The 72089-nt window shown below is 34.5% G+C and overlaps 4 protein-coding genes across 6 annotated transcripts; all 4 read left to right on the top strand.

Annotated features, from left to right (window-relative positions):
* The first annotated feature begins 12309 nt into the window (after positions 1–12309).
* On the top strand, positions 12310–14600 carry LOC130590227 (putative glycine-rich cell wall structural protein 1). The gene is made up of 2 exons (XM_057392268.1): positions 12310–12436; positions 13859–14600. Exons 1-2 carry the CDS (start codon positions 12310–12312, stop codon positions 14347–14349), a joined length of 618 nt encoding a protein of 205 aa, XP_057248251.1. The 3' UTR covers positions 14350–14600.
* Positions 14601–23259: 8659 nt separating this feature from the next.
* LOC104903813 (ubiquitin domain-containing protein DSK2b) lies at positions 23260–31628 on the top strand. The gene is made up of 8 exons (XM_010691931.4): positions 23260–23805; positions 25811–26581; positions 28206–28411; positions 28560–28673; positions 29609–29667; positions 30663–30697; positions 30786–30875; positions 31010–31628. The coding sequence occupies exons 1-8, from the start codon at positions 23574–23576 to the stop codon at positions 31156–31158; spliced, it is 1656 nt and encodes a 551-aa protein (XP_010690233.1). The 5' UTR covers positions 23260–23573; the 3' UTR covers positions 31159–31628.
* A 2615-nt stretch (positions 31629–34243) lies between these two features.
* On the top strand, positions 34244–40872 carry LOC104903811 (hypothetical protein). 3 transcript variants are annotated; one of them, XR_002040974.3, is made up of 5 exons: positions 34244–34865; positions 37455–38215; positions 38592–38619; positions 38745–38828; positions 40498–40872. XR_002040974.3 is itself a non-coding variant. In XM_048636267.2 (4 exons), the coding sequence occupies exons 2-4, from the start codon at positions 37516–37518 to the stop codon at positions 40593–40595; spliced, it is 882 nt and encodes a 293-aa protein (XP_048492224.1). In that variant the 5' UTR covers positions 34265–34865; positions 37446–37515; the 3' UTR covers positions 40596–40872. The 3 variants fall into 3 exon arrangements, 2 of the variants coding, with proteins under 2 accessions (XP_048492224.1, XP_010690232.1); XM_048636267.2 differs by lacking the exon at positions 38592–38619 and having other exon boundaries at positions 34265–34865; positions 37446–38215; XM_010691930.4 differs by lacking the exon at positions 38592–38619 and having other exon boundaries at positions 34269–34865.
* A 2188-nt stretch (positions 40873–43060) lies between these two features.
* On the top strand, positions 43061–44089 carry LOC104904162 (zinc finger protein ZAT3). The gene has a single exon (XM_010692354.3). It carries the CDS (start codon positions 43061–43063, stop codon positions 44087–44089), a length of 1029 nt encoding a protein of 342 aa, XP_010690656.3.
* Positions 44090–72089: the final 28000 nt, after the last annotated feature.

Genomic DNA, 72089 nt, shown 5'->3' with positions numbered 1-72089 from the left:
GTGATAAGGTGGCAAAAATCCAGGATTTAACTTGTTGATCAACACGCAAATATTCATAAAAGTGAACATTGGGAACAGTATTACCAGATTCATCAATAACAGTGGCAGGAGGAATAATAGGAGTACCATCAACAATACCAAGTAATTGATGTGAAAGTAGCAGGCAAGTTATTTGTGTTTTCCATAATAAATAATCTTCAGGGGAAGATAAAGTAATCTTTACCAGATTCGTCAGATTAGGGGCTGATAAATGGGGAAGATTAAAAGAGGTTGGTGAGTTGAATCCCATGGTGATGGCTGCATATGGGTGACCGTGAGGTATGTGCGCTGGCGAAGAGGAGGTCACGGCAGGTGGGGACGAAACCGGCAAAACCAAGGCTGGGGCGCCGAAACCAGGGGGAAACCGAGGCTGGGGCGTGCGGCTCGACGAAGCCGGCGAGGAGAAGGACGCCGGTGAGAAGCCGGCAGCGTGAAGGTGCTGCGAAAAAAACGAACCAGCGTAAGGTGGGACACCGGCAGCAGCGACGGTGAACGTCGGGGCGACGAGCGACGCCGGCGAGGTGGTATGGGCACCGGAGAATACGGCCGGCAGTGGCGGCGTCTGGGCAGTAGAGACGGCGGAAGACGTGGTCGTGAAAGCCATGGCCAAGATTCAAGAAACTGCCGAAGGAAGAAGAAAGAGAAAAAAAAAATGAGTTTTTTTTGTGTTTTTCTTTTAGAAAAACCTAGGCTCTTTCACGTAAAAAATTGAGGCTCTTGATACCATGTACAAGTGTGGGAATAATTGTGTGTTAACCTGTTGTAGGTTAACCTGGCATTCAATATATATAGTGTACATTACAGACCTATGACTATAGTAAAGTACCATTCTACCCTTTACATAATAATATTATCCCTTTACATATAATATTATCTAATAAAAACCATTAAGAATCTATTGGATTAATAGGCAAGTCTTTGATATAATGTTTGAAGCCTTAAGTTGAAGACTCGCAATGATTTTAACGTATGAGAATGGTAATGAATGTTGTTGAACGAAGGTGATATTCGATAGTTTTTATTTGGGTAATTGAACATGGTTATATAAGAGACCGCATACATTTAGTTTAAAATTAAGCACGGTCCAAATCCAATATTAAGTAGAAAACATGCCACTTTTCTTAATATAGTGACTAGTTTAATCTATTTAGGGACCAGTTTAATCTATTTCGTGGTCAGTTTAATCTATTAGGTTAATTGGCTAGAACAACACAACTTTTGGCTCTAGTACAAGAAACAACACAACCTTAAACGGGTGCAAAGCGTAGCACCAACTTAAACGTGTGGTGCAGAAAATAGCATAAATGACGCTAGATAACGGAGATTCCACCGGAACTAGGGAATCTCCATTATTTTAATATTTTTGTTAATTCCCTCCCCTTTTTTTAGTAAAGTCACGTGCCTCCTTCCTCGGTTCCTCTTTCTTTTCTATTTCTCTCTCTTCTCTTCTTCTTCTCCAGGTGAACTTCCACCTTTTAATTTCCCACTTCAATCTCTGCCATTTGAGACAAGGAACACGAAGAAGCAATTCAACCTCTGTGCAAAACAAAACAAGTAATTTGTTCTCAGCCTTCAGTCCTCTAACCTCCATTTTCAATCCCTGAATTTTCCTTTCGACATCCGCTTTTGCTTCAATTCCATTCCTCAATCTCTTCCTTTCAGATTCCAGGGCATCATTAATGGATACAAGAGCTAGAATAACCTCAGTAGCACGTTGCCCATATGCTTTGTTATCAATCCACTCAAAGAATTCACAATCATCATCCTATTACAAATGAAATTCAAATCAATCAAATTACATAAAAAGGGTTAATACGGATTTCAAAAATAATTCAACCTAACCTTCCACTTTGAACACCCATAGAACCGTCTGCCATGGTTCCCATTTCTCTTGCTCACAGTTTGAGCCATGGCTGGCAACCCATGGTGGCAATAAACTTCCCCATGCCTTCCAACCATGATGAAGGTTGATGGTAGAATTGCAAACTTATTAATTGAGAATTGGGGATTTAAATGGAGTTGACAGTTAAAGAAAAAGAGAAGAGAGAGAAATAGAAAAGAAAGGAGAAAGAGGCACGTGACTTTACTAAAAAAAAGGGGAGGGAATTAACAAAAATATTAAAATAATGGAGATTCCCTAGCTCCGGTGGAATCTCCGTTATCCGGCGTCATTTATGTTATTTTTTGCACCACACGTTTAAGTTGGTTTTACGCTTTCCACCCATTTAAGGTTGTGTTGTTTCTTGCACTAGAGCCATAGATTGTGTTGTTCTAGCCAATCAACTCTAATTTATTTAGTAATGACATTCTCTAGCCCATTCAGTGACTTGTTTAATGCTTTTAGTGACTAGTTTAATGCTTTTAGTGACTAGTTTAATCCGTTCGGTAAAACTACTGAGTTATTTTTTGAAATTGTCTGTTGTGATTCGAGAGTCAAGAAAACAAAGGAAGAAAAAGAGAAGAAATGACTAAGATAGTGTTGGGTTAGAGTGAAATGGAATGAGATTGTTAGAAAAATTTAGTCTTGGATTCATCTAATTTTATGTTAAAATTAGACCGCCTATTCTAATAATTTGTGCAAATCTATTATTTACAGTAAAAAATTACAATTGTGATGTTGGATTAGTTTACCTTATAGGATCAAGTACAACTTTATTTACAGCCAAAAAAATGTACAATTTTGTTTTTTTTGTAAAAAAAACAATTTTAATTCATTTGAAATAATTAATATCGAATAACTAGGAATGAGTTAGTGCTCCTTAGAGTCCCGCAATTAGAAAACTCCTCGCATTTTAGACATCGTAGCTAGGGCAATAATGGGATCGACAGTGTGGTCGGCCAAACACTTCATTAAGGAGAAAAGGAAAAGCATTATGACTTAATGAGTAGTAACTATGAACGTATGAATGTTGATAGATAGATTAAACGAAAATCATAACGCGTTGCGCATGTGCCTTTTTAGAGGATATCCAGTACTAATATGGGGTATCTATAAAATATGATAATTAATCTCGGAGTTTTACAAAAGAAAATAAGTGGTTGTTTGGTACGAATGAAATTATAATAAGTAATAGAAATTTTTATGATTTTTTATTTAGGTATTTGTTTGGTTGATATGAAGTGGGGAAAATGGTAATAATGAAAGTTCCTTAGAAAACTGAAAACATAAGAATTTATTCACCACCCCTTTCTTGGTCATTCAGAATTACTATATCAATTCATGGAAAAGTGTAAATTCCTTATTTCAACAAAATATATTAAGGTTATTTTCTAAGATTACATAAGGGAAAATAAGTTCTTAGGAAATGGAACTTTCTATGAGACTTTAATACTCACGTATATCAAACAACCACTAAGAGTTTCGTCACTTGTAAAAATATTTGAAAAGTAAGGACCTGTTCGGTATTACTGTGGTTTTTTGTTTTTTGGTTTTTTTAATTTCAAAGTCATATGATATATATCCTATAAAAAAATTAGTCAAATTTGTTGGGAACATGATGATTTTTAAAACTGACAACTAAAAAATGAAAATCACTTTTTCTGGTTTTCTGTTTATGGTTTTTAGTTTTTAAAAATCTGAAAACTGAAAACAAAAAACGATAACGAACGAACCCTGAGATAGTTGTTTTCTTTCTTCTATTGTAATATACGACAACTCATATGTACACAACAAATAATAAATTGTCAGTATAATTTATAAGAGACAAATATAATAGATTAAATATAGTGCAAATACTAGTCCCGGGCCACATTTAACATTAATATGAACAATATTTTGCATATTCAAAAGTAAAAATTGGGCCAAACAAAAAAAGACGAATGAAGTACTTTTCTTTGTGCCAAACTTGCTTAACCATTTTGAATTTCATGGGCTCCAATGTTGTATTTGATCATTTGTATCTTGAGTTTGTCTTGTAAGAGATCGCCTATTTTTAAATTAAAATTAGGTAATGATAAGCTCAATATTAAAAAAAAAGAATCAGTCCAGTAGTGACTAGTTTAATTTCTTTCGGTGACTAGTTTAATCCATTTGGTAACTATGTCTACTTTTATATTAATATAGACCGTCTCTTTTAATAATTTTTGTTGTATCTTTAGTTATGTTAGTATTACATCATATGTTTACATGAAGATAGATGTAACAAGAATTTAGATGGTTGGGTTTTCTTTTTTATACATTGTTGAAAATTTGTGAGCAAAGTTTATGAAGTTGGACCAACATAAATTTAAACTAGGTTAATCTAGAACGAGAAGAGTAAATGTCAAGGTATACTGTCCAAATGAAAGGTCGGAAGCGAATTTGATATAATAAAAAGTTCAGGATCCCCTCTGTTATTTTATTAGGAACACTAAAAGAGGGGGAATGAATTGTATTGTAGGGAACAATGAGCACTTTTGAGAATTTAAACAAATGTGAAAGGACCAAAGTAAAGACACAAGGAATTTTACGCGGAAACCTTCCTAAGCTTAATAGGAAGTAAAAAAACTTCGTCCCAAGGGATTTTAAACTCAACTCATCCACTAATAATAGGCAGACTTTTAAGTACAACCTTTATGACTTTCTTCTCTCTCTTTCTTTCTCTTGTTCCACTAGGAATGACAATTCCAACAACAGTCTCTCATGTACAAGTGTGGAGAATAATTGTGTTAACTTTGAGTAGGTTAACCCTGACATTCAATATATATAATGTTTACAATACATGCCTACGACTAGTAAAAGACCATTCTACCTTTTACATATAATGTTACTCTAATACACCACTCAATCTTTACGGGGTGAAACAACGGATAGATTGGTACGATGTTTAGTAAATATGTCTGTAGATAGGCCCTTAGTAAAAAATATCAACACATGTCGAACAATAAGACCTCCCTTGGAACCTTTCACGAACAAAATGATAATCGACATCGATGTGTTTGCTACGGTTATGATGAACAAGATTAGCAGTGAGATACGTAGCAGAGACATTATCACAATAGACAATCACAAGACGACGAAGAAAATGGCCAATGTCAGCAAGAAGTTGCTTGAGCCAAATAGTTTCTGCAGTCGTGTAGGCAACCGCCCTGTATTCAACTTCAGTGGAGGATTTAGAGACCGTAGGTTACTTTTTCGAACGCCATGAAATAAGATTCTTCCCAAGAAAAACAGCATAGCCAGTAGTAGAACGTCGCGTGTCAGGGCATCCTGCCCAATCTGCATCAGAGTAGGCAATAACAACAGTAGGAGAACTGTTGCTATATAAGAAGAGACCAAAGTCCAATGTGCCCTGCAGATATCTGAAAATTCTTTTCACAACATGAAGGTGAATAGTACAAGGAGCATGCATAAACTGAGACACCATATTAACAGCATAAGCAATATCTGGACGAGTCATAATTAAGTACTCCAATGCACCAACCATACTACGATGATCTGTGGGATCATCAATAAGTTCTCCATCAAGTAGAGACAATGTTACTCTAGAAACAACGGATAGGTTGGTACGATGTTTAGTAAACAAGTCAGTAGATAGGCCCTTAGTAAAAATGTCTGTAACCTGAGACTGAGTAGGAACATGTCGAACAATAAGTCGTCCCTTGGCAACCATTTCTCTAACAAAGTGATAGTCAACATCGATATGTTTGCTACGATCATGATGAACTGGATTAGCAGTGAGATAAGTAGCAGAGACATTGTCGCAATAGACAATCACAGGACGACGGAGAAAATGGCCAATGTCAGCAAGAAGTTGCTTGAGCCAAATGGTTTCTGCAGCTGTGTAGGCAATGGCCCTGTATTCAGCTTCAGTGGAGGATTTGGAGACAGTAGGTTGCTTTTTAGAACGCCAGAAAATTAAATTCTTCCCAAGAAAAATAGCATAGCCAGTAGTAGAACATCGTGTATCAGGACATCCTGCCCAATCTGCATCAGAATAGGCAATAACAATAGTAGGAGAACTGCTGCTATATAAATAAAGTCCATAATCCAGAGTGCCCTGTAGATATCTGAAAATTCTTTTCACAGCATGAAGGTAAGTAGTACGAGGAGCATGCATAAACTGAGACACCATATTAACAGCATAAGCAATATCAGGACGAGTCATAGTTAAGTACTGCAATACACCAACCATACTACGATAATCTGTGGGACAGCAAGAAGTTCTCCATCAAGCAGAGACAATGTTACTCTAGAGACAATAGGCCAGGAGTGGTAACTGGTTTAACAGTATGAAGATGGAATTTACGTAGTAAATCAGAGACATACTTATGTTGAGACAAAAATAAACCAGGGGGAGTACGCACAACCTGAACACCTAAGAAAGTAATGAAGATCCCCTAAATCCTTCATAGCAAATTGAGAAGAAAGAACGGAAATGAATTTGGCAACAAGAGGAGGACTACTACCAGTAAGGACAATGTCATCAACAATATAAAGAAAGAATAATGAGATGACCACGATATTTGAGTGAACATAGAAGTGTCACAACTGCTGCACTTGAAACCAATAGATAGAGAAATGTTGAAACGAGAAACCAAGCTCTAGGAGCTTGTTTCAAACCATAAATGGACTTACAAGAATGACAAATATGAGTAGGTTTAGATGGATGAATAAAACCCGGAGATTGACGCATATAAACCTCTTCATGAAAAAAACCATGAAGAAAAGCATTTTTGAAATCTAACTGACAAGTAGACCATTTAAGAGAACAACAATAGTAAGAACTAAGCGAACAGTAGTAGGCTTAACAACAGGACTAAAGGTTTCAAAGTAATCAATACCTGCCTGCTGATGATTGCCAAAAACAACATGTCTGGCTTTGAACCGCTCCACAGAACCATCAGAAAGATATTTAATCCGATAAACCCACTTATAACCAAGTAAATTCTTATCATAGTTGTGAGGTACCAACTCCCAAGTATCATTATTAATTAAAGCCTTATATTCATCTAGCATAGCCTGATGCCAACGTGAGTCTTTAGAAGCTTGTTTACAATTTGTAGGTTCAGACTCTACAATTTCAGTGTTTAAGTTCATTAAGACTTTAGGCTTAGACACACCATCCTTTAATATGGTAACCATGGGATGCCTATTAATAACGACCGGAGGAGACGAAGCCACAAAGATAGGTGGGATGGTGCCTACAAAAGGAGAAGTGGAGCCTTGTGCGCGTTGGACGAGGGCAACATCAACACAAGAAGACGGTGAGGGTCGGGATATGGGAGACACGGAAATGGGGCCTGCACTGGATCCAGCGCACGCTGGAAGCATAGTGGGCCTGGCAGTAGCGGGCGTGGGCGAGGAGATAGACTCATCGTTCGCTGGGCTTATGCGTTGGGAGACGGAGCTGGGCGTGGAGGAGGACCGAGGCCTGGCAAGCTCTGGATGAGCAGCTCGCCACACAGTCTAAGCAGGCGGGGAGGGGGGAGTCCCATCCAACGCAGGACGAGCTGGGGAAGGGCCAACATTACCGACTTGTGCACTAACCGAGACAGCCATAGGGCTATTGGGAGGAGGAGATGGCATCAAAGACGATGCATGAGAGGCAGGCGACTCAAGGGGGACACGAGTGACATTTGTGGGATGCCAATCAAATGTGAGGGCCATGGGTGAGGTGTGTGGCACAATAGACTCAGAACTAACAAGAGTACGATAAGGAAACTTATGTTCATGATCAAAAAGAACATGACGACTAGTGAACACTTTGTTGGTAGTAGGATCAAAACAACGATACCCTTTATAATTTAGTGCATATCCAATAAAAACACATGTTTTAGACTTAGGTTGTAGTTTTTGATTTTTAGAATTAAGAAACAAAGGAAAGCATTCACAACCGAAAGTTTTCAAAAAATGATAGGAAGGTGGATGATGAAACAATTTTTCAAAACATGAAACACCCCTAAAACCGAGCTAGGCAATCTACTAATAGTATAAGTGGCAGTGTATGATGCATCAACCCAATATTTAGCAGGAAAGTTAGAATAAATGATCATATTACGTGCCATTTCAATGATATGACGATGTTTGCGTTCTGCAACACCATTCTGAGCTGGAGTGTGAGGACATGATTATTGAAAAATTATGTCATTGTCACGAAAATGTTGTAGAAGAGGGTAATTATCAAATTCCCTACCTCCATCACTTTGAAAAATTTTAATCTTGCAATTAAATAGATTTTCAACCATCTTTTGAAAAACAAGAAATTGAGAATAAGCTTCTGATTTTCGATGTAAGGGATGAATCCATGAATATCGCGTAAAATCATCAACAAACACAACATAATAATGATATAATTGATTTGACAAAACAGGAGATTGCCAAAGATCACTGTGAATTTTATATAAGGGATATGGAGAAACATGTTCAACTGAATCAAAAGGTAAACGATGTATCTTTCCTAACGTACATCCAACACAATCATCATGAAACTTAGAAGTACATGTGATAGACTTATTTGAACATAATGAGCCTAAGATGCTAGAAGAGGTATGACCCAGACAAGCATGTCACACGTCACCCGACTCCTTAGTGAGTAGGAAAGCAGGAACTGGAGTTGCATGAGGGACAATAATAGGCTGGAGAGGGTAAACACCTTGCTTACTGAATCCCCGAAGTAGAACCTCCCCCGTTATCTGGTCCTTAACAAAAACAGAATTTTTATCAAAACTCACAACACAATTATTTTCTTGACACAACCTGTTAACTGATAATAAATTATGTTTTAAGTTAGGAACATGATAGATAGATGATAACTTGAGAGGGCGACTAGTAGTTTTTAAAGTTAAATTACCAATATTTTTAATAGGGAGTAAGGTACCATTACCAACTACAACAGAACTAGACCTAGTATAAGGAATTTTAGCAGAAAACTTACCATACTGAGGGGTCATGTGAGATGCAGCTCCCGAATCCGGGTACCAGACTGAATCATTAGCTTCACCACCAACAGACAGTGCGGGAAGTTCTACTTACCTAGGGGGACCTAGGTAAGTAACTTCCTCCATTTTGGAGGAAGTAGAACTTCCTAGGAAGTGCAAATTCCCATGGTTTTGCCAACCAAACAACTTCATATACTTCTACTTCCTAGGAATTTGCACTTCCCATGATTTGTTTTGTCAACCAAACAAGGCCTTATAGTTATTGTATCCTAGTTTCTAGATTTTTCTTTCAAGTACATATATCTTAAATTTTTCACAAGATAATTCTAGATACACATTAGATATTTTTCTCACATGTTTCATCAAATATTTAGAATTTTCTAGATTAATCTCTAACAGATCATGCGCTTGTTAGTTGTTGGACTTGTTTCCAAGAAACTTGAGTGACGCAGCACCAGTGGACTGTTTTGGCTAGAGCACGAATGTTGCTTATAGTCCAACAACTGTCCAAGCTACTGAGATGTCTTGAGCATGGAGAGCACATTAGAATTTTTTTTTACTTCACTGGAGATCGGTTGATAAGAACAAAGATTTTACTGGATCAGCATCTCGTTCAAATCAGTTAGCTCAGTTATATATATCAACGCTTGAGAGTAAGGGAATATAAAGGGATCTCTACTTCTAAACATAAATAAGTAGTGTACCTCCAAGTCAACGATTTCCCCCTCCACTTTCTCGCTTGATGAACACATTAGAAAATTGGACCATTAGGAAATGAAGAGAATTTCGGATGTAGTGTCAGTATGCAATATGTCAATATGTGCACAAGGTCAATAGCAGAAGAAGAAATTAAAACCGATCTTGCAAGAAGTAAAAGAGGAGCAATGTGTCATGCACTTGTGCTATGCGGTGCTTCCATGCAAAGACAATTTTAACACCAACACTTCTCCACTTTCACTTACCACTACAACTAAAATGGACACATCTTAGCTATTTCTTTTTTGGGTGGTATGGTCCAAAAAGCATTCGTAAATTATGTATTATATTCTTCAAATATAGATACGACAAGAAGCACCGATGAATAATCTCTATAGTTGACTTCCTTGTATTTTTTGTCTCCGTAGCATTTTAGTTTACTCCATAGAAAATGAGACCAATTTTTTTAATGGCAAAATAATGTATGTTATTTCTCTAAAAAAAAGAAAAAAAAAGAAGGTAAAGTCAGAAAAAAACATATAATAAGCTACCAACTATCAAGTATCATATGGAAATAATTAATACTTAAAAATATAAATTTTTAGAGTTTATTTAACAGTAATAAAATTAAGTATATACATAATTTAGAAAGTTGAGTGGTCTAACTAACAAATCATCTAACATTAGACTAGATGTTTATAAAGTCGTTGAACTCATTATCGTTTATCTGAAATCACGATAATTCCTAGAATTGTTGAAGATACTAATTTAATATTTCTTTTTTATCTTTTTTTGCTTGTATGTTATTAATTAGCTGGATATCTAGCGATGAAAGTTCACTTGTTTGCATAGGAGTTTAAAATGAAAAAAGGAAGAAAGAAAAAGTAAGTTGTATTGAAATATTATGTTAATAAGGAATCTAAAAAGTCTAATTCAGTTAGTTCAATAGTTCAATATGTATTCCTATTTCTAAAGTTGGAATCTGCAAAATTGTTACAGATTCTAGTTCAACAAGGTATCCTGATATTATGTTGTATATACATTCTTTAAAATTGGATGAGAAAGATTGATGAGTTTTCCTATATTTTAAATCTTAACATGATATCAAAGCTGCCTGAAAACCTCTATGTTTGACTAGAAAAATATTTATAATCAACATAACTAGCTATATCAAAGGGCGTACCTGAAGAACGAGACAGAGAAGGAGATGTAGTAGAGGGTTTGGAGTCATTATTTTCACACACCAAGAGTACGAGTCACAAAATCACGTAGCTTACAAGATTGAACTTTAGTGCGATGTCCACACCCCAAACGACGATGAATTCCCCCTCAAATCAAGAGACGTGGAGGTGCACATAACCTCACCAATACGCACATGCGTTGGAGAAGCATCACCAACAATGCTTCTAGTGGGGCGTGGAGGCGTATCAACATCTCCAATACTCATGCCAGTACCATCAACACCAAAAGGCGCACCATCGCCAATCATCCTTCCAAAGAGATGGTTGGGAAAAATATAAATTCCATTGCTTTTGTGCCACATCAGAAAGAACAGTAGGATAGGGGAACTAAATCCTTGAAAAAATGACATCCCTGCTCACAAAAAATTCACTCGTTTCAAGATCATAAAGTCGTCATCCTTTCTTACCAAATGGATACCCAAAAAATAAGCAACGACGAGATCTAGAATCGAATTTATCCTTCATAGGAGAACGATTAACAACATAACATAGACAACCAAACACACGAATGACATCATAACACACCAAACAAACATTCATAAGGTGTTTACCCTTCAACACAAGAGTAGGGATAATATTTATAAGATGAACAGTGGTAAGCGCGCGCGCGCACACACACACACAAGATGTCTAATGAATATCACATTTCCGACGAAAGATGCAAGACTTAAAAACTCATGTCCATTATTACTACGAAGCACCTTAATTTTCTAATTAAACTGGGTTTTAACCATAGCATAAAATTCTTGCAACAATTGTTTTGTCTCATATTTGCCAATCATCAAATAACCCTAGGTAGAACGCGAATAATCATCAACAATAGTAAGAAAATAACGAGCATTGCTAGTGGACACAATACGATTAGGGCCCTAAATATCACACTAAACTATATCAAAAATCTATGTAGCTTTATTATTACTTAAAGGAAAACTGTTTCTGGGTTGTTTACCCTTAAAACAAATGTGGCAATCAAGAGAAGAATCCTTATTAGAATTTTTACTACTAGCTACACCAAGAAAAGCTAAAATAACTTGCATAGAGGGGTGACCTAGCTAAACGACGACTCCCATAGTATACCCAAATTTGGAGCCTGAACAGTATTTGCTTCCAAACCACAAGCATGAATAGGTATGAAAATATGGATGTCTGGTCTATCTCTGTGTTACTCATCCTAAGTTGAGTTATGTTTTGCATACTCTATCTCAATTTCTTGTTGCACCACATGTTTGTCATTGGGATGCTGCTCTTCGTATTTTGCGTAATCTAAAAGAAAGTCAAGGTCAGGTTATTGTGTTGCGCCCTTTGGGTAATATGCAACTTACTGCATTTTGTGATAGTTATTAGGCTACTTGTCCTTTGACTCAACGTTATGTTAGTGGTTATTTGGTGTTCTTGGGTTGTTCTCTTGTCTCCTGGAAGACTAAGGAACAACCTAATGTGACTCGTTCTTTTTGCAAAGGCCGAGTATAGGGTTATGGCTGTTACTACTTGTGAGTTGAAGTGGTCGAAGTATTTGTTGTTTTCTCTTGGTGTTTTGTATCCTAAGCCTATGCGTTTGTATTCAAATAGTCAATCTGTTATTCATATATCAAAGAATCTAGGTTTTCGTAATCGTACGAAGCATATGAGGTATATTATCATTTTGTTCGGGATGAATAATTAATTCTATTAATTTGTCTACTTCCTCTGTAACGACGGGCTATCATTAGCAGATATTTTGACAAAAGCCTTGGGCAGGCGTCAGTTTGGTTTTCTACCCATAAGTTAGACATTATTTGTGATATTCATGCTCCAACTTGAGGGGGAGTACTGGAATATTATGTTAATAAGGGGTCTAAAGAGTTTACTTCAGTTAGTTCAGTAGTACAGTATGTATTCCTATCTGCAAAGTTGTTAGAATTTCTAGTTCAACGAGGTTTCCTGATATTAGGTTGTATATGTATTCTCTATAGTTGAATGAGAAAGGTTGATTAGTTTTTCAATATTGTAAATTTTAACAAGTTGGGAGCGAGTTTTAAATAACAGCCGAAGAAGAACCATCTCACATATTACAAATCTGGCAATAAGTTTTCTAACCTAACAATTTTTCTAAAGATGATACTTAACTATAATACAAATAGTAGCTTAACGAGTTTCCGGAGGAGGAAACCGTAGGGGTAGCTAGCTCTATTGTTTTTTTTTTTTTCTTCCTTTGCTAAAAATCGAAATTGAAGAAAGATAGAAGAACTCATTAGTGATTAGTTATTACAACCAAATTGAAATAAATTTCAAGTTTATCAGTGACATAGCAGTTGATACACGTTCTGAGCAAAAATAGGAGTTGAAGATAATAAGATTCTTGAGTTCCAAAATACATGTGGTACGTTTCTTCCTGCTTTTGCTAGACTATCCCACGATTTCAAAGTTACAAAGAATATCATTTACCTCTAGTCTAGTCAGACCAAATACTACATGGTGCAAAAACGTTCGCAATTGTATTTACGAATAAATTTGATATACTATGTGCAGAAAGCATGCGTTCCTTTTTTATCACATAAGCAAGTCAATAGTGGAGAAAAACTTTTTTGACAAGAGTATATGTAATGTATAACAATGATTAAAGAAGTGCAAGAAGACAGAGTGCAGGCCACTATGGTTGTCAATGATCAATCACCCACCTCCACACCATGCCACCAAAACCAGTGAATAGTGACCCATATCCTATCTTTGGATTTTGGAACCTACTAGATGTACGTTTGCCTTGCCCTATATATAGGGCTTCCACTTCTTCATATTGGTTCACAAGCATTTTACGTGATAATACAATTTTCAAGATAAAACACTTCTAATACTCTTTGTTATAAGCTCCTATAAGGGAATTACACAAAATCTTATTGTTTCCTAGTTACTCTTTTTTTTAGCGTCCTAAGAAATGGCCACTTCTAAGGTTATTGGAGTGACATTGATAGCTCTATTTCTTATAGAGTTATGCATTGCAGCTAGGGTGCCTAGAGGTGGTGGTGGCGGCGGAGGTGGTGGAGAAGGTGGTGGTGGTGGTGGCGGTACTGGAGGGTCAGGGTCTGGATACGGGTCTGGGTATGGGTCTGGTTATGGTTCAGGATATGGAGGTGCAAGTGGGGGAGGGTATGGTAGTGGGGGAGGTGGAGGGGGTGGATCAGGGGGAGGGGGAGGTAGAGGGGGTTCAGGTTCTGGATATGGGTCCGGATATGGATCTGGATATGGGTCTGGTGGAGGACTAGGTGGTAGTGGCGGTGGTGGTGGAGGTAGAGGAGGCGGAGGTGGTGGCGGAAGTGGACGTGGTGGCTCTGGATATGGCTCAGGCTATGGTAGTGGTGGCGGCTCTGGTTATGGAAGTGGTGGCGGAGGTATGGGTGGTGGTGGTGGTGGCGGTGGCGGTGGTGGTGGTGGTGGTGGAGGTGACAACGATGATGGCTCTGGATATGGTTCTGGTTATGGGTCTGGCTATGGGTCTGGTTATGGAGGTGGTTATAATCGCAGACATAATTCACCATAAATATGTGTTAACACGTAATGACGGTTTATTATCATTATCTTATTCTATTTTAAAGGTTATAATCTTCTAAATAAAATAGTTAAGCATGCATGTAATTTTAGCTCATTAATTGACTTCACGTATCCGTATTGTTGGAGATGCTTGAAGCTTGCATTGATATTTGCATATAATGGGATGTACACCGTGACTATCTAGTGATGTTTGTTGTCTGTTGATATTTAAATAAAAGTTTCTTTTTTATTTCTTAAAAATTCATATGCTTCCAGGTTCGTTGAAGAATCTCAAGTGTTACTGTGTTAGGCTCTGTTCTTTTGGATTGAATTAATTGAAATTTAGTTTAACTCAGTTAGTTTTCTCTCATAGTTTTAATTCATTTCAGTTCAATTCAATTCAAAAGAACAAAGCCTATTAGTATAGTATTGACGATATAAAGTGAAGCAATTTCATGTTTTAGAACATTGCGCTAAGGGTTCTCGTGTTGTAGAAAATATCTTCCCATTTTAAAGGTTTTTTTATTCTATCCTTTGAGTTGGAAGTCCTACTCTAAGAACATTACAAAATAGATGTTCACCAAGTTGGTTATTTAGTCACGTCAGGTTCTTATTATATATATGTTATGTTATTTTTTGGGACCATTGATTAGATCAAGTTCTAGAATTCTAGTCATATGGAGTGTGTTTTTCTTGTTTAAAGTTAGTTTTCGGTTGTATAATGCTTATTCAAGATTCAAAACTTTTTAATTTGTGTTGACCCAACAAGTAAAATATTCTATGACGCCTTTTAATTTATATTTCTCTATAAGAAAAAATATACTCCCTCCATCTAAAAATAATTATTTTAAATTTTCCAAAATTCATAAATTATATATTTGACTTTTGCATGATACATGTGTTATTACTTCATTATACAAAATACTTGTTGTACTACCCCCAAAGTTTGTATTTCTTAAACTATAATTTTTTCAATTAAAATTTATATACTAATTATTAAGATTGTGGGTTCCTTGATGTAAAAGTCAAATTATTTCAGCTATTAAGGGACATATAATCATTTATAGTCAACTTCAACCATTAAAAAAAATATTTGAGTCCAACATAACCATGTCAATCTAGCGCATTAATATTTGAAAAAAAAATCTACCAAAGTTTCCATTCTCTCATATCTATATATTCTAAGAATTCAAGCAAAAAATTATCATGTGCATATGTACATGCCCCCTCGGGTGAATCAAATGACCCAAATAAAAATTATAAATGTGTGTGCTAAGACTTGATACAGAAATACACAATATTTTATTTAAAATGCAAACATACTAATCAAGCAACTAATTTTCAATTTCATGATGATTTTTGTAGAAAAAACAATTATATAAAGACAAGATAATATCTCTATTTTTAAAAAATTAAAAATATATGATGATTGATGCACAAATGTGAAGCTCTCATAGTTTTCTTTTCACATGAATTGTTTTTGGTTCTATGTCCTTGTGGTTCTCTCCTTAGCACACAAATTATATACTAAGATGTTGGGTACGCAGTAAATTATTTTGTTCAATTTAACATTGTAAAACGAGATGCATATAGTTTAGATGAGACACTACTAAAATTAATATACAAATTTTGGTAAAAATTGAAGAACACACCCAGGCATCCTACAAATATAATAAAAGTACGTGTAAATTTCTAACAAATTGGTGTACAAAAGGTTTTTGTCATATCATGTAAATTTAGTTTGATTTAAAATACATATTAAATACGTATATTAACACCGTAGATCCTTGATATATATGGAGCTTCAACCTCCAAATGAGCAACTTCCAAAACACGTAATTGCTCGTCTATATTTCTATATAGATTATTAAAACGTGTGTAAAAGTATTAAATGTCGTCCAGTGTTATCTGAATGTATACGCTAATATAGAGGGTATGGAATTCGATTAATTTCATAAATAAATAGAACAAGTTATATGTAGTGATCCGGGACATCACTCGGATCAACAACTAGTTAAACATAAATTGCAATATTTTTGGGTGGAGTAAGGTCTGAATGGGTTACGTCGGGTATGATCCAAAATATCCAAAGTTGTTTAACTTTAAGTAAGAATCGAGATTTACATTGTAAATTATGGTCAAATGCAAATATTTATGATTAGATTCTGGTCGGATTCTGAGTCAATTTGATTTTTAACCTCTTTAATAACAATTTTTTTAATTTGAAATTAACTGTTAAATTACATTGCAATTTATACCATATAACTGGGTGTAAATGTGTAACATCATACACCTAAGCGTAAACTTTTTGCTCATTTCTTGTTTTTGGAGCTCAAATTGAGGAACAATGAGGAATTAAAAAAAGGTTTTAGATATATGGTATACTCGGGTATATAATATACGCTTTGCAAAAACATAAGCAACAGAACTAATATGAAACATGTTACAAAAATTTCTTATTACCAAGGAGTTCTCAGAAGAGGGCTTTGTTGATCCTTTGAATCAGTGACCTTATGCAAGGACAACTCAGAGAAAATTTCTTCTTCTCAAAGAATTCTCAAAATGCCCAAAAAAAAAAAACGTTGTAGATTATGAGCTCATGTGTAAATATGGGCTTATTGCTAAGAGGTTTGGCCCAATAGCATTAACAACCCAAAAGAACACTTTTCCATGTTCTTTATGAGGAGAGACCTTACATCACTTACATAATTATCCACAAATCCGCAGTTGTCTTGAATGAATAATCAGATTAGTATACAAAACAAAAGAAGGGTACTTGATATATTGACATTCGGAAAAAAAAAATCGGCAATATATCTATATATATATATAAAACAAGGTTCAATTGGCTTATGTGTCAAGCTAATGCTCATTTTGCCACATGTCATCACTATACTTATTCTTATTCTTTTAGTGCCACGTGTACAATGGATCAATTACAATCTTATAAATTTGGTAAGTTTAACTCAACAAATGGAATTGCTTTACAATCATATTATTTACGGCACAGTTGCTAACTAATAGTAAACAATATTAATATTGATAAAACTTACCATTTTACATTACCATTTATGTAACTTATCAAAAAAATAAATGTTATTATATAAGATGTTCATGTAATCACACCCTAATATAAACTGATTTTCTTCCACTTCTTTCTTTACACGAAAAATAAAAAAAATTCAAATGAATCTCAAATAAAAAAAAATAAAACTACCATGTTAGCACAAAAAACAAATGGCGTTACCGTAAACAAAAACAAAAAAGATGAAGTTTACTACAAAAAATTTAAATTCATAAAACCCTAAATATTTAACAATGGAACAAACTTATATTGTCTATTTATTTTTTACTAACTTTAAAATTATTGTGTCACTCACCGGTAGAAATCATCCTTATTTCAATAATCTTAATTCTAAATTTTTTTATTTGATGGGTAATTCTTAAATTCCTAATTGACAGTTATACTACTAATATATTGAATTAATTTTCACTAACTGTTAAAACTTAGAATCTTAATTTTTTCAATAAATTTCTCACTCACTAACTGTAATAAATTACAAAATTTTCAATACATTGGCATATTGATTATTTCATTCCAACCTTAGCTTATATTATTGATTTTTCTCACTCACTATTATCAATTTTAAGAATTACTCCCTCCGTTTCCTAAAGATCTTCCCTCTTTCCGTTTAAGGGTGTTTCCAAAAGATCTTCCTCTTTTGCTTTATTCCTTATTTGGCAAAAAAATTTCCCTATTTACCCCCTCATGTCACTATCATATGGTCCAATTACATTATTAATTCAATTTTACTCCCTTTCTCTCTCCTACTTTAACCCCTTTTATTTGTTTATTTATCTTAACCCCTTTCTCTCTCCTACTTTACTCACACCATGCCCCACACAACTTGATTTTCCTTGGTATCTGTAGGAACAGTAAGTGGGAAGATCTTTAGGAAACGGAGGGAGTATATGACTCATTTTAGTATTATAATTATATATATATATATATATATATATATATATATATTATTATATATATATATAATATATACATGGAAACATAAAATTAGTTCAATTTTATCATAATTAGTCAAAAGCAAAATCTTTTTAAATGAACTTACCAAATAATTTCAATCTATATTGACCCATTTAGAAAATTTCTTCAAACTCCATATCAATCCAACTCCATATATTCCCCTCAAAAAAAAAAATCCAACTCCATATATTTGCGGTTTTGCATGCGGTCTTTAAATCTTCTTCACTTTGTAGATCGAATGATTCTACACCTTGGTTGTATCAAGGAATTATAGTAACCATGCTTCAAATGCAAAGAACATGGAGATCAAAGGCTTAATTTCTTCATGAAAACCCACATGCATGAGTTTTATATTTGTTGTTGATGCAAAAATCGATGACTTGGAGTATAATTTTGATGGATAATTTGTAGTTTAAAGTATAAAAAAAATGTAGCTAAGAGAGATTTGCTAAAAAAACGTAGATAAGTTGTATGCAATAATCGGTAATAAGATAGTTTTGGTTTAATAAGTTTTAGAATCATCTAGGCGTGGGTTGTAATAAGATAGAGATTGTATGTAGAGAGAGATTTAGAATCAATTTATGGAGAAGATGATGTATGTAGTTGTAATAAGAGAGATTGTATGATATTTTTATTAATAGTTAGAACACATAGTGGACTTAGAGCATTATTTTATAACCAAGGGCCAAATTGTTTGAAGCATCATTATAGTAAAGTGGTATGCTCATTTATGGAGAATACAAAATTTGAAGCATTTTGATTGTGTCCAAATATAAGAAAATATAACTTTTACAATCAAAGTTAATCTTTAAATAAACACTATTTTACTAGCTTCCATTTCACTCTTTTTCACTAAAGGAAAGAACTTACCACTTCAGATATTCAAATGTGTAAAAAAATTATATGGACTTGGCCCACACTAAAATCGTATGGATCTATGCTAATTCATGTTATTTATTAAAAAAAATCACTATATAAAAAAATAGATATAATATCTGAGTAAATAATAGATTGTAAAGTTTGATGATGTGGAAAAAAAACTGCAAAACTTTGCGCTAGCAGACATTGAAGCTAAGCTACAAAGCAATGGCAGCACATTACGTAAATTCAGCGAAATGCCATATCCTAATGATCTTATCATAGAAGACGGGAAAACAAAATGATAATGGACGAGCTTTCCTATGACCGAGGGAAGTTAGAAGAGGAGTTCCAGCGACTGTTTCAAGGATTAACAACTGAGCAACGTGGAATTTACAATGAAATTATGTCAGCTGTATCACGAGGAAAAGGAGGGGTGTTCTTTGTATATGGATACGGAGGAACAGGTAAGACGTATCTTTGGAGATTGTTGTGTGCCTCATTAAGGCGTAAAGGAGATACCATTTTGCCAGTCGCATCAAGCGGAATAGCTTCTTTATTGCTTCTGCGCGCGAGGAAGAACTACTCATTCTAGGTTTGGACTCCCGTTAAATGTTGCTGAGAAGTCAACATGTGTTGGCATTAAGCCAGGCTCGGAATTAACCAACTCCTTATGAAGACAAAGTTAATCATATGGGATGAAGCTCCCATGATGCATAAATACTGCTTTGAAGCTCTAGATAGGAGTTTAAAGGATGTTATGCAGTTTGTGAATCCTGCAAATCAAGATATCACATTTGGTGGCAAGGTTGTAGTTTTTGCTGGTGATTTAAGAAAAATATTACCCGTGGTGCCTAAAGGAAGCAGACAAGACATTGTCTTCTCAGCAATAAATAGTTTTACTTATGGGACTTTTGCCGAGTACTTAGGCTGACAAAGAACATGCGCCTACAACAGGTTCAAGTAATTAAAATGTTGATGAAATTAGAGAATTTTCATAATGGATACTCAATGTTGGAGATGGCTAAGTTGGAGGGCCAAATGATGGTGAGGCCGATATTGAAATACCCCTGAAATGTTGTAGATGGGGGACATGACCCTATTGCGACAATAGTAGAAAGCACATATCCTGACATAGCGGATCACATTTGGGAACCAAGTTATTTTCAAGAAAGAGCTATTCTTGCTCCAACCAATGAAATTGCTGAGACGGTTAACGATCACGTGTTATCTCAATTGCCAGGTGAAGAAAGAACTTACTTGAGTTCAGATGCAATTTCAGTGGAGGAAGGAAATTTTGGAATTCATGAGATGTATTCAACAGAGTTCCTAAATACAATTAAATGCGGAGGATTACCAAACCATAGTATACGACTGAAGGTTGGAGCACCAGTGATGCTCCTAAGGAATATTGATCAAAGTTCTGGGCTATGTAATGGCACAAGATTGGTCGTTAAGCACTTAGGCGATCGCATTATAGAGGCTATTGTGGTATCTGGTAGTAATTTGGGCAATAAGTCTTCATTCCACGAATGACGCTGACTTCGTCAGACTCAACAAAATTTCCCATCAAGTTCCAACGGAGACAATTCCCTTTGGTTGTGTGCTTAATGACAATCAATAAAAGTCAAGGACAATCACTTTCGCATGTTGGCCTATATCTTCCTCGGTCTGTTTTCAGCTACAGACAATTTTATGTGGCCGTATCAAGAGTTACTAGCAAGAAGGGTTTGAAAATTTTAATAGTTGATAAAGAACGTGGAACATCAAATGTTACCACGAACGTAGTGTACAAAGAAGTATTTCAGAATGTTGGTTAAATACTCTTATTATTAATGTTACTCAATAATTAATTTTTATTTTCATCCACTTTGTTGACATGTATTTTTTTTACCTCAGATTTTCATGATTTATATTGCATGCGAACTTTAAGTGCTTCAAAATATGTTGCAACAATATTTACAGATATTACATTTGATGTACACAATTATCTCAAAAAATAAACTTCCCGTGCATTTTTGCACGGGTTAAAAGCTAGTTGATATAGAAATTAGGAGTTGTTCCCTAAAAAAAAAGAGGAAGTTTTCAATAATACCATCCAAATATTGACTTTTGCCAATGGTATATAATTTGTAATTGACTTCCCCATGATATACTTGTTGAGTATTGTGATCAAACTGTTAAACAAAGGTTATATTAGTAAATTTGATTGAATTGCAGTTTAAAATTGCCAAAATTTGATCCAAAATCCCTAGTTTCTTCTTTAAGCTCGCAGCTCAACTTGTGGTCATGAAATCCACAACCATAACTACAAAGTGAATGATAGATCAATCTGAAATTAGACAAGGTTTTTAGAATGAAAAAAAGAAAGCTTCCAGCTTTTAGTTGAATTTCAACGTTATTTTCATTTGCCCAACAAACTCCTCCTTCCATCTCCAATCCCACCTCTTCCATTGTTGTCGATCTTCTCCAAGTTGTTAATTTTAAGGACTGTTTAGGTGCTTAACAAAATGAAATTACATATTCGAATATACCACTAATTTGAAGAATTTACGATACATTAGATGAGAATAATTCAAAAGAAATTGAGGAACCTAATTTGTTTCTTAAAAAATCGGGTTAATCTTCAAATTGTTCTTCCCTATTTTTTTTGGTTAAAGGGTAAATTGTTTTCTGTTGAGTATAATTTATGATACACAATTTTGACCAATATTTGCTTTTTTGAACAAGTTCTGTTTCGATTTGCAAATCCCTTTTTCTTCATTAATTGAAATGTTTCATATTCATAATAATTATATATTACTTAGTTGGTTTTTGTTATTTTAAGTCAATTTTTTTTAGCACTGCTTTAATTTGTCAATGGATTTTCATGTAGTTTATGTTTGGTCCTTAGCAACTAGGGGTGAAAGTTATTCGGATAAAATCCAAAATCTAAAATCCAATCCAATTCAATTCGAATTTGTAATACGGACCGGACTGAAACTGTGTTCGGATTGGATTCGCATTGAGATTTATTTGAAAAATTGGATTTTCGGATTGGATTGGATTGAGGGTAATTGGATCCAAAAATCCAATATAACCGAATAATGATATGCGTTGTATTATGTATCTGAATTGGGTTTAAGTGCTTAAATGATTTTTTTTATATAAAAAAAAGGCTAGCCATAGCCTAGTAGGCGTAGCTTTTCAAACCTTCCCCTAAAATCCTAACAACACTTAATTCCTCATTTCTAAATCTACTAGACTGCTATTATGATTAATTTATTTCATCGAAAAACTAGAGTTTTAAAAAATCGGATTTTTGGATCGATCCAATCTAGAGTATAAAAATTCGGATTGGATTGGATCAGATTCAAACTCTAATTGGTTTGGATTCGGATTGGAAAACTGAAATCCAAATTTTGTTCGGATCGGATTGGATTAGACCCTAATCCAAACCGTACACCGAACTTTCGCCCCTATTAATAACTAGACGATTATTCTTTCATTTCAGAATAGGCCTCAATTTGCAAAAATAGCAAATAAGAAATACATAGATTATAACTATTTTTATCACAAATAACTTTAGTTATGTAATTGTAAATTTTTTGCAAATGATATATTAAAAAACTATATATTAAGATATATTAAATAATATCTCATATAATTATGTTTATCACTGTACATATATCTTCATACACCATTCAAGTATGAAAAACAAATAATATAAAAGTTAAAATGTTGCAACTAAAAAAGAAAGAAAGTTCGTCAATACAATCATTACCAATTTCAAAAATTTTAATTATTTGATTATTTTCTTCCTCTACCATCTTTATACAATTGAGTGCCAAAAAGATTGGTTGCAAAAGATAAAATATCATATCAAAAAAAAAACCCAAGTTGCTAAAAAAAAAAAAAATATTACACGTGGCAAGATATGATTAGTTGGAACACACAAACAAACACTAGTCTATTCTGGAATATGCCAAAACCAAATCAGGTACAAAACCAAAAACACACCCTTTATCCCTCTTTACAAACATTACATTAACCTTGACAACTCCAAAGTCTAAACCCAAATCTCCCTTTTTGTGATTGGCTCATCTCACTTTCTCTATTTTTTTATTTTTATTCTTTCCCTCTCCCCTAATATATTTATTTCCTTGTTTATTTTCATTCACACTATATCAAAATTAAATAAAACAAAATCCATTCTTATTATTCTTATTATTACTATTTCTTCGCTTTCTCATAAAACTTCATCTTTGCAAAAATCCTCTTTTATCTTAGGGTTAGGGTTTTCTTCTCTTCGATCGATCAACAAATTTTCTTCGCGAGAGTTGAGGAGAGAGAAAGCCATGGGAGCTGAAGGAGATTCGAGCGATACTACTACAACTGTTGCCGCTGCTGAAGTTTCCGTCAACATTCGGTGCTCTAATGGCTCTAAGTTTTCCGTGAAAACGACGCTTGATTCCGATGTCGGAGCTTTTAAATCTCTTGTTGCGCAAAACTGCGATGTTCCTGCCGAACAGCAGAGGTTGATCTACAAAGGTCGTATCCTTAAAGACGACCAAACCCTGGAAAGTTATGGTACGTTGATTTGTTGCGTTTTCGCCTTCTTTTTCTGTGATTTTTTTTTGGAATTTGATGTGTTTTCTAGGTGAAATGGTTGTTTGAGATGATTATTGAGATTACGTGATTGATAGATCTGTTTGATGTTAGTGACAGCTGATTATGTTTTTGGATTGTTTAGTTTGGGATTGAAGTTGATTCGTGTGTAATTTTATTTTTTTGTCGATGATTTTGTTTGGATCTGATTATGTGATAGGATCGAGTGCGGAAATGTTGATTTGGTAGTTAATTTTTGGCCGCATTATGTTAATTCCTCATCTTCTGCGTTTTATGTAAGCATTATCCAAATTAATAGCTTTGGTAATTTGTATAGTATATTAATGAAATTAGATATTTACCTTGCGTTTATCCCCACATTGAGATGCAGTGGCTTTTTCTGCATCCATTATTGAGTTCGGCAAGCTCTTTGATGGATTTGCTAAGGTTTGTTCTTATTTCGTCTCATAGGTGATGAGATGACTATTAATATGTGCCTTTTAAAACGATAGTAGTGGTTCATGTCCTGTTCATACTTTGAATAAACATTTTTGGGCTCCAAGAAACAGAATCAATTACTGACAACTTCTCCTCAATCCATTACCAAGTAATAATAGACTTCCCTAATTTGTTACGTTTCCTTTCCCCTCAAGCTATTATTTGTTACTATTGGTTACCATTGTCTTACCATTCTTTGGCTCGAACCAAACACGGAATAAGGGTAACAATATATGTTACCACTTGGAACCTCTTTTGACTCCCTTCCCTTTTCGTTCCATCAGCTTGAACCAAACAAACACTAAACTCTATTGCTGTCTTAACACATTGATTAATTTGAGAGCAAGAGAGCTACAAATTCTACTATATCACAAGTTATGAGGATGTTTCAAATGTTATATGTGCTTGTAATTCAAGAGTTGGCAGCTAAGACAATGATAAGATTGGATTTGAGAAGGCCCAATGTAGTAAGAATTCTTAAGTTATATGTATGAAGGCATTTTACCCTGTCAATGTGTTTCATTGCACTGCTACCAGCTTACTGATAGTATATGCTTAATCGGAAGCATGATGTTAGTATTGTAAATTAATGGAGATAGTTGTTGATATGTTGAACTTCGGTGGTGACATTAATGATCTCTATAGTTTCCTAGATTTTGGTTGGCTCCGAATCTTAGATTTAAACCAATTCTTTAGGGTTGCTTCAAAGTAGAACATATCTGTTCAATTGCAAAAGTCGCTATATTAAGAAGATATATATTTTTTCTTTTCTTTTTACTTTATAATGAAATTATCTATTCTACCTATCAATTTTAAGCTGACAACATCAACTTTTTCAACTTCCTTGATCCCACCAAGATACCGGATGTGATTGTTTCAGGATTATTGGATCCTATTAAGTAATGTTGATGTGATGCACATTTGGTGTAGGTAGTTTTTTTATGTGCTTCTAAATTCGATTTCTGTCAAGTAATCAGTTGGGGTTGAGGAAGAATTGGATCCTTGGAATTGATGAATGGTTCTGTTAGATGGGGATATGGTAGTAATTTCTCTTTGTTCTTCATAACATTGATATGGAGATAAATTGTTTTGTCTTTCCTAAAATGCAGCCTCACAACAATTATTGTTCACAAATCCTTGGAATTGATGAATGGTTATGTTAGATGGGGATGTGGTAGTAATTTCTCTTTGTTCTTCATAACATTGATATGGAGATAAATTGTTTTGTCTTTCCTAAAATGCAGCCTCACAGCAATTATTGTTCACAAATAGTTGCAAAGAAAGTTTCACGACTCATTTTCTCTTGGAAATGACCCGATGTGGGATTGTGTTTATATGCTTTAGATTTACCTATGTGTCAATATCAAATGTAGAGAATTCTTGTGCACTAGTTTTAGGTATTTAGTAGGTGCTTCAAAGTGACTCTATCCTGAAGCTGCTGGCTGTATTTGTACATGCAAATGACCTTTTGTATACTTTGTCTTTGAAGGTTTGCAAGCGGATCACACCATCCACATGGTTCGTGGTTTCGCGGCGTCTGCAGCGATTGCTCCATCTGGAACTGCAAGTGCTGTCGCCTCTGACACTGCTCCTGCTGCTACACCTGCTGCTGTCCCAACAGAAGGTGGTGGCTTAGGAACTGCTGGTCTTGGGGCTTCCTTATTTCCTGGGCTTGGTCTGGGTGGTCTAGGTGGGACCGGTGCTTCTGGGTTACTTGGAGCTGGGCTTCCAGATTTTGACCAGATGCAGCAGCAACTCACCCAGAACCCAAATATGATGAGAGAAATAATGAACATGCCGGCCATTCAGGGTCTGATGAATAATCCAGACCTTATGCGAAACCTGATTATGAGCAATCCTCAAATGCGTGATATAATTGACCGGAATCCAGAACTGGGACATATATTAAACGATCCTAGCATTCTCAGGCAGACCTTGGAAACTGCAAGGAATCCTGAGCTCATGCGTGAGATGATGCGTAACACTGACCGAGCTATGAGCAACATTGAATCCTCCCCTGAAGGTTTTAACATGCTCAGACGTATGTATGAGAATGTGCAGGAACCATTTCTGAATGCCACCACAATGGGTGCGGATACAGGAAATAATACTAGCTCCAACCCGTTGGCTGCTCTTTTGGGGAATCATGCTGCTAGTGGTGGACAAACAAGAGATGCTTCCAACAACCCATCAACAACTGGATCTGAATCCGCAACCCCAAACACTAATCCACTTCCAAACCCCTGGGGTAACAGTGGAGGTGAGTTTATCCAGTCGTTCTCTTTGTCTAATTTAATTCTGTCTATGTTAGTGTGCCCTTCCACTAAAATGGGTTGGTTGGATGGGTTGGTTGGATCGCTTTTATACCTAACGTATGCAGAGTAGGTGCTCTATTTGACAATACAGGACACCCAAAATTCTCTCTTGTATATGTAATGCTTGAAAATACAGCCAAGGGAGTTAGAAGAAAGAGCGGAGACAGAAGGTAGTAACGGCGGTACCATTAAATGGAGCTTAACTGAAGAAAAAGCTGTCTGTTCTATCCCTTCTGAAAGCGAAATACATGACTGATATTTTATACTTAGAAATAGTTCAGTTTATTTATCACCTACTTCTTCCGTTTTTTTGGTTCTACCTTTTTGAATTTTGATACTATTTCATATTTCACTTTGAGTATCTTGTGTTATTTATATGTAAGAAAATCGTAGTAATGTGGGATCTTCTCAGATTCGTCTCGATATATATTTTCAAAATATCCACTTTCTATAACTTTTAATTTTGTATAATTTCAATATATTTGGCAATTTGCAAAAGAAATGGTAGAACTGTAATAAACGGAGGTAGTATTAATTTCAAGAAAGAAAAAGTATGAATTACTTTTGCGAGTTTTTTTTTTTTTTGAGACACAGAAACTTGTATTAGTTGTCGGTACTTTGTTCATGTGACTTTTGCAGAAGCAAAAGAAGTTTTGTGATGAAATTGTGCCTGTCTAAGGATTGATTAGTTACTGGTACTTGTAACTAGAGGAAATTCTACTTCACCAAAAAACATAGAAGCCAATTACCTTGACTCAATTGTTGTAAGTGACTAAAATGAGCGACATAAATCATATAAAAGAATTCTAGAGGTAATATTAGTGAACCTGGAAAACAGTAATATTATTGAAAACGTAGTTAAGAAGACAACATATCGTAATTTATCAATGATTGAATTTTAATCATCTTAAAATGCGTATCATAATCTTCTAATCTTGTCGAGAGTGTTAATGAGTTTTTGAAGCAAATCCTGAACTGGTTCGGCTTGGCTTGTGAAGCTCTTGAATTGAGCTCGGAGATGGAGTAGCTCATGAGCTGGTGTGGCTTCTTAGCACCTTTAATTGTAATCATGTAGTAATAGTTTGCCATTTATTGCACCTGTCTTAACATAAAGTAGGTTCTCCTCTGATTCGTTTGTGATGTGTGTATTTTAGTATGATTTTTCTTTCATGTCTGACTACACCTATATCTCAGGAGAAGTTTGTTCTGCTTTCTTGAGATAATTTAAATGCTTTGTTTCTTTATCTGATTATTGGATTCTCTCTTTCTATCCTTGTGTCATGGATGATGAGCCCCTCTTTTTTGTGATAATCTTTCTCTATCACTCTCCTCAACACATGGGCACCTTAAACATTTTGCGTCTCTCCCCTCCCATGTTGAACTTGCTCTAGACTGGAGGAAGTAGTGTTTTGAAAAAGTTACGGATCTACCTACTCGGACTACGTAGACTTTTTTAAATAGTTTGGTTTTAAAATTCAGGTATTTGAACTCTTTAGTTGTCGCTGGTGCGATGTATTGCATTGTCAACTCTGCTTTACTATTCTCACTACATTATTTTGAATTTTCTAGGAGGCACCCAAACAAATAGTGCTCCCAGGGTAAACCCCTCTGGTGATGCAAGGCCACCACCTTTAGGTGGTTTAAGTAGCCTTCCTGAGATGGATCGCATGTTTGGTGGAGTTCCAGATGCATCAGCGATGAATCAGTTAATGCAAAACCCTGCAGTCTCTCAGATGATGCAAAGCATGCTATCCAACCCACAGTACATGAATCAGGTAACTAATTGAGGAGGGTTGTTTCCTGTAAGATATGACATTCAATTATATTTATCTATTGTCAGGTGAGCAGGGAAATAGTGGAGTTAGTTTCTTAGACAAGATATGGCATTGAATCGGATTCGTAACTATTGTCTGTTGAATGTAGATCCTTAATATGAGTCCTCAGCTGCGTGCTTTGACTGATTCAAACCCTCAACTTCGAGAGATGATGCAAAACTCTGATGTGCTTCGTCAGATGACCTCTCCTGAGATGATGCAGGTACATTGTGCTTTATTGCTTGGGTTTTCAAAGAATGATTTTTGAAGGCTATTCAAAATATTTTACTTTAATTTTGGGGCGGGTTGGGGGATATTGTAAACCAAAAGGTAATACCGGAATCTTCCTTTCACTTCACCTGTGGAGTCTCCTTAAAATTCATTATCTTAATTACGTAGCTCTCTTTACTCCATCTCCATCTTTGAGTTTTGGACACTTAGATGTGAGGACACTTAGATTTGGAAACCTTCCTTCTGCAAAGATTTGAGGACACTTCCCTACCCACCAAGACGACCACACCTTCTGCAACTTAATGGCCACTTTATCTTTCTGCACTACAGTCCTCTTAGTTTCGAAAATTAGATCTTAGAGATATAGAGGAGGAGGAGGAGGAGGTGTGGAGGAACTAGGATATAAGTGGCTTCTCATGGTTGTATTGCAGCAGCAACAGCCAAGATACTGGGCCAGGTGGCCAAGATGTGGTGGTTGGAGTTATCTTTAGCTTCAGATCTGGATACTCCAGCGTATTCTGACCATGAGAGAGTTGGGTCTGAGACATTGGTTGGTGCTGTGAAATGGTAGTGATGCTAGAGCGAGCCGGCGGTTGTCAGTGGTGATGCTGGTGGTATACTTGTATAGACTTGGGCTTACAGTGTAGGGTATAGGGAGCTCTTAAATGTGGTGGATGGTGGTGCTTGAAAATTTGGACGTAGATGGATGAAACATGATTGAGGATTATATGTTCCTTTCTTTTATTTCTCGCTTCAGCCAAACGCTAAAGTTGATTCATGTTTGTTTATTCCCTCCCAATTCTCTTTACTCCACCCCAATAAATAAATAAAAAATACAGAATGAAAAATGAACAAATTTCAATTTGGCAGCCCCCCCTCCCTGTTATGTCCAGTGGTTTGACAAATGAACTATATTATTTTATGCAGCAAATGCTAGCTGCACAGCAGTCTCTTCTATCTGGAATGAACCGTTCCCAGACGAACCAGTAAGTTGAATATTCTTTCATTATTGGGCTGCTGAAACTGAAGTTGTATATCCTCGTAAGGCTTGAATTTTATATCGTTTTAGCTTTGCTATCTATCTAAGACAATTGCTGTACAGTTAACAAATAAGATCCATACTGGATTGGGATCGAATCACCAAGCATATTAGTTATTGTTTTGACTATTGTGACATTTTCTTACCTAAGAAGATTGAATCGAGATGGTAAGGCAGATGACAAAAAAGTTCTCTTCTATTAGCAGCAATTCGGATTGACTAAGTTAAATTTTTATAGCTTATGCTGCTTTGTGATACTATGGATATGTAACAGGCAGTCAGATGTGGTAGTGACCAGGTTCCTGTGTATTGAGAAACTCCAAAGATAGGACAACTCTTGCCTTTCTTTTTCTCCTTGTTAGAAATGGTGGTTTGTAGTTTGGAGGTTCCTTGCCTGAAACCCCCGTAAAGTAGGCAAAGCATTTCCTGTGCCTAATATTTGGGCTGCTCACTTGCTACCCCCCTCTCTCTTGTATCTTCACTTTTACATAAATGAATATGTGAAAGGTGTTCGACTAGAGATATGAAATTCATGACCATCTTGCCTAAAGTTTCTAAGAGATGGGTACCAGAAACCACTGGTAATTAGCTATCTAGTACATTTTCACCTCGAACTTCTAGAAGTGAAGTGCACACTAGTAGTTTCTCCACTATTATGTAGACTGATGTATTTATGGATATATTAAGCAATTATTGTGCAATTGTCTAATTAGGTTTCTATTAAGTTTATTGATGTACTTATTAGAGACTAGAGTAAGGAGATGCTTTGTGTTTTGAGGGACCCCTCCTACAGTAGAAGGGATGTCTAGATCTGATTCTGTTGTTGATGAGTACCTAGCATGTTTTAATAATTTGTTTGGGGAGTGAGGAGGGATTACGATCTGGATATTCTCTATGTATTTAGATAATCTGATGTTTTTTTTCTTTGTTCTCTTATTTCAGAGATCAATCGCCGAACGCGAATGCAGGTGCTGCAGGTAATTGTGGGTTTTTTTTAATATGAACTTTTTAAAATTTTAGTTAGGGTTTAAAGGGTAGTTTTAACAGTATCCACACAATGTTCAGGAAATGCAAACAATATGGGGCTGGATATGTTGATGAATATGTTTGGTGGTCTTGGAGCCGGTGGCTTAACTACACCAGAAAATTCAAATGGTTCAGTTTTTTTCTCTATTTCTTTTCTTCTATTATTTTTCTTTCTGTGTTTTTCGCTTCAGAGGCCTTTTATATTTAAGCTTTGCTCATTTATATCAGCTTCTCCTCTCTGACCGTTCTGTTTTCTTGTGCAGTACCACCTGAAGAACTGTATGCAACTCAATTGACCCAGCTCCAAGAAATGGGTTTTTTTGACGCCCAGGAGAATATAAGGGCTCTGCAAGCTACTCGTGGTAATGTCCATGCTGCAGTGGAGCGACTATTGGGAAATATGGGTCAGTGATATCATGTTTCAGAGAATTCCATTTCAAACAGAGTTTGCCAAGGAACAGTCTTTTGTGGATTCGGTAAAATTGGTACACCCACATTAGTGTCTCACTAAAGATGGAAAACACAAGCTCGGAAGCTGAGATTTGCATTTCGGGCGTGTGAATAAGCTAAAAAACAAAGTTACGCAAATGTGATAGAGTTGTGACTTCTGGATATAGGCTCGTATCTTGCTCAAAATTAGACTCTGCACTCTTCTTTGCCCTTTCCCCTCTCCTCCCAAAAATCCTTGAAGCTTATGTACATACACAATTTTAATGGTTATCTGTGGAATGTTTGATTTGATTTTTTTGGGGCCTTATGTATTGTTCTTTTCAGATTTATAGCCAATGATGGACTTTTGAGACACCCATGGTTCATTAAAATTGTGGCTCTAATTTAGGGACTTCTTTTTTATGAAAAGAAACAGTTTTAGGCGTTGGATTATAGCTTTGATTAAAAATTTCTTACACGCCTTGTCCTATGAGCAAAATAACTCATGAATTGTTTGTGTTTTGTTGCCACTGAAGATCGCGGCGAAGTTGCCAAGTATTTGGAAATTTTAGATATTTAAGCTTTATTTGGTTGGGTGTAAATTTTTAATAGTATAAAATGATTTTCATGGAAAATAATTTACAATGGAAAAAATAATTTCAAAATTAGTTTTTCGTTGTTTGGTTGAACGTAAGAAAAATGATGAAACAAAAGGAAAAAGTAAGGAGGTGGTTGGAGGAGTGTATAAAGATAAGAAAAAAGGAAGGAGAACAGTTTTTCATTCATTTTGAAGAAAATAGTTTTTCATCATTGGGAGAGCTATTTTACTCTTAGGAAAAATAGTTTTAAACTCCTTTACAAATCTAACAATGTAAAATCAAGACCGGCGTTTATATTTTGATTCAAGATAAGTTTTAGCAAATCTTGTACTCTAAATGAAGGATGGTGAATAAAGACCTGTAGAACTGGTATGTTTAGGCATCAAATGGGGAAGAACTTGGATGGAGAGGTGGTAGTTTAGTGGAGTATCACTTTGAATTACAGGGCATTGTCCAAGGTTTGAATCCTCATCCCAATAGTATGTTGGGGCATTTACTTATGGGCCGTTTAGCTTTGTACCCAGCCTATGAGCTGGTGTACCAGGTTAGCTAGTAGCTTAGTAGGGGTTGGTATTCGGACTAATTATCTTTCCTAATAAAAAAAAAGAACTTAAGGTTTGTCAGCAACCAATCTAGTTTGTAGACATTCGATTTATAGTAACATATGCTGTATATTCAAACCAATGAATGATCAGCTTTGAGAATCTAAAGCTTCACGAAAGAAACTGTCTTGGCAGTGGGTATCCCCCGAAGCTTATTAGAATTTATCAGAGTTGTTTTTTTACGAGAACATTTTAGAATTTTATACATTTCAAGAATTTTTTTAGGCAAGGTGAAGCACTTATTGTTGTTAAAATCTCGATCTAGATCTTATGATTTTATGATTTAAAAGGATCTCGTCGATCCCGATTATGCTTAGGATCTTAATTTTGTAGGAAATTTTGATCCTATCTAACCAAAAAATAATCACAGGTTAGATCTTAATATGATTCTATGAACCTATGATTCAACTGTTCAATCTTGTCATAAATTTTAGTTGTATGTTACTTCAATTTTAGAGACTTGAGTATCGAATTACTATCACAGTTTGATAATCAAATTAGTCATTATTAATATGTGTAGATTTTGTAATTATATTTGCCACCACATTTGAACATAATTATCTCTATTTCACCTAATTAATAGAATCTTATACGATCCGATCCTATCAACTCTTACGATCAAAAGTAGGGTCCCAAATTAAATAACAATGAAACCACTTTAGAATGACCTTTAACATTATAAACTAAACCAAATATAGAAAGTTATGTGGATTTAATTAAAGATTGTACTAGCATTACATGTTATGGACTTGCCTTCTTAATTCGCATGTTTTAGTCGAAAGGCTCAAACCATTTGCAAGCTCCCTCTATAAATAGAATGTCCTATCAATGTATTAGTCGCCCGCTCCCTCTATGTTTCCACCCTTGTGCATATGCATGGTAATATACTCAAACTCTTAGCATATTGTATCAATATCATAACAGATTAACAATCAGAAGAACACTTTCTCTTCTAGATCAAGTTTTGAGGAGTTTCATATGGTTCTTTGAAATTCGTAGGGCTAAACTCACTGTGATTTTCCCAATAGCATGTTGCATAACAAAATAGAGTTAACTTAGAAGAGGAAAAAAAAATCAAAAACAATTCCTATAACTCATGATAGATTCTAACCATTAAGTTAAACTCAAATCAAGGCACAAGTTATCTAACCATGTCAGGAACGTCTCAGGCAATTTACGGGCCTTGTGCCATACATTAAACATGGACCCTAAAGAGATATAAAACGGATCTCTAATTCCGTTTATTAATAACTAATTACACACAAAATTCAAAATACATAATAATAATAATAATAATAATAATAATAATAATAATAATAATAATAATAATAATAATAATAATAATAACAACCCCATAAAATTAATTAAATGAAATAAGAATTTTTGAAATGCAATTTCCTTAATAATTATAATTAGCATTTAATTATCAAAAAAATAATTATAATTAGCATTTGACAAAACACTTCTAAAAATAGGCATGTTAGTATTAAGCTAAATTCAAATGAAGGCACAAGTTATATAACCATGCCCGGGACGTTTCAAACAATTTAGGGGCCTTGTGCCTACATTAAACATGGGCCCTATAGGGATATAAGACGGATCTCTCATCCCGTATTATCAATAACTAATTTAATTTTTAAAAATGGTTAAAAAATGAATTAACTTTCTTAAATACTTCAATGTTATTTTCATTTTAAGCAATGAGATAACTTAGATTTAAAAGAATATATAGTAAAGATATACCAAAGATAAAACTAGAATAAGCTATGAAATATGAAAAAAAGGTATATAGATTAGCGGCAAAAAATTTAGATTAACAAATGTATTTTTCATCTAACGTTAAAAAACCTAAAAAGTAAATAAATAAATAAATATATATAGGTAGACCATTAATATTAAGCGCGCTGAGCAATCGCTTACTTTGCCCATATATATGAGACCTCTCTAAACAATTCCACAATCTAGTTATAACTAAAGCAAAGCCTCCCTCTTTGACACCCAAAAAAAAAAAATAACTAAAGCAAAGCCTACTCTTACCATTTATGATTTATCCCTTCTTCGTTAATAAATGTGGCTAAGTCACTCAATAATCATTGTTATTTGCTGGTATAACATCGGTCAAATCTTTTGCTAAACACAGTAAATGTAAAGAAAGCAGAGTTCACTTAATCAAATCCCTAATTTATCTGCTAAATACTCGAAGTTTGGCTAGATTTATTATGTTGCTAAAATTTTGCACTAGCAGTAAAATGTTCAAATAATTAGAGAGTACGTGTTTCTAGGTTGAAAAAAAATCATTTGGCAATCACTATACAAATTCTTACATAGAAATTCCTCCCCACAAAAAAAAAAAGAAGAAAAAAGTTTTCATCACTAACCTTTTTCTCTTCTCATCCCCAAATTTCTTCGCTGTTGAAAATCCTTATAATTTTCGTCCTTTAAAGTGTCTGTAATCTCGTTAATTTTGTGCAAGAGGATTCAATACTTAGGTAAGTTTCTCTTTCCTCAATTTGGAAATTTTATCTATTATTTTTGGATAATTTATAGAACTTGCGCGCCTCATTTTCTTATATGTGTGTTAATGGCAATTTATTTTCTCTCAGATTCTTAGCATAAATGGGTGATTTTTCTTAATAAGCTTCTCTTTATTGATCTGGGTTTGCAAATTATTTGGTGGATTTGCATGATATTTTAGCTGCTTATTATTCCTTATTTGGCAATATTGTTGAGATCGTTTTGTGGGTGTTTAGTTAATTGTTTCAAATCAACGATTAAGTTTGTCTATAAGTGAAATTAATGTGCGGAAGATGGAGTAATTTTGTGGGTGTTTAATGCTGTTGTAAGTGGATTTAATTTTTTAAAGATGGGTTTTCCCTTATGTTGTATTGTGCTTGAAACCAAGCTTATTTTGGACTTGCATTTAGTAGAGAAGTTTCTTGGAGGATAATACAAGGTGTATTATGATTTGTGGTTGAAGATTGGTACTTTTTGGTATCAGAGAAATGGAATTTTGGACGAATATTTGTGGAAAAGATGATTATTTCTGCCCATGGGGTCTCAATGTATGGTTCGTTGCTCATCGAAGTTGTTAGGACTCTATGCGTGTCAAAGGCAGTATGGCAATTAACTGAATTCAAGATCTTGAATATGCAAACGCTTTGAATGAAAATAATTCAGAAGTTGTAATTATCTGATAAGTTCAAAGTGCGATTGGAATGTTATCGAGGAAGTAATAGTTGAGCAAATAGGTATCTGTATCTATAATCATGTGTGAACATCAGCACATTACTTGAGATTTTGGGGTTCCAATAACATTTTTCTTATTATAGAAGGCACAATGTTCAATGGTTACAACCTTAAGGGCCATAGGGCTGTTCAGATATGTAAACTCTTAGAAGGAAAAGAGAAAAGGTCATACCTTGGAGTGAGCGGTGCACTCGTGCGATATTAGAAACTTTGTGACTCAAATAGGCAATGAATCTGAAGAGTTCCCCCCCCCCCCCCCCCCTTTTGAGCCTTACAAAATGTGCTATATACTTTTACTTGCATTCCATGCTTTCTAAAATGATCAATGCTATGCAGTTTGGATATTTTGCATGAGTATGAAACGACGAGCCACGATTTTGCTGCCCATTTTCTTCTCTTTACTGATAGAAAGCTGAGCCTTCGCGAGAAGTAGTTTGTCCTATATATATATATATATATATAGATATTATAGTATACTACCTTGCTTGAAAAGAAACTGTTGCAGCTTTTATATACCCATGTTTTGTTGGCCAGCAAAACTTTATTATTCCGTTAAAATGCTAATACAATTCCTTATTGAAGATCAAGTGAATAAGGCATGCATAGAACTCCACGATAGCATTATGACTGGGGTGTCAGTTAGTAAGACTCTTACAATGTTCCTTGAATTCAGCAACATTCTTTTTTCCGCCCTTTATCTTATTGTATCTGGAGAGAAGAGAGAGGAAAGAAGCTACAGCGGCACGGGCCGGAACAAGAAGAACTTCATAGAGGGGAACTGCATCCAAAACTCACATACAGCTTCATGTGTATTGATTTCTGCTTATTACATGTGTGGTTTCTGTCATTTATTCTCCACAAGATCTCTCTTAAAAGGTTTCTTTGCCTATAAGCAGCATTAAGATAGTTTTAGGGGAAAATGATCTAGCTATCCTGAAAGAGAAGGACCCAAATTTCTGTCAATGTATTCAAATTGCTGCTCAATAAGGGGAATGCTTGCATTGATTGGATAAGATCCATTATGGATGGGGCGGTGTAGGGATGCCTCCACTGTGCTGTTTTTTCCCCCCTTATTCTCAGGTGTTCGCTTATGTATGATGCCAAAATAGAAAGAATGGCTTGCTTTCTTGTACTGCTATACCTCTGTTCAAGATGTTCCTATTTAAATTTTTTTGGAAGAGGGTATAGTGTATAATCTCACTGTAATTATTATACCCTAGCAATAGTTTTGGGGTATTAGAGAATGGAGAGCTCTAATGTTCTTTTGGCTCGGAACTTTTCAGATGCTTGCAGTAACAAGTATAACTTTTATGTCTCGTGTATTTTCATAACCCCTATTTGCAGGGTTTTTTGTTGTCAATTTGTGGCTTGCATTTGTTAGTTCTCTAATCTGTACTTGTAACCAAGAGCCCTTTCCTTTTTGTGCTTAAGCAGAGATGTCAGCTTGTTGTGGGAGGATCAGAAGATTAAAGTGAAGCCAACCCATTTATTGTGTTTGTGGGTTATCATCCTTCTACTTGCCCTTGTGGATGTTTAGACTTTAGCCATTAGTCCAGAAACAGCAGAATGCCCTAAACCAGTAGAGATTAGTAGAGGTCTTGCTACCCAAAGTGAAGCTTTTTAAGGAAGGGATAGTAATAAGGAGGGAGTAACAAAGTAGATTCTGTTTTTTTTATATAATATCAAAGATTTTATATATATATATATATATATATATATATATATATATTAATGTAAGCACGTGCATTGCCTAATGGATATCACACAGATATATTAATGCTGGGTTGATTATTTCTGTTATGATGAATATATAATTAACTTAGTTTCTGCAGGCTTGTATCCTTTGTTGCTCTGTTGCTTGCGAACCCCTTTCCATGAGTTGCATCACCTGAAATGGCACAACAAGAAGTAGATACCAAATTTGGTGAATTGACATCAGGTAATAGTGAAGCAGGCCTGGCTGGTTTGGAGAAACAACTCCCTGTTCCCTTAAAGAAAACACCACTCAGAGATCTTCAGAGTGAAAATAATATTGTAGCACAAAAGGGCTCTAGTATTCCTCTTGCTCTTAAGGAAGTAGCCATCACAGAGGCTGCGAAGGTGTCAGGTATTAAGCGACCTTCTCCTGACTCCCCAATGAGTCCTCATCAGCAATCTTCTAGCAGTAGTGGTGCAAATGGTCATCTTGTGTATGTTCGCCGGAAGTCTGAAGCTGAAACTGGTAAAAGCAGTACCAATGAGGTTATAAATGACAATGCTATTCCTCCCCAACCAAGCCAGGTTGTCCATCAAGAAGTTGAGCTTCGACCAAAGTCTCAGATTAATGAATCCCAGATGCAACCTCTACCTGCATATTCACCATTTCCTGCCTCTGTTATGAGTGTACCGTCTGGGAAACCTTCCATTCCCTTCCCTCTTGGGAGTTCCAATACCAAAATGGCTTTTGAAGAACCTAGGAGTCAGGCAGTTCCATCTACTATCACTGTGGCTGTTGAAGAAAGAGTCAAAAAGCAGAATTGGGAGGAGAGATATATTGAACTGCAGATGTACCTGAAAAAGTTAGATCAATCAAGTCTGGAGGACCATCTTCAATGTATGCTCACTTATTGAATTCATTTCATATTATTTATCTCTATAAGTAGATAAGGTCATTGTTAACTAGCTTGATGTGAGACTAGGTTTACCTATATTTTCCAGTCATTGGAAGCTCTCTTTTTCCTCTTCATAAAAAAAGAATTTTAATGAAACTCTCAGGTGCGTGTAGTCCAAAATGTGGTCAGAAAATCCATAAATTAAGCAAATAATGTATTCTTCCTTTCTATATTTCCTTTCAAAGAGATTGTCCAGTAACAAAGCCAAAATTAGACCGTAAGCTGTCACTAATGTGTAAGACAAAAACGTTATGATGTGGGATCTTGTTAAATTCGTTTCTCTGTGTATTAAAAATATCAATGGTCAAATGTGTGCAGTGGAGATCGTGTCAAAGCAAATGAGAAGGTTAGAGTGGGAAGGAGGCAGTATAAAATAAATGAATAGAAAAGAACTGGAAGTATAGTTACCTTGTCTTTCCTGAGACTCTCTTTCTGGATACCTCTGAGATAATCTTTTGCTGCTCTTGTCAGTGCTTCGGTCTCTTTCAGCTGTTGAACTTAGCAGACACGCTGTTGAACTGGAAAAGCAAGCAATCCAACTTTCTCTGGAACAAGGTAAGCTAATAGCCCTTGCACCATGTTTACTAATGAGGCAGATTATAAAAAACTATTAGCATGTTATCCACATAACTTCAGCTTCTTATAGATGTATAGAAGAAAAAAGCAAGCAAAGACATTGAGTAATTGATATCTACAAGTTTAACAAAAAAGGTGTTGTTTTGTGTTTGGGTTAATTGGATATTATGTTCTCTAATTTACACTTCCCAGCAATCAATAGCAAAATGTAGTAAGTGCCAGGTGTATCTCTATATGAGTTTTTACTTCCTCTCTCTCTATCTTTCTAGTCCTGTCTATAATCTTTCGTAGACGAATCATGGACGTTGCCCACATGCTTAATCTAGAAGCATTTTGAAGTTGTTGATGGATTTATTAATAAATGCCAACGTGTGCATGTTTTTCTGAAAAGAGGATAAATTTGGTATCAGGGTGTAGTAGGCAAGAAATAATTCGTATGTCTTGTTTCAGATGCTATTTCTCTCTATGTATTGCTATGGTGTTGGTAGAACTTCATTTATGGTTCTAACTTCCAAGTAATCAAGTCATACTATGATAGAAACTCTACCGTCTTCTGAGAATTAAGGATTAAACCTTGATAGAACTTATTCGTGGCTCCAATGTATTAACAACACCAAGTCCTCAGAACTAAAGATGAGTTTTTCCATTCCGATGAAATTGCTCACGACTTGATAAAATTAATTTTAAGGCTCAATACCTTATGAAATTTGATTAGTCTTTCTTTGTGTGTGAAGTATATAGGATTCAATAAAGATTGTGCTGTTATATTACTTTTGGTAACTTTTGACGGTGGTGTAGGGTTCACTAACATCTAAATATTTGACATACAATTTTAGAAATATCACAGGCTGTACCATGTCTCCTGAAATATCACAGGCTGTACCATGTCTCCTAGCCATCCCATCCCGAACCCATCCCTAAGTCATCCCCGGTACGGGGGACGCACCTTCTAGGCGTCCTTGTTCTACACAGCTTGTCATTGGGAAGTAGTGGATGGTTTTTTGCATTACATATCAAGGATCAATTAAAACCACGCTTTATGATCACAGGGTGTAGTGCTGCATACATGCAAACCCAATCTAAGTAGTTGAATTCTACTGAAAACAATGTCTGACTAGTTATTGGTTTGAATTGTGTTCTTCCTCATTATCTTGGTGATAGACTGATAGTAACTGCTTCAGTTGCTAAAGCTGATGCACTGAACATAGGATACTGCTTTCTCTTCATTCCAGAACCCACCATCAAGGAGCCTATCTTTGAAACTTATTTTTAGAGTGATGGGACTGTTTGGCTTGGTAAATAGTACTGTTATCACATACACACACCCCTTTTGGTTATGTTACTTGGACTCTTCAATGATCTCAAGTACCCGTGTCGGATCTTTTTTATACTCTGACGTGGGTATAGCCACTTTGACATTTTATGTTGGACCACACTCCAGCAGGATATATATTATGACTGTCATATTGTACTAGCAAAGTACATGAAGACTCAGGGTGATAGAACATGTTAGAATTGCGTGAATATTATTTAGAGATCTTCTGTCACTTTTGTTCTTTTTTTTTTTTTTTGGAGAAGTTGATGCTGCAAAGAGTTGAATACCAAATGAAGATAGTTGCTGAACATACTTTTTGGTTTCACATCTCAGGGAAAGAGCTGCAGCGTGTGAAAGCCCTGAATGTGCTCGGAAAATCCATGAAGACTTCCTGTGGACCATCTGCTCAACAACAAACACCACAGAGCTGACTCTGGCATGTATCTGAAGTTTTGATATATATCTACCTCAACCTGCAATTAGCTGCTGTCTATGCGTTCTTTCTTTGTATTAGTCTACCTGACACGCAAATTTGTTGCTCTTGATGTTGCTGTCTCATTAGCACCTGTAAGTCTGTTACCATCTAACAACTACTTGTATCTAGTTTAATCTCATTTCTGTACTTCTCAGCTTTAGGTAATGTAAAAGAGCTCGGATAATTGATTGACCCATACTATCTAATGCAATGACCACTCCTTCCCTTGTTTCTTTTTGGTATCATTTACTACTTCTTTGGCTCTTTTATTTTGGTTAACAAGTGTAAACCCATTGTGGGTGCTAATAAATCGGGTTGAAATTCTTTGCCTGATACTGGAAAAAATTGGGTTCAGTGTGGGTTACATTGAATTCAGTTTACATCTACTATATGGGTCCTGTGAACCCTCAAATGGCCAAAACAATCGGAACGAACTAGATTTGGGCTGGCTGCACATGCTATGTTAGAGTGATTAGCACTAGTTTGATGACATTAGTTTTGGAACATTTCTGAACTGCCCTCTAACTATATTGAAGGAATAAAGGTGTTGTGGACTTGTATTCTTTTGAAGGATCTTCCTTGTCTTACATGTTTGAGTCGTCTAGTTTTTGGCCCTATTTGACACTAGCGTTTGAGGTAGCAGTTAGCGGTTTGACAAGATTAAAACGCTACTTAAGAAAATTATGAGTGTTTTGGTAAGGTAGTGGTTATAGTAGCGGGTAGCAGTTGGAGTAGATTATGAGTAGCAGTTGTCGAAAGTTACTATAAGTAACGTTTGAGATTTAGAGGTAGCGGTCTAGCAAATAAACACTATATAATAGCATAATGTAGAATTATTAACCTTTTTTTTTTGTTTCTTTTGCCTTTTATTGTTTATTAATTGTTTTATTTTATAGCAATTCAATGTTTATTTTACAATAACATAGATTATTTAAATATTTTTAAAAAAGATAAGATATTTTACAAGTATTTTATTAAAATTGCTAATATAAATTTTTCGAGGGTTAAATAGTTTCTTAGATTTGTACATTTCTTTGAGTAACTAAAAAGTTGTATACTCCTTTTTGTGTAACTTCTTTGAAAAAATAAATCTTGAATTTTACTATTGAACGAACATATAACATTGTTGTTGTTCATTTCATATTAGAATAAATATTTATTGTCTTTTACAATTTTAACAGCTATTTTTGCCAAACACTTCTAATTAAACAACTAATTTAATCGCTGATCGCTGACAACTACTAGTAGACAGTTGACAGCTATCCCAACAGTTACAGCTACTGCAATCGCTAATAGCTACTAGAACATCTAGTTTTGCCAAACATGTCACTCACATAAAACGCTGTGGTAACTTAGAAATCAAAAATAATTTCTAACATATATATATATATTTTTTGAAGGGAAGATCATATGAGAAATGCTCCTTAAATGAGAAATGAGAATGAATCTCAACCACACGATCGGTTTAGAGTTACAACACTTATTCATTAGAGTTATATCCCTCTAAAAAAATTTGAAATTAAAAAAAAAATATTTTTTTTTGATTTTTTTTTTTCAAATATTTTGTTTTTGGAGTTACATTTCTTTTTCATTAGAGTTACATCACTTATTCATAAGAGTTATATCGTGTAAAATTCATTCTCATTTCTCATATAAGTATTCATTCTCATATGAACTCACTATATATATATATATATATATATATATATATATATATATATATATATATATATATATATATATATATATATATATATATATATATATATATATATATATATTTTAAAATGAGTTAGTACAAGATGTTTTCATGGATGCAAATTTGAATTAGTGAAGATTTTTTTTAAAAAATAATAATATAATTTTGTCATTATAGATGGTATACTTGTGGAATTGGCTATAATTGTAATTATGAATGGTAATGTTATTGAAAATGGGTTGTTATTATCTATCTTAATGTAATCTATACCAAAATGTACAACACTTTATAATTTATTTCTAAACTGCGCCGCTTAATTAATTTACGACCCCTTAAAAAAAACAAATTATTTTAGGAAACTCAAAGCTTACCCAAGTTTCAAATAGCTGCCATGTGAACAATTATGACATGAATAAAAGTAGAATAACCAAAAAGAAATAAATAAATAAAAATCAGAAAAGTATCTACCTATCAGAAAAAACTGAAGTAACTGTATTATGGATTGAGGCAAGTAACCGTAAAGCCGCCACATCACGCACTCTCTCCCTACAAAACCCACTCTCCCTTCCCACTTCCAACCTTTTTGCACTCTTTCTTCTCTTAAACACTAAACACCCATTTCCCATTTCCTTCTCTTCCTTTCTTTCCATCAAACATCTAACCAACTCTTTCATTTTTCTTACTTGATTCATTATTCTCCTAAACAATAACAAATCTCACCCATGGATAATACTCCTCCTCCACCACCACCTCCGCCGCAACTGCAACCGCAACATCCACAACCACCACCACCACCACAGCAACTGCTAACGCAACCGCAACCGCAACCGCAACCGCTTTGTATCCTTCCTCCATTTATCCATGACATTGACAACCCACAACAACAACAACAACAACACCCATTCCCTCCTCCAAGCACCCCATGTTCCTCCTCTTCCACAACCTCTTACCGCAAGAAACGTCGTTCTAAAGTTCTCCACATTGAAACCACCACAACTAACACCACCCTCCCAAACAAACACCCTTCTGGTAAAGATATGACACCCCCACCATGCACCGAGTGTGGTAAGACATTTTGGTCTTGGAAAGCTCTCTTTGGTCACATGCGTTGCCACCCTGAGAGACAATGGCGTGGTATTAACCCTCCACCCCACCTTCGCCGTGGTACTCTCCCTCCAACTCCCCCTTCCACTCCTAGGCCTACAACTTCTGACGACCGCGAGGTCGCTGCTAGCCTTCTCTTGCTTGCCTCCTCCCCTCAAGTGGCCGCCACCACGTTCGAGTGCTCGAGTTGCAAGAAGACATTCGGGTCCCACCAAGCCCTAGGCGGCCACCGTGCCAGTCATAAGAATGTCAAGGGCTGTTTTGCCATTACCAAGAGTAGTTCTACTGACGTTGAACAGGATCATAATTTCATGATCATGCAAAGTGGGCTTAGTCATGATGAAGGACTTGGACTGGGCCTAGGCCTGTCTTTGGGCTTGGGCTTTGGAGTGGGTCACAAGTGTGGGCTTTGTTACAAGGTTTTTCCTACTGGACAGGCCTTGGGTGGACACATGAGGTGTCATTGGGAAAAGAGTGAGGAAGCTTCAACCTCGTCTATTGGTCTTGCTCTTGGGCCTGTTTCAACTTCTAATCAAGCCCAATCTTGTCTTGATCTTAATCTCCCTGCTAAATTACAGGATCAGGGTGCTTCTTCCTCTGTTAATCCTTCTAATAATATGCAATTAGAGCTTAGGTTAGGAATATAAATAAATTATAACAATGTAATTACTTCCTTATTACTTGTTAAGGTATATATAGTCTACCTAGGCTAACATTGTTGTAATACTAATTACTTATCTGTTACATGCTCAATTGTGAAAGACCAGCTATTTTTAGTGTACATGTGTGGGTTTTTATGAAACATATATATATATATATATATATATATATATATATATATATATATATATATATATATATATATGCTCATTGTTTAAGGTTTGTATTAATGTATAATTATGTATTTAACATAATGCTTAATTGATAATTATCTTATTAGTACTAGTATCATTATACCAATCTTTCTCTTGATGAATGTTGTCTCATATTATTATGACCACTATAGTATTGCTTCCTAAGTTGGAAATTGATGGTCTTACTTTGGGTCAAAATTGATCATATGACAACTAAGTACTAATTCTGATACATTCTTGGATATCGCAGTACCACGGCTAGAAGTAGCTAGATTGGTGTAGATATTGATCATATAACCTATTAGAGGTGTCAATTCAGTTCAATAATTCAGTTATGGTTATACCTAAACAGTTCAGTTTAATATTATTAAAAGTTTTGTTCATTCAGTTAGCAAACTTTTCAGTTCAGTTATTCTTCTTTCCAGTTTCAGTTTAGTTCGGTTGTAATTTAAATCAGTTCAAACCAACAGTTTAATCCATATCAATTAAAACACTTTGGAGTTATTTTCAGTTTCGTTTCAGTTTATTTCAGTTATTGATGAAAATCACATAAGTAAAAAATAATCGCATCGGTCCAGGTACAAGTTAGTCACATTCTTGTATTTGTTCGAGAAAAATGGAACTTTGTGCTGGGTCTTGGCCAAATGTTTTTCGGGTTCAGTTACAATTAATGTGCCAAATAAGTGTAGTTCAGTACTGGCCTTAATAAAAACTGGTTGTACCTCCCAAAAACGTGTATGAAAGTGACGTCGATATATGTGTACATTATTGATCTACTCGACAATTTGGAATAAGACAATTTTATATGAGTCAATATTCAAACTTTAAGTTGTATGCAAATCACATCATGTTAAAAAGAATGTATCATATCATTATAAATTCTTATAAACTTCCTCGAAAGACGAGTTAGATATTTTTTAAAAAGCCGATTAGATCAATGTCTTACTGTAACTATACTTTTCATTAAGTTATATGCATCTGAAAACTGAAATCATACAATCGACATATAATATGTTAATATTGGATTAGATCGAGGTATCTACCTGATGAATCGATAAGTTAAATCAAGATACCAATACTCTATTTAAGCTAATCATTAACAAGTTATATTCAATTTGAAACTTATACATCTTAGCCAAACTGAATGAATTTGATATTAGATTAGATGAATGTATTAATGTAAGTAGGTAAAGTAATTGAAAATAATTATGATCCATTTAAAGTAAGATTAAGGTGTATCCATTTTGACTTTGAAACATAATATTGGAGTGCAACAATTTGATATTGGATTATTAAATCAATGTATCAATGTAAATTGATAAGCTAAATTGAGATAATAATACTCCATTTAACTTAATTGTTAATCTGTTAAAATCATTTTTTTAGACTCATACATCTAAGCCAAACTGAAAGACATTTATATTAGACTAAATGAATATATCAATACAAGTCGGTTAGATAATTGAAGATAACAATGCTCCATTGTGAATTCGAAACATAATATTAAAGTGAAACAAGTTAGAACCGGATTGTTAGATTATTGTATCAATGAATTGATAACCTAAATCAAGATAAAAATACTCCAATTTACTTAATCATTTATAAGTTACGTTTATTTTGAAACTCAAATATCTAATTAAACTCAAACAAGGAGATATTGGATTACATGATGTATTAATGTAAGCTAATAAAGCAATTGAAATTAGCAATGATCCATCCATGTGAACCTTCAGCTTTATCTGTTTCGAATACAAAACATGTTACTAAAGTGAAACAAGTTGATTAGTGAAGTTGTTATTAAGTTATTCGATTAGATGAAAGTTATGTGAATACATCGATCTAAACATATAACAAATTCAAATAATTTTTATTGCATAAGACTAATGTATGATGATATTAGATTAGATCAATTTATTGATATAAGTCGATCAACTAATTGTTGTAATATTTCTTGAATTATCTTATGCTTCGATCAACCAAGCACGGGTGTATACAATTATACTCAAATGATTCAAAGTACTTAATGAACAATATCATCTTTAATATTTCAAAACTCAAAACATCTAATTGAATTGAAACAAGTTGTTATTGGAAAAGATCAATGTACATATGTAGCTCATGCAAGTCGATAAATTTGTTCAAAACTCAATAATAATAATAATAATAATAATAATAATAATAATAATAATAATAATAATAATAATAATAATAATAATAATAATAATAATAATAATAGCAATAATAATAATAATAATAATAATAATAATAATAATAATAATAATAATAATAATAATAATAATAATAATAATAATAACAATAATAATATAATGTGTACTTATCTTGTGTGACCATACTTGATCCAAGGTTCAAAGTTAAGTTTGTTGAGTATTTTTTTGATAAGTTGTTTGGTCCGGATGAAGCTATGGTAAAGGTTGGAGAAGTGTTGACTACTTTGAGGTCTTTAGATAATGAGTATAAGTTAAGATCTTCAACCTCACCTATTGTTGTCCCTACTCCTACTAGTGGGATAAATGATGACTTATTTAATAATTATCATAGTTCTAGTTCAAGAAGTACTAGAACTCAAACCACAAAGTCACAACTTGACTTGTATTTGGAGGATCTGGAGCGTAACTTGAATTCGGAGTTGAATGTACTAGAATTTTGGCAACAAAATGTAGTGTGATTTTCGAATCTTGCTTCTTTTGCCCGAGATTTACTAACTATTCCGGTTAGTATGATGGCTTCGAATTCGGCTTTTAGTCTTAGCGGAAATATTATTTCTCCTAATTGTAGCTCATTGAAACCAATGACTGTACAAGCATTAGTGTGTGCACTCAAGATTGGCGCTGTGATGAGCACAATGTTCCTTTGGACTTGGATCTTCATTGTAGCTTGAGTGATGATATGGATGAAGATGTTGATAGTAACTTTTTGTACTAAGTACGTTTGTATGTATTTATCTCCTTATAGTTTATCATGTCATGGCTCCTTGAACTAGAGTTACATTGTATTTTTTTCTGTGTTAATGTTTGTTCCATTCCCCAATTAATGTAATTTTTTCTATCTTTGAACCTTGGCCAGGCATGAATGGCATTAAGGACAAGTGTAGCTTGAAGATGGAGATTTTGCGGCATTTCGTTGACCATGCATGAATAGATTTTTGAAACTTACCAACTACTCCAATATAGTTGTTGACTTTCATTTTTTTTCTCAAAATAGACTGTTAAACATGTAGAATTATGAGCAAATCAAGAAAGGTTATGCCTTGACGCTTTGAAACATGGAAAGTTCAAAGTTGAGTTGAAAACTTCAATTCTGACCTCAAAGAAAATGTTATGAGAAATGTGTGATATAATTTGCTGTGTGACATATAATTATACCAAGAAAATGCATCATAGTAACTTCTCATACAAAGTCATAATGGCGAGCTTGTGTTAGTGTATTTTGCCTAGAAACATGATGGTAAACATATTTTGCAGAGGCAGTACCAGCAATAAAAAGCATTGGGGTCCACCAACCCCTGAAACCAAAGTTATAACATTGTTAGTTAGTGTAGAAGAGGAATTAATAGATTGTTTAAACTTACCAACTACTCCACTATACGTTTTTGCATCATTATTGATCAAGTAGTTATACGGCTCAGATCGGGTCGTAATGGGTCTGACCCGACCCGGTGGATCAACACCCTTGACCCGGCCCGTTAATACATTGACCTGGCCCGACCCTAACCCGCCCTAATGAACAAGCCTACCTGCAGCCACCCCCGTACCCGCAGCTCCCCCTTCCCCACCCTCCCGAGGCTCTCCCACTCTTTCCACCCGCTATCGAATCCCTCCTCCCCCATCCTCGTAGCGGAATTCTAGATGGGGTACCCTGCTTTCGGTCAACTTTGGCCGGAGGTTTGGTCGATTTTGGCTGGTGTTTTGTACCCCAGTTCGCGGAATCTTTAGCCGGGAGTCGATTGGGGTGGGGATTCGACAGGGGGAGGGGGAAGGTGGGGGGAATTTGACGAGGTGGGGGTGCTACAGGAGGGGAGTAGGGTGGGGATTCGACAAAGGGTGGGGATTTCACAAGGGGTCGGGATTCGACAGGGGGTGAGGGGAGGGCGGTTGCAGGGTTGGGTAGGGGAAGGGGCTGTCGAGGGTGGTGGGAGGGTGGGGATGCTGGGGGTGGTGGTGAAGTGTTAGAGGGTTAGTTTTAAGGTTAGGGTTAAGTTTAGAGGGTTTAATTTGGGTTAGAGGGATTAGAAGAATTAATTAACCCTAATGACTAATGGAAATTTGACACTGTTAGTCATTATTGACATTTGCTGCATTTTGTGGAAATAGTAAGGGTACTTGGTGCATTTTAAAAAAAAAACAGAGGGAGCCCATGAATTTTGAAAAACTACAGGGGAACCAAGTGAACAAACCGTTGTTTGAAATTAAATTTTTGAAATTAAAAAACTTGGGCTAAACAATAGTCTATTTTTTCGAGCGGACCAAAAAATCGAAATTCAAAAACTTAGACTTTATTATGGCCTCAATTAGTAGGTTCATCCTTTAATTTGGCCAAAAAAATTTGGACCTAAGAAAATGAGAACAATGTTATATTATGGACTCAATTAGTACGTTCGCCCTTAAGCCTCAAAAAACTTGGACCTAAGAAACCTCAAACCAATGTTATAGTAGTATGAAGTCATTTCCTCATAATAGTAATTGTTGGTTTATTGATTTGGTACATTGCCCCCTCACATTTTTTAACTAAATGAAGTAGATTATGCACTGAATATAACGCTTGCAACAATGTCTCGGTCTGAATATAACAAGTGGCCGAGTTGACAACCGAAGTGAGATGAGTGGTATTTCAAATTATAGCCATTATCATAACAATCCATTATCACTATAACAAGTGGGTGGGGAAATAGAAAGAATCTGATTCGCAATTCTCGAGATTCGACAGTAGAGCGTAGATCCGATGATATTTCTCATCAAAAAGCAGAAAACTCCATTGACGAGTTACTTACTAATTAACATATATCAAAATGCTTGGATGTTTCGCCCTTTTTAATCTGCAGCAACAACAAAATCAACAATAACAATTAGAGCATAAAAAATTGAATTGGAGAGTGAAATCGGAAAGGAAACGAGGATTAGAGTTTAGATTTCGTACAAATCCTTTAGATTTCGCTGAGGAGGGAGGATGAGAGAGGGAAGGGGGAGATTAGAGTTTTGTTTTCGTGAACTGTTGGAGAGGAGTGAAAGATGAGAGAGAAAAAAGGGAGAGCACTTCGGACATGAATTGTTAAATATTTGAAAGATTTTTGACAATTCAGGAAAGAAATGAACCGCTATATGCTACCGCTACATGTTACCTGAAGCGCTAATGCGAAATAGGATGATAGTCAATTTTCTGAAACAGTCCTTTTTCGTTTGATATAGTCTGTTTAAATCTAATATAATTAGTTTTTGTGTGGTAAAATCAGTTTTGGTGTAAAATAAAATAATATAAACCTAATCGACCCAAGACATCTTGAAAGGTGGCAACTATATTTAAACATAAAAAGTAATGATAATTATATTATATTAGTTTAGATTTGATTGTTTGAAATGGATGTATAACCAATTGGATGTGGTTTAATAATTGCTATCTACAAATTTGAGCGAACTCTTTTTTTCTTCCTCCTGTTTCCAATTGTAAGGTTTTGTTGCTAATCGATCTATGCATGTATGAGGGAATTCAGCAATGCATTCTTTTTCTTTTTGGGTAAAATGGAGCTTTTTTTCAAGATACCTTCATTCTTTATTTCTCATAGCAGTTTTATTTTACAAGACCTAATATGTCCAACTAGATTAATGGGCCTAAGGTTAATTGATAACATGTGACTGTGGTCCGTGCAGTTTTCACGACTTAACCCAGGTGGGCCGGATAAATAGAACCTTTGCTAGTATTGGACCTGATAAAATCTAGATAATGTGCCATGCATAGGGTAATAATTGTTAATAAAGATATGAAATGTCCTGCATAAGTCAATATAGTTTCATTACACGTTTCATTTCTTCTAAGAATTTCTTAAAGCATGAGAAAGTGATCATAAATTTAAGGTTAATTTAAGGTATCATTATGATTTTGTTCCCTGAGTAGGTAGTTTCCTATATTTGGCAAACACTATATATTAATATAAATAATAGTGATGTTATTAGTCTGAAAGTTACATACTATGAAGTTGGAGTAGCCAGGACCACATTATCTTCATACAAGATTATCTCCACATTTTATTATAGATTTCTCAACATCTAACTCATTTTTTTTATGATGAAACATAAAGTTACAAATTTAAAATGTATAAGAGTATAAAAGAGTTTGATTTGTTATGAAAGAAAAATTCATCAGACCAATGTAATTTCAGTTGTAGATCATTAAATATAATTATAGTCTAAACTATGGGAAGTTATTGTTCAAAATAATCGGGATCAGAATCCAAATTATGCAAGGTACTTTTTCATGAGACTATATTAGGGGAGGGGACAAGACAAAAGGAAGGCAAACAGCTAAATTAAACCAAACATTAACTAACCAAATAAGTTATTAGTCATTTGGAATTATTCTAAGGAGACATACTCGATAGTTAGGATTATTTTAGTACTCCCCCGTCCAAAATATAGTTCTCATTTCATTTTGCACAGTCTCCAAGACGTACCTTTGATCTACGAAATTTTCTATTTCTTATTAGTAAAAAATATAAAAAGTTGATATTACGAATTTACACATTGAGACGAATCTAACAAGACCCCTTATGAATATATTTTTTTTGTATACATTAGTAAGAATATTTGGTCAAAATTTTTAAAATTTGACTCCCAAAATAGAAATGGGAACTATATTTTGGGACGGGGGGAGTATTATTTACCATTAAGATTATTATAGCTAGACCATTCATAATTAGAACTATTATTGAGAAATTTTCTGTTGAAAATAGATTTTTCAAGATTTTAGTACAATCATTGGTAATATTCCTTTATACTAACAAAATTGTGTGTTTCCCTTTACAAAATTTTGAGGTTGTATTGTTGTAACCATATATAGGCCCTTTTCTTTTGAACTTATTTTCAGTTCAGTTGATTATTATTATTATTATTTAATAATAATAATTATTATAGTAACTATTAATATTAATATTATTATTTTAATTATTATCATCATTATAATAATAATAATAATAATTATTATTATTATTATTATTATTATTATTATTATTATTATTATCATTATTTTAGTTAAATCCAATTCAAATTCTCTCCCTGTAAAAGAACGGGGCCATAGTTTATAGGGCATTGAACAATAACAGAAACTATTATGTAGGGTTGTTATAATTCGCATTCACCTACCAAAAGAAAAGGTTCAGGTAAGTTTTGTTTTAGCTAACTTATGGCTAGATTTATCTAATTGATATGTTAGATTTGAGAATACTTCTCAACTAGAGTGATTACCATTGATCAATATTTATAGTCATACATCTTAGGACAGTTCTATTAGGATTAGGAAACCTATCCAAAGTATAAATCTAAGAACAAAATATATCCTATTATCCTAACTATATTTATACTTCATCCGTTAAGAAATAGTTGCACCATTTTTAACTTTCACGTATGCCGATGTATGATTTTAACCATTAATATCTTTAATTATCAACAAGTAAAAATTATGAAAAGTTCATATTAAAAAAATTCATATCGAGACAAATCTAACAAGCCCCACATGACTATGTTTTTTCTTAAAATATAAATCAACAAAGACAATCTAAGTGTAATATGTGAATAGTACACAACATTGAAATGGTGCAACTATTTTTAAACGAAGAAGTATTTATCATGATCTTTGAAACAAAGTAACAGATGAAAAGTAACAGTGCTTCAGTAAGATACTACTCCACTTCACTATATGATGGGACTATTGTACTGTTACTACAATTCTACAAATAGTAGTTTCTCTTTTGTTATTCACTTATTCTCCACTTGAAAGAAACAGGTCAATTCAAGAACATCAATAATACAACTCTTGCCTCTTTATTTCTCTATCTCCCTCTCTTATTCAAGGCTCAAATGCTTTTAATCTACTAGGAAAAAGTTTGTACCTTCTAAAATCCCACCATCTAAAAGGTTTGTACTCTATTTCTACTTTACCGGAAAAATTAGCAATAATTGATATCAACACTTTGAGCTACGTCACTAGTCTTTTAACAATTTCAAATGTTGTCTTAACTTATTGGACTAGGCTCAATTTTAGAAGTATAATTTTTTCCAGAGCACTCTTATAATTTTAGTTAGCCGAGTCTCATTAGCCGCATTGATAAAAGTTACTTGTCTACTCCCTTGTGTCCATTACTTCAGATGACTGAATATGAATAAATACCATAAAATAAGCAAATATTTATTTTATTTTATCATACTACTAATTAAGAAAGGATGTATTTTCTACATTAGTATATTGCTACTTGGTTGCAGGTGAGTAGGAGACCTATGTCTTGTACAAGTACAGTGTTGTGGTCCTGATAATAGTAACGTACAGGTGCAGTGAACTAAGCAGGCCGTCATAACGAACTTATAAGAGATTAATACTATAATTAAATTGAATGAATTGATACATGTTAATAAATAAATATAGCAAAAACCAAGTACTATACTTAGCTTTGAATTAGTGGTAAGAAATGCTTATTAAGTATTCTTATGAGATTTAACCTATTAAAGGCTCTTCTATTCGAGGGTGGGGATTCTCTTATTCTCTCATTCTTCTTCTTACTTCGAACAGGTCTGATTTTCAAAGTTTGCTTTAACTATGTAGATATACGATAATAGTTGTGCATATAATTATAACAAGATTTAGTCTTAAATATGCGAGGAAGCCATCTTATTAATATTAGATAATTATTTTTATTAGTTAACTTTTTTTAAACTGCGTGCAATGATATATTTGTGGATGGATACCTCTTCACTAGACTTTATAAGAAGTATGACTTCTAATAGTTCATAAAATAGTTGCAATATTATGATTTTGCACCATTATTTATTTAACATTAAACATAATTTTTTATTAAGAAATATTATTAAGATTAGTCTCAATGTATAAACTCGAAATACTAACTCTTTATTTTTGAATTAGTAGATAATTAAAGTATTAATGTTCAAATTTTTACAGTAAATGACGAAAATATTAAAGGTTTACATAAATTAAATTTTTTTTTTGTCTAATTATGAGTATGGTCTAATTTCTTTTTTGAGGGAAGGGTAAGACTGTAATACTTTCAAGTTTCAACTGGGCATGATCCGATCTAACTCATTATATCCTTGTAACCACATGCGAAAGGAATCATATCCCATTTTTATAAACAGAAGTATACGTTATGACATCAGCCAGGTTTTCAGTATTATTCATAATTTATGCATATGGATTGTGTTTTTCCATTTCTCCCTAGTGGTCCAAGTTCTTTTTGTGTATAAATTAGTATACAGTGTATTGGTGCTAGTGATTTAAAAAACAAAAATAATTCAAACATATGATTTCATCTTTAAAAGGTATCTTTGGGTGAATGGACTCAATATCCCATAAATGTCGTTACTCTTCTTCTTCTTAAATTTGGATAAGTTTTGTTATAAAAGTCAAATTAAAGCTGTGCTAAAAAATATATATTCATATTTTGCATCAGATGGAAGAAAGTATAGTAACACGAAATATACCAAGTTATATCATAGGTACATAAATAATGAGTCACTATATTTTTCTGGTTAGTAGTTTATCAAGTAAAGGCTTAAGTATTGGAGTGCATCTTAGGTGTAACATGTTACATCAGAACTTATTGTGTAACATGTTCAACGACTATAGAATTCAATATGAATGCATGGAGTATACAATAAAAAAAATGACATCAATCTCATGTCATTTTGTCATTTATTCTATTGTCATTTAAGTTTTTTTTTTTTTTACAAAAGAAACGATGGTTTGTGAGTTGTTACATCATAGAACTAAAGAATTTGGGTAAGGACAAAGGTTAGAGTACCAACATCAATATAGCTCTTCAAGATAACTCTCAAACTCAATTTTAACTTTTTCTCTCCTCAAGATCACCCTTTTAAAAATTGTTAACAATGGTATCACTCTCCCATATGCTCTCCGATTTATTATTATCTTTAATTTCCATTTTTTTAAATATTTTTAATGATATGTGTCATCAGAGGGGTAGATGAGGGCGTGCAAGGAGCCCAACAGCACAGGGCCCCCAAAATTATAAAAGCCCCAAAATATATTACTTTGAAATTTTTACTTCATATTTGAAGAAATAACCCTTGTTTCCCACCCTTAATAAATTTGTCAATGATTTATCTTTAAATTATCAACTTTTCATATTTAAAACTCTAACCTTCCATCTCTATTTTCCATAAATTTAGGGGCCTAATTTTCATATTAGAACCGGGGCCCCAAAATCTTCAAGACGGCCTTGTGTGTCATCAATCATCATACTACGCCAAGTGCATGCTCTCTCAATAATGCTCTTGGGGAGAGCATTTCTCCAAGTTCTCTCCATGAAGAGCGAATAAAGAGCAATTGAAGAGCATCAATATTGAAGTAGAGTTGACTCTACATTTTCTCTCTCCTTAAAGAACTACTTGCATTGGAAAATACCAATATTGGTCCTCTTATACTAAAAGCCAGCAGGATTAGGAGTAATTCAGAGAGAAAATGTTGCCATTGTTCCTTCATCAAATGACAAAATGAGGAAGTGGGTAACCACTATTTCATGCATCGGACAGTTACTTGGAGCAGTTATCAGTGTGTGCAACATGTGGGACGTAAGTTGGTATTGGCCATACAACATGGGTTTAATTTTAGGTCAATGAATAATTTGCAAGTGGAAGTTTCTTTGATAAAGTGTATCCACTATAAGCTAAGGTTATATTTTTCCTAAAATCCTAACTTAATATTTCTCCAGGAGAAATACGTTTGGATAAGTTGGGTATTTGGCGGATAAGTTCTGTAGTCACTCCCTTCACGGTGGGTCTATTAGTCTGATTTCGTTGTATGTTAATCGGGTTTAGATCCTGGCTTCAATTGAAAATTGATATGATTTTGTGTAGTATTGCAACTACGATCAGTACTTCACGTACAATCGATTGAATCAACTCTAGTTATACATCAAAAATACATCGTACATTGTTGAACCTGCTTGTAGAAGGTTGTATCAAACAACAATGTGAAAGAGAGTATTTAAACGGGTTATTTTTGCTCAACAATCATGGTGTTTCCATATTAGAATTAAGTTTTCAATTCGATCCGTATTTTTCGATTACTTTTATTATAGATGTTGTATTCTTTTATATTAATGAATGACTTTTTACTAAAAAAAACTAAATTTGATTCAATTAATTTTAATTTTTTTTAGATGCAACTCGATGGTTTGAATGTGAGTTATTGACAATGAATGAGTTAGCTTACTGAAAAGCATTAATTATTGCATTATAATAGGGTTTTTTTTTTGTCAATGGATAACTAATACTCTCTCTGTCCCAAAATATAGTTCTTGTTTCTTTTTGTACAGTCTTCAATACGTACTTTTGACCAACGATATCTTCTATTTCGTATTAGTAAGAAATATAAAAAGTTGATATTATGAATGTATACATTGTGACGAATCTAACAAGACCCCATATGAATATGTTCTTACTTTTATATATATTAGTGAGAATATTTAATCAAAGTTTTTAAAATTTGACTCACAAAATAGAAACATAAAATATATTTTCGGACGGGAGGAAGTAAGTGATATATAAGGCCTCAAATTAAAGGGGATCACAAGATCATTTGACACTTGAGTGTGACATATCATAGAAGAGACGAAAAAGTGGACAAATGTTGTTGCTTTCCCTAGTGGAATATCATTAGCATGCTACAAGTTTAATAAATAAGGTTAAGCAAGAATATACAGAAGTACAATTAGCTAATAGTCTAACTAAGAAAGATAGTGGGAATTAGTGAGAAAGGCAGTAGATAACATGATACAAATTATAAGCCACAATAATTATCTATAATTAGGTAGATACCAAAATTATATCTAATAAGAAAGGTAGAAGATACATTAATGATAGGAAATATGTGAAAAAAGAACTCATTTAATACATCTTTTTTGTGAAAAAACAATTTATATAATTACTGTTATACTTTATATAATTGAATCTTCAATTAATATTATTATATATTATGTCCTCAACTAAAGGGAGAAACAAAAAAACAGGGATTTTGACAAAGTACTACCTTTGTTTTTTATTATGTGCAACGATTTGACATAAAATAAAGAGGGAAAATGTCTAATCGTTTTAAATAATCGAAAACGGAGGTAGTATTATGTATAACAAAATGAAACATTAGATGCTCGCATAGCGGCATGTTCTTGTATAATACTCCTATTCAATTTGTCAATATCAAAAATGAGATTCTAAAAGATTCCAATCTGCTTATTAAAATGTTCTGCTCCTCTCCCACAATCAAAAACCACATTTTCTAAGCTTTTGTCTGAAATAAACCTTGGATTATTGCCCATGTTGTCAAAAGAAGTGACATTTTATGTTTACTCTTACCAAAGTAATTATGGTATTCTCTAATCAGTCATAAGTTGACAGTCCCAAATTGAATTCAACCGTTCTAATTCAAACAATACACAAAGTGACTGTAAAGTCTATGGTGATCAATTATGGAAAATCTGGTGGTTTATATAAGGTGAAGGCTAAATATCAAATTGTTCGGTAGCACTCCCTTGATTTATTTTAATCTACACACTTACACTTTTCACGTATGTCAATGCAAAACTTTAAGAACATATATCTTTAGTTTTGCATTTGTAAAAGTTGTAAAAAGTACATATTAATAAAATACATGTTATGATGAATCTAACAAGATCGCACATGACTATATTTTCATCCGCGTATAAATCATAAATGATGGTCAAAGTGAAATTTGTGAATAGTGTAAAATATCAAAGTGTGTAGATTAAAATGAAACGGAGGGAGTGTCAAATATAATAGTATGTTGTCTCTTTGCCCTTTTTTTGGCAACTATAATTTTGTTTTACCATGCATAACATATTATTCAGATGTTCAATCAACAAAATTATGGATTTACTAACATATTACACTAGTAGAATAATTGCTATTTGCTGCGGTGATATTGCTGCGGTTTTACCCATACGCAGCAATAAATCACGTGAAAAGAAAAGGTGAAATATAAAATAGACCTATTGCTGCGGTTTCGAGCCAAAACCGCAGCAATATGTCTCAACGGAAAAAAATTTGAAATTTGTTTGAGTATTTGACCACTTATATTGCTGCGGTTTCGAGTCAAAACCGCAGCAATATATTAAAATAATATTTTTTTTAATAATATTTGAATCTATTGATATACTCTTTTAATTGTATAAAACGCTGACACCACCCTAATTAGGGTTCTTTACATCCCCTCTCAGCCGTCTCCTCTCACACACAACATTTCCTCTCTCTCCTCAGTCTCACACGACCTTTCCTCTTCCTCTCTTCCTCTCTTCGCTTAACTCTCGCTGTCCTCCTCCTCTCTTATCCTCCGCCGGCAAAACGTCTTTAGCCCTCTTCCTCTCATCCTCCATCGCGTCGGCGCTTTAAACGGTAAGTTTTCAGCCTCCACATTCGCCGTCTTCAGCGAAGTTTTCAGCCTTCACGTTCGCCGCCTTAATGATGTTTTCAGCCTCCACGTTCGCGCCTTCAGCGAAGTTCTCAGACTCACGTTCGCCGCCTTTAACAACCCGCAAGAAGAGAGAAAGGGGTCTGAAGGAGAGTAGATCGAAGGAGAGAGAGAAAAGGGTCGGTGTCGCGCGAAGATTCGTCGGTGTCGCATGAAGTCGCCGGTGTCAGTGTCGCGTGAAGTCGACGGTGTCGGTCAATGTCGATGGTGGCTGATTTCGTTAGTTGCGATTCGTTTTTTTTTTAACTTTCTTTTATTATTTTTATTTTCTAAATGTTAGATTTGGATCACAAAAATTTGTGATTTCGTTAGATCTGAGTTTTTATTTTTTAAATGTAATGAATGGGGTGAATATCAATGGCAAATTTCAATATAGATCTTGAAGGTATCTGCCTTGTGGTTCATGCTTTGAGAAATGTGGTGAATGAATTTAGCATATTTTGCAAGTCCTTTCTGTTTCATTCTTTCGTTCCTTAACTATGTTTGTAATTTCGATTTTGATATGAATGTGGTGAATAATTTGTTTTAGCATGTAGTAGATCGTTGTAGCTTTTTTTTATACTTCCTCCGTTTTTTTTTAGATGTTACACTTTCAAAAATTGTGGTTCCCTAGGCAAAAATTGGAGGAGTAATTAGGAGGGAATTAACATGGGGTTTAAGGGAAGGGAGGAGAGAGAAAAGAGGACCCCAACTAGGGTTCCGCACCACCACCTCAGCAGCCCAGAGAACTCCCACCACCACCCCACCACCCACCTGAAATTCGAACCACCCACCCAGCCACCCAAAACCCCACCCACCCACCCGAAAACCCCACCCACCCACCAAAAAGCCCACCCCACCCGCCGAAATCCCTACCCACCTCTTTGGTCGCTCGTTTTTTTTGTTTTCGTCGCTCGTTTTTCTCGCTTTTTCAGTCGTTCTTCCATCGGAATTTTCTAGTTTTAGCCCTTTTCGTCGGCACCTTCGTCGTTCCCCTTCGTTTTCCCTCGAGTTTCGGCTCATTTGGTCGTCGCTGCTCCCCCTAGTTTTCCGGTGGTCATGTTTCGATCTGGGCGCTCTTCCCTTCAAGTTTCGTCCTGGCCGTGGTTTTGCGCGAATGAGTTACCTGGTTTTCGGTAGGTGGGGGTGGTGGGGAATAATTTCGTGGGTGGGGGTCTTGTTTTCAGGTGGGTGAGGTGGGGTTTTGGGTGGGTAGCGATTTCGGGTGGGTGGTGGAGTGGTGGTAGGAATTCGCCGGGCTTCTGTGGTGGTGGGTAAGGAGGCTGCGAGGTGGGGGGAAGGGATGGGGCAGCTGAGGTGGTGTGGGAGGGGTGGTGGAAGAGAAGGGAGGGGGTTTAATTAATTTTGGATTAGTATATAATAAGGTTAAATTAAGTTAGTTTAATTTTGATTAATCCTTATAAGTAAGGGTAAGTGAGTAATTTTACAGCATACAACTTTCCAATTTAGGAAATAAAAAAAAGTGTAACATCTATTTAGAAACATGCAATTTAAGGAAAGTGTAACATCTAAAAAAAAACGGAGGAAGTATTATAATTGACCTGTAACTACAAAAATTTTACACTTTGAGAAATGAAAAAAAAAATTTTTTTTTTACCCTGCTGTGTATCTATTGCTGCGGTTTTGGGAAGAAACCGCAGCAATAGACCTATATATTTAATATTAAAAAAAGAATATATTGCTGCGGTTTGACCCAGAAACCGCAGCAATATGTTCAAATATTGCTGCGGTTTTAAACCGCAGCAATATATTAATTACCTATTGCTGCGCCCTTAATTGCTCCGCTGCCAAAACCGCCGCAATAGGCCACTTTTTGACCGCAACAAATAGCATTTATTCTACTAGTGTTATTCAGATGTTGAACAACAAAATTATGGATGTACGAATATATTATTCGGATGTTCAACGCAATGGTTGTGCCAACATAGTTTTTGAATGTACTAGTATATATATACTTTTTAGAAGTACAAGACAAAAAATATAATATGTATGCGCAACATAGTTTTTCATGTACAAACATAATTTTTAGATGTACAACAAGAAGTTACGAATGTACAAAATATAAAATAGATATTGGACATGCAAACATATGGTATGGATGTACAAATATAATTTTGGATGTGCAGGTATAGTTATAGATGTGCAAAATGCATAACAGATTTGGCATGTACAAAATACATAATAGCTTATGGATGTACAAGATGTGCAAACATAGCTATATATATATATATATATATATATATAATATATATATATATATATATATATATATATATATTATGAAATTACTATTTGGATGTACACCTTCTTTAACATTTGTTGTGTAACAAAACAAAATGCGAAAATTTAAAAAAAGGCAAATGCTAGCGGGTGCCTCTCGAACGCTGGATAAGAAACTATATTTATATATTGCTCTTCCAAAATGATTTTTATATATTAAATGACTTCTGCATTTAACTAAGGTTTTTACCCCACAGTCGCCCCCTCTCTCTTTTTTTTCTCTCTAAAACCCTAGCCTCCTTTACCCAGCCTTCTTCACCAGTTAGGGCTGTCATGGTAATCCCCTTTTTCCATTTTATTTTGAGTTTTTAGTTTCTTTTCTTGTTTTGTTGAATAAGATAGTATCTCTTTATGAGATTTCTTCAAACCCTGTTATAGGGTTTTTAATCTCTGTTGTGGAGATTTCCTTCTCCACTATGGTAGGTGTGAGTATGGTTTTTTGTTTTTAGGTATGAGAAATTGTTCTCATTTGTTGAAGTTCGAGACTCAACATGAAGGTATTAGAATTTCGAATGCGATTAATATGGCTCGACCAAGAATGTTCTTCCCAAATCATGTCAGAATGATAGATTTACTCATCAATAGCTCCTTGATTCAGCAAATACAAGGGGGTTGCGCTGTATTGCTCGATCTGGTTCATTGTAGTTTCTTCGAAGACGAATTTGATTTAACCTTGTTTAATTGCATCTTATTTTTCTTTAATATCTATTGTAGATGCTGTTAGGTCTTCAATTAATTAAATTTATCTTTAAAAACAAAGTTTTTTACCTAGAATCATGGAACTCCTGTTAACATTAATAGGATCCTTTTTCTCAAAGCAATATATAGTGCTTGTTAGGAAATCATGAATTATATTTTTAATCTAACTAAATACAGTGTGGTAAATCAAGACCCGTAAATATATTAATACTTCCTCCATTCTAAAATAAATGAAATACTTACTATTTGAGGCTATTTCGGAATAAATGAAACGTTATTTTATTTGATATATATAGTTCTTTCTATATCTCTCCTCATCCCCTTAGTCCCTCTTTTTCTTTCTCTCGATCTCTCTTCTCTCCTAAATCCTCGTGTAAATCCTCCATTCTTCAGTTAAAATAGGACGGGGGAAGTATATTATTTAATCTTTTGGTTCTTCTATACTGCCTTCATCGTTACAGTGGTTCAAATGAAAAACCTTGATTTACATTGAGGGTTAGATATGTTACTTGTTTGTAATAAATTTTAATTAATACTCGTTCCATTTCTTTTTAATTGCTACATTATGTTATACTTCCTCCATCTTTTGATAAACTAAAAAATACGGAGGAGTATAATATTGTTTAGATAATATCATCACTTTCAAATCTTTTGGCGGGTATTTTTCAACCCATTTAATGTAAATAATGAGAAAATTGAAAAAATAGTACTTTTTGGTGAAAATAGAGAATAACAAATTAGTAGTATTAATTTTTGGTAGGCCAAATAACCAAATAAAGAAAGTTTAAATAATCTAGCAATTAAAAAGAAATAACCATTTAAAAAATATAGCAATTGAAAAGAAACAGATAAAGCAGATAGTAAGATCATTAGATATGTAGTAATGATCTCCCTTATTTATTGAAAATTTATACTCCCTCCGTTTCAAAGTATAAGGCAGGCACGATGTTCGAGATCAAACTTTGACCGTTAATTACTCTCAACTTATGTTGACAAGAAAATTAAAAAAATAATGTTATTAGTATTTTTCAAGACGAATCCAACGGAATAATTTATATAATTTTTGTTTATCATATTATAAAAGATATTCGTGGTCAAAGCAAATTTTCATAATGCGTGAATGCTTTATATTTTAAAACAGATAGAGTAATATATCTACTGATAAATCTTATCTAAGTATAATATATATATAGACTTTAATATGTAGTAAGTGCGAGCATAACGAAGTATTATTTTTATAAATTGGTCATCTCATTTATGTAATCTAGTTTTGTCCTTTGTTATATGCACAACTTAGCACTTGCTTAATAATACTTGTTTGTTTAATACAGAACATTGTCAACATTACTGGTGCTCCAATCTCCATATACCGTGTGGCCACTATTCCCGAGTTGAACTAAATAAACTACTCCACCTGAATCATGACGTAACCTGAATCTGAATCTTCCTGGATTCTTTTTTCTTCATATAGAAATTTGTGCTGTTTCCTCTAATGAGAGATTAACAGCTAGCATGATATCTCAAATTCTCAAAATTGTTTTAATGCTCGTATTTTATGTTTCAATGAGGTATTGAGGTCTTCAATGACAAGTTTTATTCGTAGTAGTTATCAATGAATGGAAAAAAGGAAAAATTAAAAAGAAAGGTGAGCAATATTTTTGCAAAATTTGCGAGTTATTTTTTCTCCTTTTAAAAATATTAAAGTTATCGCTTCTTAAAAAAAACTCGAATACAATCATTCGTATAATTTTGTATAAAACTGAAATGACCATTCAGAAAAACACACAGCCAAATAATGCAGATTTTGAAATTTCAAATGTCGTAAGTGATGATGTATACATTTAATTGTAATTCAACATTAGATTTCTGACACGGAGGTTGTTAGTTATAAAAAAAACACATTTAATAAAAGTACTGTTTAAAGATAACATAAGACCTGCAAAAACCGTCTCTTTTTCTTATATAGAAAATAGAACAATACAGAAAGGAGGTTTATGTTCAAACTTTAGGACTCGTATTGTATTGGCTTGTGGTGGAGTTATTGTCACTTATTGAGGCATTGATTTGTCAGATTTGATTATAAAACTAGCCACTTTTTAGGTAAAATATTATTGTAAGGATTCAACATCATTGATGAGTTTGATCTGAATAAGTGTTTGAGTTTCTTCATTGTTTTGAAGTTTCAAGCCAACTTAATTATATTCTCTTGGAAAGTGCATGTATTATATCATTAATTGAATGAATCATGAACCTATATTTTTCTATTTATGACTCAAAATCAAAGTACAACTAGATCTATTGTCATCGTAATCCAGCACAACTTGTAAGATGGTTTAACAAGAAGTAATGGCAATATTACTAATAAAATTTGAACAGGTTTGTTGACTGGGAACATATATTACCAAACAAAAGAAATAAAATAAAAAAACATAGCATTAGATTGAATTGAAATAATTACTTTTCGAGTAGAAGAGTTTTGTTTGTACCCAAATTAATATAGAAAAGAGCTTTTGCCTGAATCTTCTGTACAATACATTAAAAAAATACTCATACATGATAACTATAAGAGATTGATTTCAACTAATTTTGTGTGTTGGTAACTTTATGAGAAATAATAATTAGCCCTTTCTTTAGGGAGAAAATTAATGTCTTATATAAATAAATTTCCTATAAATACATATGGGGTTATCTTTAAAAGACAGTGGTTAAACCAGTATTGTTCCACGCAGAAATACATTCATCTCACTAGGTTATGGGCTACAATATTCTCACCCATTCTAACATGAATAAATAATTCGTAGCTTGAAATAAGAATTCAATCTTTCTTCGCACTGATCAGTTTAAAGAAAAAAAAAGCGATACCACTAATCACATGATCGCTGTCAGTTCTATATATTTAATATAAAAAAATTTAAAAGCTGCAATATACAAAATACCGAAATCACTTTATCCACCACTATCATCATCGCCCCCAATAGGCCAATACCCTATGGGATACATGGCAATATGCCATATTCATGCTCACTAGTCACTTTGGCACTGTATTTTTGCCCTTTGTAATTGCTTTAAGAGCTGTAGAATTGTACTAGCCAGATGGGAGTTAATCGAAGTAATTGGTATCTTTTTAAGATTATAAAATTACAAGAGGAATCTTTCTTGATAAATATCAAAAACTCCTATTGGTATCTTCGTTGTGCTATATGATTGGTTGGTGCTCATAGTTTATGTACTTCACATTGAAACGTTCCCATAGTTTATTACTTTATCTTAACATTGTTAATTATTATTTAGCTATATAATTGAGCTTTGACTTCTTATATAATTGTTTTTCCATAAAAAATGCAACCTTAGGTAAGCTAGGGCTGGCAGGTTGCGTAGTTCATTGTAATTCGAGATATCATTTGAATAATGCCAAAGTAACTCAAGCATGCGTACGTCTTCCAAAAAAAAAAATGAAATACCCACTTTATTTCTCTACCTTTGCTGATTTTTTTTCGGCCCCTTTCGAAAATTCATAATAAGATGAATATTCTCTAGGCTGCCATCGCACATGACCACTCACCCAGAGGCCCAACAACCAACTTGATTTAGCATGTATAGGCGGTTGTGAATTTGCCGTTGCTTTAGTCGATTAAATAACAAGGTGGACGACACATCCCCAAACTTAATGTGGGCCTCGCGAGTTCGCTGCTGCCAATAGGTGGCGGCCAGGGAAGCATCCCTCATGAGCCGGCAACGCTGGATCTGGACCAGAGAACCCTGGGATAAAGTGGAAACATCCTTACCTAAATTGTCCAACTCAGTCATGATACGCTGCCAATTCATTCCCCAAAAAAGTCGTTTGTCGAGGCACCAAATTTTGATTTTCCGTCGGAGGAGATCCAGTTTGCGGGAGAGAATGTACTTTGGAGAGCCACTAATATGCAGCCCCCAGACCTCAGTAATCATAGATTTAATTTCTGGATAATGAAGGCACCAAGTATCAATCTGGTAAGGCCTATGTCTATCCAGTATCGACGGAGAGGTTTGAAGCAGTATAGGGGCATGATCCGAGGTAGTGATGGGAAGATGCCGGACAATAGCAGACGGAAACTCTTCAATCTAGGATTGAGTTGCATAGGCCCGGTCCAGCCTTTCCAATATTAGGTCCTCTCCTTGTTGGTTATTGGTCGGTTACCGATAGTTGCCACTTATTAAAAAGTCCAATAATGATCACAATTCACATCAATATATTTTAGCAGTAATTTCAAGTAGACTACTATTTGTACGGATAAGTTGGCGTAATGTCCATACGCATTTAGGCCACACTGTAATTTCTAGTAGACTAATATTATTAGTTAAAATTATACATTGACAAATATGTCTAATCAATTTCTATTCTAAGGCAACAAGAGTAGGATAACGAAAAAAAAGTATAAAAAGAAAAATTTAAAAGGAAATTAACTACTTCATTTTTAAAAAGGTAAAACAAAAAAATTGCCTAAATTATCAGTTTTCATAATTCACTGGCGAAGTAGGGCAATCATTCACAAGCCGAAGGGCCTTGGTGGTCTGGGTATTCGCAATATCTCGGCCCTAAATCAGGCGCTTCTTATGAAGCAGCCTTGGCGAGTTCAGCACCAGCCACAACTGCTGCTGTCTAGCTCGTGGCTACGCTACGCGTCGTGGTTCTCAGCTTAGCAGTCCAACTCGGCGCTGCAATGGCTCTTGGGGCGCTTATGGGTTACACAAAGCTCATCAAGCTTTGTTCTCTAATTGTACCTGGAAAGTAGGAAACGGGCTCACTATCAAAGCATCGAGCGATAAATGGGTTTGCGGTGGTACCCCGATTATGAAAGACAATGTCCCTATCCGTGAGGCTGCTAACTTACCGGTTGCAGATCTTATTCACTCTTCTACTAACGAGTGGGACTATCGTCAACTTCACCGCTTTTTTATTCCCTCTAGCGTGCGTCAAATTTCGGAAATAGAGCTCCCGAATTCAAGCTCCACCGCTAACACCTGCACTTGGCCTCACACTCAATCAGGTTTATATTCTACCAAGACCGGTTACGCGTTCGCTCTCCAACACCAGCAAAACGATATGTATAGCATGACAGCTAACCAGATGCGACTTTATTGTATTATCTGGCACCTGAACATCATGCCAAAGTGGAAACTTTTTATGTGGAAACTGTTGCAAAATAGCCTCCCCACTTCGGCTAATCTATTCCGAAGAGGGCTCATTGTATCAGATGTTTGTCGCATCTGTCTGTATGACGCAGAGGGCACTGACCATCTCTTTCGGCATTGTCCTCTCGCTCAGGAGGTCTGGGACTTGACCCCCTCGAACCAAGTTTTCACTTCTCTCAGCCTACCATTTAGTGAGTGGGTTTCCCATTGTTTGGTTCTTTTGTACACGCGGGACGGCAGCAATGGAGCCTCCCTTCAGGCGTTTATTGGGACGCTCTGGGCCATTTGGCTGACCAGAAATAGCCAGATTTTCCGGAACGTTCGTTGCAGCTCTTGACGTTTTCCGTGATTTCTTTGACAAAGGAATGCAGGAAAACTTTTGGTTTGCGGACAGGGCACCATTACTCCTGCCCCTGCGGTTTCTGCTGCTCCGTCCCCGGCTTTTGAACGGGTGATTTACGGTCAGTTCCTCAATTTGGATATGGATCTTCTTGTGCGTTGTGATGGGGCGTGGGATTCTATCTCTCACCGGGCGGTTGCAACCTGGGTTGCCGAGGTCAGTCATTCGGACTATCAGGTGTCCGATGGTCAACTGATGAGTGCATCTTCAGGCTCCAGGCGGAGGCTCAAGCTTGTCGTCTTGGCCTCGTTTGGGCTAATCATAATTCTTTCCAGAATGTCATGATTTATACTGATTCCGCTGCGCTAATCTCTGCTATCAATTCTCTGGCTACTCCACCGTGCTATCTCCTTCACACTATCTCGGATATCAAGCGACTAGCCACCGCCCTGCGTGGGTGTTGCATTATGAAAGTGGGTCGCGAGGAGGTGGCAACAGCCCATGATTTGGCTCAGGCTCTGCGCTACAGTCATTTCCCTTTTGTTGTGCATTAATTAGTCGTTTAGTCTTCTGTTAGTTTGTTCTTTGCAAGCTTTCCACGTTGTCAAAAAAAAAAAAAAAATCCTCAACTGAGTTTTTATTAAAATAAAAATCCATCATTATATGGAAAAAAAGTAACCGCAACGACAATACTATAAGAAACTACTCTAATAATCTTCTTCTTCTTTTGATATTAGTCTAGCGAGTATTAACGTTCTTACTCAAAGTCTCAAACTAATACAAGATCTAATCATAGTGCTAATTAATTTATTTTTCATAACGTACTTATAGTGTACATATAAGGTTAGGATGATGTATATTAAGAAACAGAGGATGTACATGTTCCATCGATCCATCGATTTCTGATAACTACTTCTGGAAATGAAAGACAAGTTAGTTGGTTAGAGGAGGTGGAATCTTTCTTCTCTTCTTTTCAGCTTGGAATTAATCATACACGGATATATGGTCATGGGCTTATGTCACAAACGCATGCTCTCTTATGAGGGTTATTTTATATGATTAGTTCTACTAGGACTATCCCAAATAATGTAGTCTACACATTATATGCTTCCACAGCATCTGAAGATAATTAGACCAAAAAAAAAAAAATTGTAGATATTAATTTCTTGCTTAATATTGGTATTATTATCTAAAGATTTGAATTTTTACAAACACCTAAAATTTAAGAAAGGATTTGGATTGTGTGGAACATACACAATAATCTCAAAACTTAGACGGAGAAGATTGAACTAGCCTTAAGATAGTAACTCCAGATTTAAACGCGGTTTAGTTTAGGGGATTTACCGCACAAGTAAAGCCCAGAGTATACTGGACTCGGATAGTTTATCTTTTAGCTTGGCTCGGCTTGTGAGCTCGAGCTCATGAGCTTCTCTTAAGGCTCGAGCTCAGCTCTGAAATTCGAATCGCCTCGAGCTCGATTTGAGACAAATTGAAAATTAACCAACACAACATTAAACCAAACAAAAAAAAAATCATATTCGACATTTGAAAAAATCGTTGACAGATTTTGTAGAATTATAGACTAAATTCAAAAAGTAACATGAATAAGCGTACGTATTTTATTTTATTTTTACATGCTAACCAAATGAATTACTTACAAATTAATATACATAAAAAAACGACAAATTAGATCTAAAAGGATATAAAAAGAAAAGACATGAATTGTTCAATGTAAAAAATACATAAAGGAATGCATAAAATTTTTTAAGTGTTTTGACTTGTAATACATGTTTTAAGTTTATAATTTTATATATAAAAAATAATAACCGAGCCGGTTCACGAGCTTTTCGAGCCGAGTTTTGCCTAATTCGGCTCAACTCGTTAAGGTCTCGAGCCAATCCATAATTCGAGTTGAGCTTTGATCGAGTCGAGCCCGAACTGTTCACGAACAAACCTAACTCATTATAACGCCTAGTTTGGTCAATAATGCATGTTAACACTTATATATGAGTCATAATTAGTTTCATGTGCGCTCTTTGTTGTCTACCCAACTTTTACATAGACTCATCCTACTTTGAAATATCATTTTTCTGACAAGGACAAATGTAACTCAAACGATACTCCTTATGTGTACTATTATATGTACATTATCTCTAATTTTCCTTTTCAACTTTATAGTTTAATTTTCAAGCTTATCAATGCGATATTTTAACGATTATATCTTTCATCATAAGAAAGAATTGTAAGTAGATATTTTGAAATACAATATTGAAATTAATCTAATAAAATCTTATATGATTATGTGTTTATGGGTTTGCTGAAGTGCAAACCATCAACTGTGATCAAAATGGACTTTATACATAGTGCAACATGCTAAAGTGCAAACTGTATTATAAACCATAAAATAAAAGTAGACGAAGTACATGCTAACTTTAATCACCAATTGTCCAAAAATATAGAGATTGTAGTGTAATGTTTTTAATGATAACATAGTCTTGAAAGATATTTTGACAACGCTATTATCTTGGAGTAATTCTTGTATGATATAGTCAAACTAAAAGAAATGGTTAAGTTGACAAGGTATTAAAGCAAAAGTCAAATGTAAAGGCAACATTAATTTCTGCTTGAAATGAAATTTTATTAGCTATTGTCATCCTATATTTCTTAGTTACATTATTGAGTTCTGACTTTTGCTAATTTCAAATCGTTGACCTAAGTTACAAAAACAACAACGAAAACTGTAACCCTAGTCCCTACAGGGTTGACACTTGTTACGCACTTTTCTTGCTATAAATAGTTAAAGCCTAAATATAGATGATAAAATTATGAGACTATAGCGTCCTTGTCAATATCATTTTCTAGGGTTTGAATATTATTTTAGTATAGTAGTTAGTCTCATAAAAGATCGTCTATTTTTATTTTAAAATTATAAAATGATCCAAATTCAATATTAAGAAAAGAACGAACTACATTTAAAATATAATAATTAGTTTAATATGTTTAGTGACCAGTTTAATCTGTTTAATGCTCACTTTGATCTAGTCATATTCTCTAATTCATTCAGTAACTATTTTAATTCATATAGTGATTAGTTTGATCCACTCGGTAAGACTATTTGTTTATTTCTTAAAAATTGTGTGTTGTAATTCGAGATTCAAAGGGAAACAACTGAAGAAGAAAAACATGGACGACAAGGTTGGTGTAATATGTATAAAATAGTATTAGGTTAGAGAGATATAAAATGGGATTGTTAGAACAATGTAAGTTTGGTTTAATTTATCTAATTTCATATTAAAATTAGACCGCCTATTCTAAATTGTGTTAGCATAATAGCATAACTTCCTAACAATAACGAGCTAAGCAATGTGAATATGTGATTGTGAGGTGTAATTATATTACAATTCTATCTCCTTTCCAATATAAAAAAATATTTACCCTCTTTTTATTATATTCTTTTAAACAGTATCTCTTTCAAAAAAAAAAAATCTGACTATGTGAATATATTTCATATTCGATATTTAACAAGGAAAAAATATGGAAAAAGTACTATTTAATTAGAGTATAAATAGTTAAAAACAATACAAAAAGGTAGGCACAAGATTTTCATTCAAAACAAAAATAGACACAGGATACTTAATAATATGATTTTCGTCGAGCATTAGGTGAACAAAAGTCCGACTTTGCAAAATCATTTACTAGAAGATTATGCGTTTTTACGGCGTACACTAAACAGTAAATGATAACTAAAAGTCAGTGGATATATATTTTTATTATCGGATTTTTCATTAGATATTCCTAAATTTTACGAATACTCACCTGGTATCCTCGCAATTTTCATAATGCATAAGGTGCTCCTTACGTTTCAAAAAATCATCAAAATATCCCTAATGACTAACAGTTGTCAACTCCGTTACTCATTAAGGCTAAATAAACAAAATTAACCCCTAACTAAAATAATTAATACACATTAGTCCTAATTAGCTCTAATTAAACCTAATTAAAATTCAATTTACCTTAGTTAATCAAATCCTACCTTAATTAAACCTATCAACCTCCCAACCACCGCTATGTTACCATACCAGCCACCACTACCACGAAAACCACCCCCTCCCCATCCCTAGTCCCGAAAACCTTTTCCCTCTCCTTCCCTAACCCTTGAAAATTACCCCTTCCCTTCCTCTAGTCCTTGAAAACCGCCTCCTTTGTGTGGGGAAGGGGAGGGGATGTTTTTGGGGGGCTAGAGGAAGGGGAGCGAGGGGGACGATTTTCGACGGTGCGTGAGGAAGAAAAAGGGGAAGTTTTCGGGGCTTGAGAAGGGGAGTGGGCGGCTTTCGGGGTTGGGAAAGGGGAGGGAACGATTTTAGGGGTTGGGGAAGGGGAGAGAAGAGGTTTTCGGGGGGCTGGGGAACACCAAGGGCGGTTTTTGGAGTGGTGGTGGCTGGATGGTGGCTGGGTATAGGGGCTTTTAGGACGTCGGTTGAAAATTTGGCCTTTATGACTAACGAAATTGACGAAACTTAACGGCGAAGTCAAGTCATGTATTTTCCAAAACCTTAGAGGCAATTTATGCATTTTGAAAAATGCGAGGGTATCCGGTGAATATTCGTAAAACTCAGGGGTATCTGGTGAAAAATCCGTTTTATTATTGATTGGTAACTACTTGGTAACCGTTCGTAGGTATACCATAGTCGTTAATATTATTCTTATATGCACGCTATGCATACAAAAGCATATATAGGAGTCCTAGAGATACACTTACCTTAGTTTTTTTGAGTTAATTGAAGAAGGTAATTAAGCTTCCTTTTTTTTCTTCCTTTTTCTATCTTTTGGTATTCCCTATGTGTTGCCTTATATAATAGAGATAATACATGATTTTTGTGTGCTCAAACCCAAGTTTGTTATCCGGTAAATCTCTCTCTATATATATATATATTGGTGGAAACATAAGAGATTTAGATATCAGCAATATGAAAATTAGCTATGTAATGCAATCCTTTTTTTTCCCTATCAAGGGCTTCAAAAACACTTTTGTTTTAGAATAGATGACAGGGGTTTGACGTTTTCACTATTTACACACTCTCATGTGATCGTGTTGTGTGATTTTATGTAAAAAAAAAAATAGTCATGTGGAATTTGTTATATTTGTCTCGTTTAATACTTTCTAAATATCAACTTTTTACAATTATGTAGGAAATTGGATATATTAATAGTTAAAATTATGTGTTGGTGAACGTATCCAAATAAGTGTGTCAAGTATTTTAAAACAGAGGAAATATTGGGTACACTACTCTTTTTGATGCAGGTTTGAAGCTGAGAGAGTTCGAGGATGTTATATATATATATATATATATATGTACATATATATATGTATATATATGTACATATATATACATATATATACATATATGTATATATATATACATATATATACATATATATACATATACATATATATATGTATTATATATATAATATATATATATATATAATATATATATATATGTACATATATATATATATACATATATATATGTACATATATATATGTACATATATATATAT

Source organism: Beta vulgaris, chromosome 9 (assembly GCF_026745355.1).
Source record: "Beta vulgaris subsp. vulgaris cultivar EL10 chromosome 9, EL10.2, whole genome shotgun sequence".
Lineage (NCBI taxonomy): Eukaryota > Viridiplantae > Streptophyta > Magnoliopsida > Caryophyllales > Amaranthaceae > Beta > Beta vulgaris.
This window is presented reverse-complemented; position numbering and strand designations above follow the sequence as displayed.

Coding starts and splice junctions, on each gene's coding strand:
- LOC130590227 (XM_057392268.1), top strand. CDS start 12,310: ATGGCTGTTACTACTTGTGAGTTGAAGTGGTCGAAGTATTTGTTGTTT. Junction 12,437..13,858: donor TCATATATCAAAGAATCTAG/GTTTTCGTAATC, acceptor GTGGTGGAGAAG/GTGGTGGTGGTGGTGGCGGT.
- LOC104903813 (XM_010691931.4), top strand. CDS start 23,574: ATGGGAGCTGAAGGAGATTCGAGCGATACTACTACAACTGTTGCCGCT. Junction 28,412..28,559: donor ACCCACAGTACATGAATCAG/GTAACTAATTGA, acceptor TGTTGAATGTAG/ATCCTTAATATGAGTCCTCA. Junction 29,668..30,662: donor AACCGTTCCCAGACGAACCA/GTAAGTTGAATA, acceptor CTCTTATTTCAG/AGATCAATCGCCGAACGCGA.
- LOC104903811 (XM_048636267.2), top strand. CDS start 37,516: ATGGCACAACAAGAAGTAGATACCAAATTTGGTGAATTGACATCAGGT. Junction 38,216..38,744: donor TCTGGAGGACCATCTTCAAT/GTATGCTCACTT, acceptor TGCTCTTGTCAG/TGCTTCGGTCTCTTTCAGCT. Junction 38,829..40,497: donor CCAACTTTCTCTGGAACAAG/GTAAGCTAATAG, acceptor TTCACATCTCAG/GGAAAGAGCTGCAGCGTGTG.
- LOC104904162 (XM_010692354.3), top strand. CDS start 43,061: ATGGATAATACTCCTCCTCCACCACCACCTCCGCCGCAACTGCAACCG.